Source organism: Myxocyprinus asiaticus, chromosome 12, assembly GCF_019703515.2.
Source record: "Myxocyprinus asiaticus isolate MX2 ecotype Aquarium Trade chromosome 12, UBuf_Myxa_2, whole genome shotgun sequence".
NCBI classification, from domain to species: domain Eukaryota; kingdom Metazoa; phylum Chordata; class Actinopteri; order Cypriniformes; family Catostomidae; genus Myxocyprinus; species Myxocyprinus asiaticus.
Window position 1 is genome coordinate 21,418,075 of NC_059355.1, and position 67,437 is coordinate 21,485,511.

At 41.5% G+C, this 67,437-nt stretch overlaps 1 protein-coding gene across 4 annotated transcripts; it reads left to right on the forward strand.

The window, feature by feature from the left end:
* Positions 1 to 2,710: 2,710 nt before the first annotated feature.
* On the forward strand, positions 2,711 to 44,537 carry LOC127448706 (phosphoinositide 3-kinase regulatory subunit 5-like). Of its 4 annotated transcripts, none has more exons than XM_051711444.1 (18): positions 2,711 to 2,951; positions 18,927 to 19,037; positions 22,624 to 22,724; positions 23,010 to 23,078; positions 24,863 to 25,001; positions 25,362 to 25,431; positions 26,715 to 26,889; positions 27,656 to 27,824; positions 28,356 to 28,424; positions 28,650 to 29,518; positions 30,630 to 30,755; positions 31,099 to 31,230; positions 31,696 to 31,789; positions 35,411 to 35,487; positions 35,630 to 35,723; positions 35,966 to 36,048; positions 41,865 to 41,980; positions 42,509 to 44,534. In XM_051711444.1, exons 2-18 carry the CDS (start codon positions 18,938 to 18,940, stop codon positions 42,654 to 42,656), a joined length of 2,631 nt encoding a protein of 876 aa, XP_051567404.1. In that variant the 5' UTR covers positions 2,711 to 2,951; positions 18,927 to 18,937; the 3' UTR covers positions 42,657 to 44,534. The 4 variants fall into 4 exon arrangements, with proteins under 4 accessions (XP_051567404.1, XP_051567405.1, XP_051567402.1 ...); XM_051711445.1 differs by having other exon boundaries at positions 2,718 to 2,794; XM_051711442.1 differs by lacking the exon at positions 2,711 to 2,951 and adding an exon at positions 16,943 to 17,537 and having other exon boundaries at positions 42,509 to 44,537.
* Positions 44,538 to 67,437: the final 22,900 nt, after the last annotated feature.

Genomic DNA, 67,437 nt, shown 5'->3' on the forward strand with positions numbered 1-67,437 from the left:
ATTAAACAGGATGAGCTCAAAAACGTTGAAACTTACTATCCGTGTTAACAATAACTAGGCTGTAGCTATATTTAATTTCCAAGAGATCATTGGAGCGATCTTTTAGAGGTTGTCTGTTGCGTTTATATACAACTGACTAACATGCTTTAATTAAAATATTTGTACATTTCTTCAAAAAGACCATTTGTGTGTTTAATATTGTGGTCTAGAATAACAAACAGACTTTCCTTAATTAGATCATTCAGAAGAATTCCATATTAGGATTAAAGTTCAATTAAATGTGTTACTGGTTTTGATAATTTAGCAAACAGCTTTGAATATTTTATTTTATTTTATTTGCTATGTTTAATGTTAAGTAAACATGCAACACCAATCCAGTAGAATCTTACACCTTTTACTTGCTATGTCGCATTGTTATGGTTACCGGTTAAACCACTAGATGGCGGTATTTAATTTCCACTTAGCCTACTACAATAAGCCATGCATTGTCTATAAAACACCTGTCACATCTCTCCTGTGCTAATACCTCTGAGTGGAAGTGATATCAGCTTAGTTACTTTTTAGCACAGTTTTTGTGTTTGCTGATATTAAAGCTATGCTCACTGATTATTTACAGAAGAGGGTTGTGTGTGTGTGTGTGTGTGTGTGTGTGTGTGTGTGTGTGTGTGTGTGTGTGTGTGTGTGTGTGTGAAGGGAAAGTAAGGGAGAGAGAGAGAGAGGGAGAAACTGACAGAGAGACAGAATCTTATGGTACAAAATGCTAATTTAGCTTGGGGGAAGTGAAGAGTTTTGTAAAGTGAAGGGGGTCTTGCAATTAGTATAGAGGCTGAGTCTAGAGAGTCTAGGCTGAGCATTTAGACTAGAGAGAAGGGTCTGAAAACATTCTACAACAAGCAATTTCATTATTCATAAGGTTAGAAATCAAACTGCAATTTTTCAGTCCTTAAAAAAGGGCCTCAACTGCCTGTTTAAATATCAAAAACACTATTCATTGCTTTGAATGTGATGATGGAACAAAGGCATTCTTTTGTTTAAGAACATTTTTAAAACCTAAAATACATGCTGTGACGAGGAGGAGGGCGTGGCTAGGCCGTGATGTTGCAAGGCTGGCGCTGCATCAGATGATCAGCGGGAGAGCAACATAAAGGGGAGCTGGAGGCACTGGTTCGAGAGGGGTTGCATGTGGCTGTGTTGCATGTGTGTCTGTTTATGTTTTAAGTTCATTTATACCATTAAGCTTTATGATGACTGTTGACTGTGTGTCCTTCAACTGTTACAGTGGTGCTGAAACCCAGGAAGGAGGAGGGATGTGCTGTTGAGGAGTCCACTGTAACAGTTTAAGGACATGCAAGGTGGAGGCAGGAACTGGCTGAACAGTCAATGTAAAGTTTAATGGTATATATGAACTTAAAACAACATAAAACATAAATGGACAAAGACACACATGCAATGCAGCCATGTGCATCTCTCTTGAACTGGTGCCTCTGGCTCCCCTTTATCTTGCTCTCCTGCTGATCATCAGCTCAGCTCACCATGTTCCCCACTGGGGATGAACCACATTATAGCAACCACGAGGAGGTTACCCCATGTGACTCTACCCTCCCTAGCAACCTGGCCAATTTGGTTGCTTAGGAGACCTGGCTGGAGTCACTCAGCATGCCCTGGGATTTGAACTAGCAAGCTAGTGAACTCCAGTTGTGGTAGCCAGTGTCGTTTACCACTGAGCTACCCAGGCCCCCTGTTCTTGTAATCTAAGAATTTCAACAAGTATTTGTGCTTTAGGTCAGCCAGCTCTTCTATATTCAGAATTCGTTAAGTTTGAGTCATATTTTGCAGTGAAAGTGGCTGCTTTGTAATCATACATAGGCGTTGGTTATGTCTGACATGAAAGGCTCTGATACGAAAGTTGTTTGTTTTATACCTCTTCCTGTTTGAATGACAGGAGGCTCATGTCTTTTCTACCAATTTTCATATTCCTCACTGTACTTACCTCTGGGCTCTTAACACCTGGCAGTCAAAATGAGGTTTACATTCCAAATATAGGATAAGCGTTATTTATGCTATATATATGTTCCAATGACATACTATGAATATGCGCTATATATAAATAGTAAATGGATGATGTTAGCTATTCTTGATAATCTTGATAATTAGATTTTTTAAGTATATATATATATATATATATATATATAAATATATATATAAGTATATATGAACTTGAAACAACATAAAACATAAACAAACAAAGACACACATGCAACGCGGCCACGTGCGTCTCTCTCGAACTGGCGCCTCCGGCTCCCCTTTATCTCGCTCTCCCGCTGATCATCTGATTCAGAGCCGGTCATGCACCATCACGACCCGGCCACATCCTCCTCGTCACACATGCGAGTTTGACATTAAACCTGTTCAATATTAAACAATACCAAAGCTGATTTAAGGAAATAGTCATATTCCGTCCCCATCATGCTCTGGCATTAATCAGTCGAAACAGATCAAAAAGCTTGTCCTTTTCTTTAGTCAGATTGTCGTCCATGCATTGGCTGCTCATTGTATGTAGTAACACAGGTCACACTGTAATTTATAAAAATAAGACCTCTATCATAGAACAAAGACCATGTGTGTAAGTTAAACCTCCTCCCACTCATGACCACATGTCACAGGAGCTCATGTCTTCCTCTTTGAGTTCTTCTGCTCCTTTTCTGTCTGAGTTCCTGTTTAGTCACACTACAGCACAGCAGACGTCCTGAAAACTACTCTTGTTTTTGCTGCCTTTGTTTCGGCATTTTTGCAGGTTGGTTTAATCTAATGCTGAAGGATGTGGTGACATTTCCACCTCTTTTCACCTTAAGTAAATGGGTGCTGAATTACATTGCGAGGACACTGGTTCCGTCTCACCCCGCACAGTGATAAGAGGCAACAAAATTATGGGAAGGGGCTAAGATCTCCAGGTAAGTGGTGTCTGTTGTGCGTTTGTGTGTAACAGTCATTTTCATCAGAGCTCATCTTGCGCATGACAAGAATAGAAGTAAAGAGGAAAAAATTAATGCATACTGTACATTGGAAATGATGTGCAGACTATAACTGACCTTAGCAAGCATCAGAAGAAAACAACTTTTTCATAGTCCACTTCAAGTGCACAAGTGAAGACTCCCAATGCTTCAAGACCCTTTTAATGGAGTTTTAAGATGAGGATGTTCATAGGTGAAGTTGTCAGATGGAGACTGTAGTAATCACTAATTCTGTGACTAAAAAGTGATGCATGCAGAACTGTGGTCTGAATCCTTGCCAGACAAAGGTAGTTTGTTGAATGACATTCATCTTCATGTGTGTAACACAATAATGCAATCCTGTTTTTGTTATACTACGTAGAGATTTATATTGTATAATTGCAGGCATTCTATTCAGGCGTTCTGTTATGTCTTTGCAAGATTCTGTTACTCAGAAGAGGTGGAATTTAACTCTAATGAAACTGTATTTATCTTAGGACTTTAAGCATGCTTTTAATTTCAATGCATGGGCAAAGCAGTTGTTTTTTTCTGTCTACTTATGCTGCAAATGGTCAGATGTAAAAACAGTGGTGAAGTCTGAGATCTTATCACTTTCAAGCAAGATACAGCAGCAGTTCTAGTTCTCACAGATCATTGGGTGACTGTACATAAAGTTGACAGAACATCTGAGTTACATGAAAAACATGACGTTATGAGACGGTATGTGCCAAAATATTTCTGGCCATGCATTATTAACAAAATATATGCAGAAGTCTGCAGATTCTAAATGATTGGATGTAAAATACAGTCAATGCCATCAGCTCTGCTGATGTTCCATCTCTGTAGAGTCCTGTGCTTTAGAATTGGCTTGACGCTGACACACTCATATTATTTGATGCATTAATGCAGTGCAATGCACTCATATTTCCAAATAATGATGGAATATGAGTTTCAATATGCCTCTAAGTAAAATTATTATATATTTCTACATGAAGTAGCTGAGGCTGAGAAAGAGCATATTGACAAATAGTCACTGGTCATAAAGCCATTTCACTTGCAGATTAGTTTCCTGTTAATATGCCATCTATAATATTCAAATGATATATTCATTTTCATTACTATCATAACACTGTAAAAAAATAAAATAATAAAGATTTAAATGTCACTTTGGAAGAGGTAACTGGCATTGAGTATATAGGTTGACGTCAGGGGCAAGAGAGATATAAAGTAGTGAGATACTTCTCCTTTTCATGCAAAAACAGCATTTGACAGAAACTCTAATAATACATACGGATACATAAGGAAGTTTATTTATTAGATTCATGTGCTTGTTCATCAGCAACTAAAACACCAAACAGGAATGTAAAAATATGTTATTGTTGAGTCCAAATCATGAGAAGGTAGATTGTTACATATTTCTGCAAAAAAAAAAAAAAAAAAAAAAAAAAAGTAACATGAATGTTGAATATTTCAAAATATTTCAGTACATTTAAAAAAAAAAGTATAATTACACACCCTGTGTGTAATTGACATAACTGTAAGTTTAAATTGCTTGTGACAATATGACATTATAAGCAATTTAAACTTACACCTGCATGGGTACATTTGATAATTACTCACACTTAATGACAGATCAGTGATCAATTGGCCTAGTTTAAATTCCAGTTAATCTACAGTCTGGGCTGAATATTGCAAAACTGGTTGAGAGTGGAACTGAAACTGGGCAAAAGTTTTTAGTGTGTTTGTGTGTGCGTAACATTGCTTTTGAACACTGGTCAGCTTGTGGTCATAAAATGTAACTGGATACAGACTGTAGGAAAGTTATTGAATATTGTATTGTCATGAGTTTGTCAGATAGCTCTAAAATAAAAATAAAATAAAAAAAACACTTATCTATTGTGAACTACAACTTAAAATTGTACGCATTCCCAAATGTTGCATTCAAGCACAGTGACTGCATGCACATTACACCTGTCACTTTTTGCTTTATTTTTTTGGATTTTTTCCCCTTTTTCATCCAATTTGGAATGCCCAATTCCCAATGCACTTTTAAGTCCTTGTGGTTGCATAGTGATTTGCCTCAATCTGGGTGGCAGAGAATGAACCTCGGTTGCCTCCATGTCTGAGACTGTCAACCTGTGCATCTTATCATGTGGCTTGTTGCATGTGTTGCCATGGAGACATAGTGCGTGTGGAGGCTTCACACCATCCACACTCAGCTCACCATGTGCTCCAACGAGAATGAACCACATTATAGTGACCACAAGGAGGTTACCCCATGTGACTCTACCCTCCCTAGTTTCAAACTAGTGAGCTAGCAAACTCCAGATGTGGTAGCCAGTGTCTTTTACCACTGAGCTACCCAGGCCCCCCGTTCTTTGTATTTCTAAGAATTTCAACAAGTGTTTGTGCTTTAGGTCAGCCAGATCTTCTATATTCAGAATTCGTTATGTTTGAGTCATATTTTGCAGTGAAAGTGGCTGCTTTGTAATCATACATAGGCGTTGGTTATGTCTGACATGAAAGGCTCTGATACGAAAGTTGCTTTGTTTTATACCTCTTCCTGTTTGAATGACAGGAGGCTCATGTCTTTTCTACCAATTTTCATATTCCTCACTGTACTTACCTCTGGGCTCTTAACACCTGGCAGTCAAAATGGGGTTTACATTCCAAATATAGGATAAGCATTATTTATGCTATATATGTTCCAATGACATACTATGAATATGCGCTATATATAAATAGTAAAAAAAAGAAAAGCTGACTGGATGATGTTAGCTATTCTTGATAATTTTGATAAATAGATTTTTTAAGTGCTCGTGCTGCATCAAAAATAGAGTTTGCACCTGTAGACTGTTGCACTTTGTCATATATGTAGAACTGTTACTATTGTTTCTGTGAACCAAACAGATCCCAATCCCGGTAAAAAGAACACTTAGAACACACAAAATCTTTCTTAAAACAAGCTTTATCTGGATATAGAACATCTCAAGGTGTTGGTGATTCAAAGATGCATGCTGTTTTTGATATCTTTACATGAGAAATTTAGGTATTTCATAATATGGGAGATGTACATGCTTAACTGACGAAAAGATCACAAATAAGAATGATGAAACTGAAGTGAAAACTTTCTATAATTGTATGTCAAGAACTTCCAGGGGTTGAATAGCTCAAAGAAGCAAATACTAACCAATGAAAGTATTTTTACAGTATTACTAAATAAAGGTCTGATTTAATTTACAAATTGGGTGTATATACATCTCTAAAAGCTTAATCAACCTCTAATTGTAAAATCACAAATTCTGGCATCTTGATCTGTGTGCATGCATAAAGAATTTGCTACTGCTATCCTTGTTTATACAACACACACTACTCTTCAGTTCAGTTTTATACAACATTACACTGAAACTGAGGTAAGTGTTAAGTTCCCACAGGTACCAATAGAGACTACAAGGAAGGAATAGAGTTCTTCAATTCTGCCTAGAGAGAATAAATCAACATCCTGGTTATGGTAAATACTGCTCTATTATAGATCCCCTACATCCTACTGTACCTGCTTAACTGGGACACTGTGTCGGCAGCAAAATATAAAAAGGAAGCACTTACTGTTGAATATTGTCACCATTGTTTGACTGCTGTTATTTCCTAAAACGATCATGGCAGGGGTAGTTTGGCCTTATTGTTATGGGAGGGAGGGATATGTATGAGAACTTTGGGCTCACAGTAGAATGCACATGGGGGATATTGGTCTGCATCAATCAAAGACTCCACACAATGAGCATCGACCCCCTCTTAGTGTGGGAGTCTATCACAGCGGCCGATCGCACCATAACAATGGAGCGACACCTGTTTCCTCGGCAAAGCTCGAGAGAAACCTTCCTGTATAGGCTGTTGGAAATATGATCAGGAGAAGGAGCAGAGATGGCCCTCATGCTGGGTCTCAGTGTGAGTGGGAATCTACTGAGATGAAGATTGTGAAGTAACTGGGAGCATCTCATCAGAGATGTTGTTAGGATCTGAGGTTTTGTAGTTGATTTTGGACTTTAGCAGAAGGAAGAAAATCTTAAAATATTGAACTTGGCCTCCTTTGTTCCTGTCCCTGCTTCATAATCATCTCATCTGGGACAGTGGTGGCTCAGCGGTTAAGGCTCTGAGTTGCTGATTAGAAGGTTGGGGGTTCAAGCTCCAGCACTGCCAAGATGCCACTGTTGGGCCCTTGAGCAAGGCCCTTGATCCTATCTGCTCCAGGGGTGCCATATAATGGCTGACCCTGTGCTCTGACCCCAGCTTAGCTGGGATATGTGAAAAAAAAAAATAATTTCACTGTATGTGTGCAAATGTGTGATAAATTATAATTATTACAATTAATTATCTTTTAATCTAGGACATGTTAGGAACTGTGGTTCCCTATCTGTCACTCACTGATGTTGTGTCGATGTAGTGACACTAGGGGTCACTCTTGGGAGCCCTAAACACCTCTGCTTTTTGAAAAAAGCAAACATGCAACCACTCATACAGATTTTCTCTTCAGAGCCGAGCGATTGCAATCAGTGCACTGAATTCAATTCACCTCAAACTGCTGGATTTTATGGTGCATTTCAGCGGCTTCTCCCCCTCTGCACCCGTGGAGTGCAGAGAACACTCCTGGGCGATTCGGCAGAGTAAACAAAGAGTATATTCTAAAAAAGAGTATATTTTCTATCCTAAAAGAGCAGCACACAAGGAACGGCTTTTTAAAGATGCCTTTCCGTTTTTGTGTTATTCCTGGTTATGGTCGTTATCTCTCCGCTTCTGATGGCCACGATCGCTGCCTTACATCGTGCGTGGATGAGTCTTGTCCTTATTGCGAGAACACGACCATGGCAACGTTGCAGTCGCGGCTTGCCTTCGTAAGAAAGCAAGCCACCCCAGCAGCTCCCTGCCTCAGTTCTTCTACCTATGGGTATGAGGCCGCGTCGGCTAGCACTGAGGGCGATTTGGGGGCTTCAGTGGGAGCACCTATGCGGGTAACCCCCCACGGACCTGCCATTCCTCAGCACGCTCGCTTGCCCTGGTCGGGCTCTCGGATGAGACCACCGGCTTGTCTCAGGGCAAGTTCGACCTCTTATTCAGGGCCCGGGAAGATGATGAGTTATCGAGCGCAGCATCGGAGAGCGGGCTTGTCCATTCTGACGCGGAGACTTCGGCTGGGCTTCCTCCTTCGGGTATGGTCGTCCAGTCTCAGGCTGATGCGGAGATGACGGACATGCTTTCCCGGGCAGCCGTGAGCGTCGGGTTAGAGTGGAACCCTCCACACTCCCCTGAACCCTCGCGGCTTGATGATTGGTTCCTGGGCCCAGAGTGCCGCTCATGGCCTCGCCTCGCCCCGGTCCCTTTCTTCCGGAAGTGCATGAGGAGCTGACAAGATCGTGGGGGGCACCTTTTACTACCCGATCCCGATCTTTCAGCTCCCCCGCTCTCACTACCCTCGACGGTGGGGCTTCCAAGGTGTATTCGGTGATTCCTCAGGTGGATAAGGTGCTCGTGGTGCACTTGTGCCCAAAACTCCCGTCCAGGGCCTGTAGGTTTACATCATCTCTGACGGCTAAGGCCTGTGGTGCCGCTGGACAAGCCGCCTCCACCCTGCACCCCATGGCTCTCCTGCAGGAACACCAAGCCAAGGCGCTAAAAGAGCAGCACGAGGGTAGTTCTGACCCGGGATTGATGCAGGAACTGCGCTCGGCAACCGACTTCGCTCTCCGGGCGACGAAGGTCCACCCTGGTGGTCCAGGAGTGCCACCTTTGGCTCAACCTGGTTGAGATGAGAGATGCCAACAAGGCACGGTTCCTTGACGCCCCCATTTCCCAGGTTGGCCTGTTTGGCAACACCATCGAGGACTTTGCCCAGCAGTTCTCGGCGGTGAAGCAGCAGACTGAGGCTATTCAACACATCCTGCCCCAGCACGGCTCAAGACCCCGCACCCCGTCTGCTCGTCGCCAAGGGCGTCCTCCTGCAACAACAGCACCGGCTCCGCCGCAGCCCGCCCCTGTGGCCCGGCCCCACCGCAGGAAGCAGACGCCACCCGTCTCACGGCCGGCCGCCAAGAACCCAAGGAAGGCTTTGCAGCGCACCTGAGACGGGCGACCCAGGGACGAGGAGACCTGCTTCTATGGAGCTGGTAGACAGACCACTCCATCCCCCGGTGGAGGGCCGGGAGGAGAATCATTTGTTTCATTTTTCGCCGCACGCCCAAGAGGCTGCGGTGCCCAAAACTTCAACAAAAGAGTGGTTTTCTTGTTCCTTGTTCCCCACATGTCAGGTGCGCATGGCTGTCATCACGACCGCGTCCACCATGCCATTTTGGCAGGATCGGCGCTGCAGCAGTGGACCCCCTGCCCCTGTGCGCCCAGCTGTGGCACAAACATGCCCACACCGGGTTGGTTCCGATGGACTGTGGGGATGATATTCCTCCTCCCCCTCCTCAACCAATCTTATGGTGGGCATCAGGAGCCAGGTAAGTGCTTCGATGTCTCTGGACTCAGCACGGCCACGGGGTTTGAGCCCCCTCGACGTGGCACCTCGGGCTCCACCCTGCCGCGAGGCCCCACCCGTGGGTACGTACAGCGTGATTGTCCCCTTGGTCCCCCTCGCCCGGAGTTTGGACGCGTGGCTCGTGCTTTCCAACCCATCGCGATGGTTGACCCAGACCGTCCAACTCGGCTACGCGATTCAGTTTGCCAGGCACCCGCCCAGGTTCAGTGGCGTCCACTTCACCTCGGTGCAAGTCTACCGCTACCTTGCGTGCAGAGATCGCTACCCTTCTACGGAAGGGTGCGATAGAGCCTGTCCCTCCGGCTGAGATGAAGAAGGGGTTTAACAGCCCCTACTTCATCATAGCGGTGGGTTGCAGCCAGTCTTGGACCTGCGAGTACTGAACTGGCCTTGCACTGATGCAAAAACGCATTTAGCGAGTGTCCGGCATCAAGATTGGTTCGCAGCGGTAGACCTGAAGGACATGTACTTCCACGTCTCGGTCTTACCTTGACACAGACCCTTCCTGCGGTTTGCTTTCGAGAGTCAGGCGTACCAGTACAAGGTCCTCCCCTTCGGCCTGTCATTGTCCCCTTGCGTCTTCACAAAGGACGCAGAGGCAGCCCTTGCCCAGCTAAGGGAAGTGGGCGTCCGCATCCTCAATTATCTCGAGGACTGGCTAATCCTAGCTCACTCTCAGGATGTGTTGTGTGCGCACAGGGACCTGGTGCTCACACACCTCAGCCGACTGGGGCTTCGGATCAACCGGGAAAAGAGGAAGCTCTCCCTAGTTCAGAGCATCTCTTTTCTCGGCTTGGAGTTGGACTCGATGGTGGCGCGCCTCACGAACGAGCGTGCACAGTCGGTGCTGAACTGTCTAAAGGCGTTCAGACAGAAGACAGCGGTTCCACTGAAACTTTTTCAGAGGCTCCAGGGGCATATGGCATCCTCAGCGGTTGCCACACCGCTCGGGTTGATGCATTTGAGACCGCTTCAGCACTGGCTTTAGACTCGAGTCCCGAGATGAGCATGGTACCGCGGGACACATCGTGTGGTCGTCACACTGATCTGCCTCTTCAGCCCTTGGACCAACCTTGCATTTCTATGGGCAGGAGTTCCCCTAGAGCAGGTCTCCAGGCATGTCGTGGTTATGATGGACGCCTCCAAGACAGGCTGGGGCACCATATGCAAAGGGCACACAGCCAGCGGCTCCTGGAATGGCCCGTGGCTGCATTGGCACATCAACTGCCTTGAGTTGTTGGCAGTACTGCTCACCCTGCTGAGTTTCTGGCCGTTGATCCAGGGCAAGCACGTGTTGGTCTGGACGGACAACATGGTGACGGTAGCGTACATCAACCGTCAAGGCGGTCTACGCTCCCGTTGCATATCACAACTCGCCCACCGTCTCCTCCTCTGGAGTCAGCAGCGCCTCAAGTCGCTACGAGCCCCTCACATCCCGGGCGACCTCAAAACCACAGCGGATGCGCTGTCACAACAGGTTATGCTCAGGGAAGAGTGGAGACTCCACCCACAGGTGGTCCAGCTGATTTGGAGTTGATTCGGTTGAGCACAGGTAGACCTGTTTGCTTCCTGGGAATCCTCCCACTGCCCGCTTTGGTACGCCCTGACCGAGGCACCCCTCGGTGTAGACGCGGTGGCACACAGCTGGACCCCTGGACTTTCCCCCAGTGAGCCAACTTGCAAGGTCAGTGAGGATGAGGAGCAGGTCATCCTTGTAACACCCTACTGGCCCACACCGACGTGGCTCTCGGACCTCACGCTCCTCGTGACAGCCCGAACCCCCCTCCCGAGGAAGGACCTTCTTTCTCACCATCTGGCACCCGCAACCAGACCTCTGGAATCTCTAAGTATGGCCCTTGGATGGGATGCGGAAGACCTGCGGTGGTAGACATGATCACTCAGGTTATGGCTCCCTCTACGAGGCGCCTGTATGCCTTGAAGTGGCGTCTGTTCGCTAAGAGGTGTTCTTCCCGACGCGAAGACCCCCAGAGATGCGCAGTCGGATCAGTGCTTTCCTTCCAGCAGGAGAGGCTGGAGGTTCGGCTGTCCCCCTCCACTTTGAAGGTGTATGTAGCCGCCATTTCGGCACATCACGATGCAGTGGATGGTAAGTATCTGGGGAAGCATGACTTGATCATCAGGTTCCTGAGAGGCGCTAGGAGGTTGAATCCCTCCAGACCGTGCCTCATCCCCTCGTGGGACCTCTCTGTAGTCCTTCGGGTTCTACGGGGTGCTCCCTTTGAGCCCCTGAAGTCAGTTGAGCTTAAGGCACTCTTTTTGAAGACTGCCCTCCTGACTGCGCTCACTTCCAACAAGAGGGTAGGGGATCTGCAGGCGTTCTCTGTCGGTGAATCGTGCCTGGAGTTCAGTCCAGGTTACTCTCACGTGATCATGAGACCCCGACCGGGCTATGTGCCCAAGGTGCCCACGACCTTGTTTAGGGATCAGGTGGTGAACCTGCAAGCGCTGCCCCAGGAGGAAGCAGACCCAGCTTTGGCGTTGCTGTGTCTGGTGCATGCTTTATGCATCTATTTGGATCAGACGCAGAGCTTTAGAAGCTCCGAGCAGCTCTTTGTCTGCTTTGGTGGTTAGCGGAAAGGAAGCGCTGTCTCCAAACAGAGGATCGCCCACTGGGTGGTTGATGCCATCGTGATCGCATATCATGTTCAGGACGTGCCGGCCCCCATGGGGTTATGAGCCCACTCTACTAGGAGTGTAGCTGCCTCCTGGGCCCTGACCATTGGCACCTCTTTGGCAGACATCTGCAGAGCAGCGGGCTGGGCAACACCCAACACCTTTGCGAGGTTCTATAATCTCCGGGTTGAGCCGGTTTCGTCCCAAGTGTTGTCAGGTCCGAACAGGTAAGTTCCGGGACAGCTGGCCGGGTGTACTGCTTGCACATAGCGCCTTTACCCTCCCATGAGGTGAAGACATGCGCTTTTGACTCCCAGTCGTGTCACAAGTTATGATCCCTGGATGACTTTCCTCCTTAGCCCTGTGGCAGACGAGTTTGCAGAGAAACTCGCTGCCGGCCCAGTACATGTGCTAACTAAGCCCTGTACTGGGAAGGTGCTCCACATGCGCTGGTTCCCCATAGGTGACCCCATATGATATATCTTCCACAAATCGTTTCCCTGTCGGTAAACTGCATCTTCCTTGGGCAGAGATTCCTCTGTCCCCGGTCACCATGTTTGTAGAACTCCTTCCCCGTTGGGTAGGACCTACCATGGGACTTCTCCACATGGCATACTTCCGACAAGACTCGGTAAGACCATGTGATGTATTTCCACTCGAAGTACTCTGGGCGGGGTGTGGTCTCCGCGGTGTCTTCCCCTTGGGAGTGACACACCCTCCGACGTAGACACTTATGGCCCCCAGCCAGTAAACAATATTCCACTCTTTTTGGGGAGAAAAAAGAGGAAAAGAGGCCACGGCTGGGTTAGCCTGTCCCTATTTGTTGGGCAGTCGACTCAAAAGAGCACTGGGGGAGGTTACGTGATGGCCTGGTGCGCTGGCTATGAGGCACACAGCGGTCTGCCCGTCTCGCACCGTCAGTCTACGTAACACAGTTCAGCTAGTTGTGGCATTTTGTATAGGGACCCCTAGTGTCACTACATCGACACAACATCGAGTGAGTGACAGATAGGGAACGTCCTGGTTACTTTCGTAACCTCCGTTCCCTGATGGAGGGAACGAGATGTTGTGTCCCTCTTGCCACATCACTGAACTACCCGCTGAAATGGCTGGGACCTTGTCTCGTCTCCTCAGCACAAAACCTGAATGAGTGGTTGCATGCCAGCTCCTTTTATACCGGTGTGTCCGGAGGAGTGGCATGCAAATTCCATTCGCCAATTCCCATTGGCCTTTTTTCAAAAAGCAGAGGTGTTTAGGGCTCCCAAGAGTGACCCCTAGTGTCACTACATCGACACAACGTCTCGTTCCCTCCATCAGGGAACGGAGGTTACGAAAGTAACCAGGACGTTTTATAAATGAGACTTTAGCACAAGGAAGAAGGTCTTGAAATTTGGAATTTGGCATCCTGTGTTTGTACTGCCCCTGTAAGACTGTAATACTGCAAGACTCTGAAGTCTGGTTGAAGCTAAATGTAGAGTTGTGCTGTTTTGGTCACTCAAGTGATCCTGAGTAATATGGCTAGGAGCTCCATACACAAGTTTTATCTTCTATTTATTTATAGAATAAAAATTGGGGTCTCCATTCTAAATACACCATCGCTGATTCAGGACAATGTACTTTTAGCAAAGGCCTTGAGTAGCTTTTCACTGATTCAGCACACAGACTCTGCAACTCAGTGTGCCTCTGTGCTTCATATGATAAATTCTCTGGGATTGTATTTGTGTTGCCCAGATGAAATCATCCTCTCACATAAGAGGATGTGAGCACATCCTTTTACATGTCAACAAGGTCACTTCCACATGTTCAGAGGTTGCAAAACGAAAAAGTGTTACAGGCATCTGACTGACTGACGGCTATTGATCACTTGTTTTGCACCCGTTTAGTGCTTTATTATGCCACTAATCAGATTACTGATGCAAAACTGGTCTAAGTTTTGCATCAGTGGTGTAGCCAGAAACAAGACTTTGGGTGTGCCAAGAGAAAACTTAATAAAGCACAATTAAGTGAAATATAATAAAATGAACAATAACAACCATTGCATCAATTTCTTTTATGGTAATGAATGTTTTTTAAGCTATGTGTAGTTTAAATGACTGAAAAAAAAAAAAAAAAAGCAATGGAAAATATGAGGCTTAATAATTTGTCAAAAAAAAAAACAAAACCAAAAAAAAAATAAATAAATAAATAAACCAAAAAAAAAAAAAAAAAAAAAAAACATTTTTTTGGAATGATTCATCATTATTTTCCAAAATATGCTAAAGACACAATTATAAATGACGGTACAATTTGCACAATACAGAAAAAATTATAAAAATACACCAGGACTTAGTTACATTAATTGGTTTAAAAATGTAATTATGGATAAGAAATAAATCAGTAATGCAGTGTAAGAAGATGCAAAATCTTTTTTGAACATTCTTTGTATTTATGGAGAACAAGGAGGTTTGGTTCATAATTTTAAAAAAAGAAAAGAAAAAGAAAAATATTACTGGTGTTACGTTAATTATTAGGCCAATAAAAATAAAGGATAATACCATGTCTGACATGATGCAAACAGTAAAGCATAAAAAATAATTAAAAATAACAACTGCCATTTCATTGAAATGTGCAAGCTTACATTTTGGGTGGCAGTTGCACACCCTGGCACACTACGCCACTGTTTTGCATAATGACGTAGAGGCTTACGATTTAGGAGGTAGTAAAGTCCACAGTCTCAAGACATTCTACTCTGTAAAAAAGGATTTCATCATTAAATTATAACAACATGTTTGTTTCCATCCATTTGACTCGTCACAATAAGTTCTGAAATTTGTAATAGATTTTATGAGTTTTGACTTGATGTCTTTAATTAGATTAATCACAAGTAAATTCAGTGTGGTTGAATAAAGTGTAATGAATTTAAAACTTTAAGTTGTAACCTTTACATCAGCCTACTTGAGTTCACAGTTTTTTTTTTTTTTTTTTACTTGAATGGCAACAGCAGTCACAAGTTCAGTGATGAATTAGTTCCTTCCAGGCAACCTGGCAAGGCTACAGTAGATTTCCATGAGGCTATTCAGACTAATATGAAGCTGTTCTCACTCACATGTCTGTTGTTGAGCTTGAAAACGTGTGACCAACACTCCCAATTTGTGTGAGGAGAACTATAAGACAGAGTGTGGCTTTACTGAACACTTCAGGTTTAATTTCTCATCTTGGTAACTCTTTGTGTTCTCTCAGTAAAGTTTTGATTACTTAATGACTGTCTGTCCCAGCATGGGTTTATAGTCTTGATTTCTTTTGAGTAAATGTACTGTACATAATCACAAATTCCCTTCCTTGGCCATGTGACCACAAAGAAATATAATGTCATCATCCTGTCTATTTTATTAGCTCAGAAAAAAAAGCCCTTGGACAGCCGACAGGAAATCAGCTTCATCTATGTTCAACACTGTTCTGCTTTTCTTATGTTGTCAGAATGAAGAAAATTAGAAGTGGTCAACAGATATGTCCTCCTGTGCTATATGAGATAAAATAGATTTTACATTCAGGACTTCAGTAAAATAAAACAATTAATACAAGTTAACACTGAGAAGAAATAATTTTCCAGAATTATTTATTATTTAAATATTTAATATAATTATTTGCACAACGTTTAGAGTGTTACTGTTAGGAACATTTCCACAACATTCAGAAGCGCATTTCTGTTTACATGGGCGACTTTTTTTTATTCTTTTTTTATGCAAATCCGGTTTATGACGCGTGACGCCCAATGGACAGCGCGCGCAGTGTGTGCAGCGCAACGTTTGGTGAGTGAGAATGAGTTTTGTGTTGTGAACACTGTTAGCAAAATACATTGCACCCTATCCTTTCATTAGCTCAAGGATAATATCTGTGGTGTTTGTGTGTTGGGTTTAATGACTCGCTGTTATTCTCTGAATGTTTGGTTCGTGGTCTTTGGGGATTTATTCTTTTTTTTTGACAGTGGGGAAGACTTGAGAGTCATTTTAAAGCACAAACGCAACAGTGTCAAATACGAGCGAGCCACTTTTATAATATTGCCCTCATTTAGTGATACCCCCCATCCACCCCCAGCCCAATTAATATAAGTTAACATCACCAGCAGAAAGTAATGATTTACAAGACTTTGAAAGTTGCTTGATATCTGTAATAGTGTCATTCTTAAGGTTTTATCTATATCTCTGTCACAGATGAACTTTTAAAACTGCTCTTGTAAGCCAAATTTTGAACCTGTAGCTCAACGAGTGGAGGTTATTGTACATTTCAAACTTTCACTGGTATGTGACTCACTGAGAGAAATTCCACCATATGCTGTTATTTGCATTTAAGGAAATTGGTTTATTGGAAGAGGAATTCTCCATTTTCCTCTTTGTTTAAAAGTCATGAATCCTCTCACTTAACTCTGTTGGAGAAATTTGTTTAATCTTAGAATACACTAATACGATTTTGCACTTCATATTGATTTTTTTTTCTTCAATATTACATAACATATAAATATGAGGTAAATAATTTGTGATAAATAAGAAATTTGACAAACATTTTTTTTTTTCTTGGGTTTTCTCATATTGATGTTTATCTGCATGGTTTGTACATTTCTCTTCATGATGTTCTGTTCTATTTCCTTTAGCTCGCTATTACACTTAATTCCCAAATTTCCTCGGCTGTCCCCAAACTAACTTGTTATTGTTTATTGCTAGATGACAGGTGCCATACTTCTAACAGTAAATCTCAGGCACTATAAATGTTATCAGGATGGAAAACAAACAGTCGGCAGTCGTGTAATCCCCCTGACAATCCCTGAACCTGACAATTCTCTTGAAATTCTCTGATAGCAGTTAACATGAATTAACAATACGTTTACAGCACTTAATAATCTTGGATAAAAAATCTTGTTTAATTTCAATATATACTCAGAATCAGAATGAGCTTTATTGCCAAGTGTTCTCGCGTACACAAGGAATTTTTTTTGGGTGATAGGAGAGATAAGTGCACACAGAACATTACAGTGAGACACAGAATATAAAACAAGGTAAGAGTATAAATAGACACAAATAATAGGACATATAACATAGCATGGCATATGTGCAAGTCGTAATGTACTGGGGGGAATTCTCCTGAAGTCCACTATAATCTCCACTGTTTTGAGCGTGTTTAGCTCAAGGTTGTTGTGACCACACCAGCCAGCCAGCTGATCAACCTCCTGTCTGTATGCAGACTCGTCACTGTCATGGATGAGGCAGATGACCGTGGTGTCGTCTGCAAACTTCAGGAGCTTGACAGTGGGGTCTTTTACAGTGCAGTCATTCGTGTACAGGGAGAAGAGCAGTGGAGAGAGAACGCATCCCTGAGGAGCACCAGTGCTAATAATGAGGTTCCCAGATGTGAGTTTCCCCAGTCTCACTAGCTGCTGCCTATCTGTCAGAAAGCTCGTGATCCATCAACAGATTGGGGTGGGCATGGAGAGCTGGGTCAGTTTGGTTGAGAGAAGATCAGGCATGATGGTATTGAAGGCTGAACTGAAGTCCACGAATAGGATCCTAGCATAAGTCCCAGGTCTGTCGAGGTGTTGCAGGATATAATGCACGGTAAGGAAACTGAAGGGGGTCCAGCAGGGGTCCAGTGATGTCTTTCAGGTAGGCCAAAACCAGTCTCTCAAGTGACTTCATGACCACAGATGGGAGAGTGACAGGTAGTCATTTAGTCCTGTGATTTATTTATTTATTTATTTATTTTTGGGGGGTGGGGGGGGGACCAGAATGATGGTGGAGCGTTTGAAGCAGCAGGGAACTTAACACAGCTCCAGTGATCTATTGAAGATCTGTGTGAAGATGGGGCCAGTTGGTCAGAGCAGACTTTCAGACATGCAGGTGAAACACCGTTTGGGACTGAAGCTTTCCTAGTCTTTTGCTTCCGAAAGACCTGGCACACATCCTTCGCACAGATCTTAAGTGCAGATTGAGTAGCAGGAGGGGGGTTCCAGGAGGTGTTGGTGTGTGTGTGTTAAGTGAAAATCAGAGTGAAGGAGGGGTATGAGACTGGGCTTTTCAAACCTACAGTGAAACACATTCAGTTCATCAGCCATTAGTTGACTCTCTACAAAGCGAAGGGGAGTCATATACTTGGTAATGCTTTTTAGGCCTTTCCACACAGATGCAGGATCGTTGGCTGAAAACTGTTTTTTCAGCTTTTCAAAGTAGCTTCTTTTAGCCACTCTGATTTCCTTAGTCAGTGTGTGTACTAACACATATTTGAAATTAAAAGTTGTATTCATTAACATTAATTAATTAATTAATTATGAACTAATAAGAACTAACTATAATCAATTGTATTTTTTATAAATTATCATTAACCAAGATTAGTAAATGCTGTTAAAAATGATTGTTCATTGTTATTTCCTAATACTTAACGCATTTGGTAATGAAAACAAATAGAACCTTACTGTAAAATGTGATCAGCACAATTTATTAATACATATCGATACATCATTTAGGTTGCACAATAACATAACTGTCTGTGGCATTGGATATACAGGCTATCTGAAGCCCTACCTCCTGTAATATAACACAGCATAACATAATTTTGAATAATCTTATTGAAGTTCTTGCTTTTAAATAAAAGGAAGCTGTTTTCACTGCCTTACATAATATCGTCTCAGTATCACAATTACAGGTCAGATGAAGGATGTAGTGTGTGCTGTGACCTTTTGTTTCCCTATTTCAAAAATAGTTTTACACCTTAGATGTGACTGTAGTGTTTATGCTTTTTTAAAGGTATAGTCAAGATGCAGTACACCTCGTGCACAGAGGACCGGATCCAGCATGCCCTGGAGAGGTGTTTGGATGGACTCCGGCCATCAGAAAGTCTGACACAGTCCTGGAATAGTAAGGCCATCTGACTTGCTTTCTTTTGCCAATAGTAGCCTTTTTGCTAGACTTCACAGCAGAAGTTTTTTGTACGTTCTCTGCCATTTTTCTCTGAGCTTGTGTTGCAGACATGGGCGTAGGCAGGACTTACCATTTGGTTCGGTGCTCTTGTGTGGTTATATTTGAATTTTCTAAAATTATGGGTGTAATATTAAAAAAAATAAAAATTCAAAAGTTCTGTCTATGTGTCTTAGCCAACGTAGCAATCAAAGCCTTGTATTGTATCTTAGAACTGTTTTGGAAGCAAATACACCACAAATTTTAAAATGGATTCTTAGTTAAAAATTGGCTTCTAAAATTGTGTACTGTGTTTGGGTGGGCCTAAATTCCAACTAGATGGGCCTGTGCCCACCCTATTACACCCCCATTTGGTTGCAGAATTTAATAGTGTGGACAACCTTTTTTATATATATTATAAAAGTGTGCTTTTTTTAACTTTATGAGGTCATATAGAATAACATCAAAGACTAATAAAGCACAAAATGTAGTTGTAGGGCTTTACCGGTTGTTTAGATCAGTGTTACTATCAGAAATAATTAATAATTTTTTCTGTAGTTATTAATTAATATTTAAATTAATTAATTGGATCTAACTCATTAAAACCTCATATGGGGCTCCAGTAAATGTAGTGTGCTACGTTTAGGAGCAAGTTTGGTTATTAGCAATAATGAATAATTATCAGAGATAATTATTAATTATTAAAATCAATAGAACATTGATGAGAATCAATGTTAGCTTTTTAAAATCCTTTAAATCAACAATTATCAAAGATAATCGTTAATTGTTAACATCGATGAAACATTAATTAAAATTAACACTAGCTTATTGATCATTCAAATTCAATCATCAAAGATAATTATCAATTATCAAAAATCAATAGAATATTAATAAGGATTAACATTGACGGGGCACCACCCTGGAATTAGGGACTAATAACCAAATAGTAAAATAGTCTCAATATTAGATTGTTTTCTTAGGAAAATCGACATCCGAAGAATATCGATTTTCGGGGAAAAAAAACAATGAATGAAGGTTTGAATCCGAGCACTGACATCCCGTCAGCATGACACAGGCGTATGCAAAACAAACCAAAACACTTCTCTTTGTAATATAAACAAAAGTTTATTTATGCAGTAATATCAATTAATAATTAATACAATGCAGTCAATAAACTTCCGACTTACAACTACAAACTAAACAGTGATATGATTAGATATGGAAATAAAAATAATTCTATAACACATAGGGTGTGTGTGTGTGTGTGACAGTGTGTGTGTAAGGAGGGACACGCACAAAATAGCGGACGTGATTCTCGTGGAGAGTATGTCACGCAAGACTTCCGGCCAGGGAATATGACCGCGAATGGGGGCGGAGATGGCGTCTACCAGTTACCGCGTATATCCGCTTGTACGATAGCTTAGGGACAAAGCTGGGCTTTAGCATTTAAGCTATCTACGAGCCAAAATGTGTGCCAGAATGTTTGTGAGGGGTCGCGTGCCTGCGTGTGTGTGTGTGTGTGTGTGTATGTGTGGTTAGTACGAGAGAGAGAGAAGTGACAGCCCTAAAGCCGATTTCGCGATTTCGAGAAAGCAGTTGTTTAGTTCATCGGTCAGAGACGCGGTGGACGGCTCGTAAACAGTCCCGCGTTGTTTGACTCTTCAATGGATGAACTCAGTTGCTGTCTCACCTGTGATGGCGAAATTGCACAACAAACCAATTTGGTTGGACCACAATACAGCAAAACAAATTTGTGATAATTAATACCCTGAGTATTAATAATGAGTGGACATGGTGGTCCCTAAACTGTACAAGCAAAACCTTGAAACACAAGAATAACACACTATAATATTCTATCTCTGCCCAGAGGTAAACCTCTTACTTGAATCGCACGAGGACACAGGTAGAATGTGTTTTCCTCCATCCTTTAACTCTAACCTGGTTCCTTGAGGCCTGTGTGATGACGGGAGGCCGTTTCCTCACTCTGTCGGCGGGCGGTACGGCTGTTGATTGTCGGCGGGCAGTACGGCTGTTGATTCTCGGCGGGCTGGCGGAGAACTCAGAAATGTCGACTTGATTGAAGATGGAAGAGAAATCTTTAATCTCTTCACTTCTGTAGGCAAACGGATGAAGATGCGAATTGCTCGGCGGTCTCCTTCGGATCTGTTAGAGTGTTCGGTGGAACACATAGTAATCTCAACTCGTCCAGCGAGATGGAGATTGCATGGCCACAGTTTCAAGTCGGATATTACTTCCTTGTGCCACGAGGTTGCACCTGAGAGAAGCAAAGAGCTACGTCTATATTCGGTGAACAAAGTCACTGGAAGTGAATTCTGGAAGCATTTCAGAGGTATTTCAACTCCTGATGATGTCATGTTTGAGGGACGTTCTGTTGTGTGCCTCATCCAATAGGAGTTGAGAGTTCGATCCTTTAGTGAGCAAGGCTTCATGGATTTGTAGTCTGTTTTGGACTCCCTTTGTTTGATTTTGGCACGATTTTAATCAGTAAGATTTACGACTTAGAAGGTGGGGGCTTGAGTTATGTTTTTACGACTGTGTTAGGCCTACCTTTGTCTTCTATCTGAATACATGAGGCCCAACATAGTTGTGACACACTTGTTGAGTTCTGAATCTTTTTTTGGCTTTGTTGTGCAAAAGACATCAATAGAATCGTTTTTTTTTTTTTTTTCTCTCCACTTCTTTGCTTTGGTTGTTGTTTTCTGAAACAGGGAGACAGGTGTTGGTAGGGCAAGACCATTTTTGTTTTGTTTTCTGTCACCTCTTACTGGTAAGCACCAAGGTGTTGTTTATCAAACTTGCTTTAGATCTGCATAGTTTGACACTGTTGATACATTCAGAGAGAAATAGATGTTATTTTCAGAGAGTGTGTTAAAGGAAATGTATTATTTGACACCTTCAGTTTGGCAGGAAACTGAGATGTGCGCTGTCCTTTGGTGTTGTCCATTAGGGTGGTGGAGCAGGTCTTCAGCAGGGCTGCAATTTATTTATTTATTTATTTATTTATTGTCTTAGGCAGAGCAAGTCATACTATTTCATGCAGAGCAATAGGCCTAGATCAGCATAGTTCTTGTGTTTTGCACTAAAGGTGTGTCGTTTTTGAGGTTATGAAGTTCTGTCACTTAGCCAATTTGATCTGTTAACACTGCTACTGTCAATGTTGACACAAAAATGCTGTCTGTCTATTTTCCGAGAACGCTAACCAGAGTTGTAGCACATTTTACACAGTTTAGAGCAGGAAACCCTTTGACCCCGCTCAGGAAACATTTCAGAGTTTCAAACTGGCTATCATGTAATTAACTAGTCCTTTCCTGACTGTTGTGTGTGTGTGTGTGTGTTCTGATTGACTGATGCATTTTATCTCTGCTTGACTCATGTGGTGTAATTTGGGGCGGGCAGTGGTAACGTGTACTATGGAGGACTTGTTTACTAGATCATCTTCATCTGAGGGATAAACCATGCACCCTATTTCTAGTTTCACAATTAGGGTTCTCATGCATGTACTGGATATCTATGTGTGTTTGCACAGCTGGTTGGTGTTTGAACCGCTGGAGTCTAGAGGAGCTGGTTAAGAGAGACCCAGAGAATTTTCTCATCCTTCTACAGCAAATTCTTAGAAAAGCCAGGGAGGTAAGTAGATGTACCCATAACAGAATAAAATGCTAGAGTTACACTCAGCAGCATTTGTGGTGCTATATGCTTCCTTGAAGTATTCAGTGCCCCCTTGTGGTCTATAAGGTTTATGATATATACATTTGCATCTAATCTTATCTAAAAGATGTTCGCTTTGAATTAAAGCAACTAAGATTTATAGATTTAGCAGTAATGAACTACAATTGTAATGCATATTGTGGTCAAGGATACCATGCAGGTTTGCTGTGATGTTTTCTTTTTTCTCTCTTTATGGTATTTCAGGTTCAGGAGGAGTGTCATTATGAACTCGTTGCCCCCTTAGCTCTCATGTTTGAGTCCACACTATTGCAGGTAAAGATTCATGAACACTAGGCTGATAATTGAAGAATAGGTCTGAATCATTATCTAATAAATTAATAATGAAATTGTGATGCATCTTAATTATCCTACATGTAATTTAGGGAAAACAGTAATCACTTAAACATAATTGTGTTTGTAAATATATGTGAATAGTTGACACTCATCATTTGCCTTTATTATTCACCTTTTTGCCTTAAATAGTTAATTTTAAATGGTCCTGCGGTGTGACAAATACATTTTTAAAAGTACAAATATTCTGTGTAATCTCAAAAAATTTGAGAGCATAATCTTAATTTTAATCTCTCAAATAAATGAGCAAAATGCTGTTTAAAATACACTCACTGAGCACTTTATTAGGAACACTATACTAATACTGGGTAGGGCCTCCCTTTGCTCTCAAAACAGCCTCAATTCTTCATGGCATGGATTCCACAAGATGTTGGAAATATTCCTTTGAGATTCTTCATGTTGACGTGATCACACAATTTCTGCAGATTTGTCAGCTGCACATTCATGCTGTGAATCTCCTGTTCTACCACATCCCAAAGGTGTTCTATTGGATTCAGATCCAGTGACTGGGAAGGCCAGTGAAGAACAGTGAACTCATTGTCATGTTCATGAAACCAGTTTGAGATGACTTTTGCTTTGTGACATGATGTATTATCTTGCTGGATGTAGCCATTAGAAGATGGGTAAATTGTGGCCATGAAGTGTTGCATATGGTCAGCAACAATACTCAGGTAGTCTGTGGAATTCAAGCAATGATTTATTGGTATTAATGGGCCCAAAATGTGCCAAGAAAACATTGCCCACACCATTACATCACCGCCACCAGCCTGGACTGTTGACACAAGGCAGGTTGTGTCCATGGATTTATGCTGTTGGTGCCAAATTCTGACTCATCCATCTGTGTACATCAGCTGAAATCCATATTCTTCAGACGAGGCTACGTTTTTCCAGGCATCAACTGTCCACTGCTGGTGAGTCTGTGCCCAATACAGCCTCAGCTTTCTGTTATTGGCTGCCAGAAGTGGAACCGGACATGGTCTTCTGCTGTTGTAGCTCACCCGCCTCAAGGTTCGATGTCTTGTGCATTCTGAGATGCTGTTCTGCTCACTACAATTGTACAGAGTGGTTATCTGAGTTACCGTAGCCTTTCTGCAAGCTCGAATCAGTCTAGCCATTCTCCGTTGACCTCTGTCATCAACAAGGCATTTCCATCCACAGAACCGACGCTCACTTGATGTTTTTTGTTTTTGTCACCATTCTGAGTAAAATCTTGAGACTGGTGTTCGTGAAAATCCCAGGAGATCAGCAGTCACAGAAATACCCAAACCAGCCCATCTGGTACAAACAATCATGCCACCGTTGAAATCACTGATCACTTTTTTTCACCATTCTGATGCTTGATGTGAACATTACCTGAACCTCCTGACCCGTATCTGCGTGATATTATTCATTGCACTGCTGCCACACGATTGGCTGTTAAGATAATCGCATGAATAAGTAGGTGTACAGGTGTTCCTAATAAAGTACTGAGTGAGTGTAGTTTGAGATGGAGTATGGCATGTCACACTACAGGACATGTCAACATTCCCAAAGTATTTAATGTATTTCACTACCCATGAACAAAGCCTCTGTTGAGGCGTACAAGAGTATAATTAAGCATACTTGGCAATAAAGCTCATTCTGATTCTGATAAGCCTCTAACTTTTGGCCCATTTCAATCACGCAGAGACTGATGTTAGTGACTTAACATATTTCTCTGTTTTCAGGTTCCATGTTGTCCATCTGATGGAGAGATTCTGATGGAAGCTTGTGAAGTCTTCCATGGTTTCCTAGCATGGCCTGAGCCCTACTGCAGTGTGAGTCGGAACCTGCTTTCCACCTTACATCAAGAGCTCAGAGCTCCAGGTAGCACACAAATTCCCACAAAGTACACATAAACACTCAAATATACTTTTATGCTTTTATAAGTCATCAACTAGAAACTGACCGCCAGCTTGGTAACCTTGGCCCAAACAACTGATTCATAGTGCTGATCAGATATAGTTCAGTCACATAGTGCCCCTTAGTGGTTCTAAGAAGCATTGCAGCTATTTACCATCACACTTGTTTGTCTTTAAGAGCAGATGCAGTACCTAAAATATTACTTAACGTGCACTCTAACATCAATGCATCAAGTTTCTGATCTGTTACATAAGGCTGATATCTGATGAAACACTGTGTTCTTGTCTGTTGATACATGTGTGTCTTTGTCTTTGCCTGTATTAGGGATTTCGTACCACAGACTGATGAGAGAGGAACAAGGCCTGGCCACCACCAGTCTGCGTTCTAAGATCATGTGAGTGTGTTTCCACAGAAGCAGGAGGAAATCCTGTTGTGTCAGTTATTACTCAGCCCTTTGTGGTTACAGTCTTCACCTCTTTCTTCATATGTCAGTTCTTGGATATTCAGAATGTGGACTTTATTGGTTAAATTTATTGACAGGTGTTTTATATAGCTTTTATAAGTCTGCATGTTATTGTGAAACTGTTAACAGCAAGATTAGTTACAATTAGACCATCAGAACATCTGTGTGAAATGTAAAGGATTAGTTCACCCAAAAAAATAATAATAATTCTGTCATTTACCCTCGTTCCAAACCAGTATGACTAACTTTCTTTCGTGAAACACAAAAGATGTTAGGCAGAATCATCCGGATATTTCTTGCTTACTTTTTTATGAATACTGAGGATTCGGAGATACTACTCCATTGGCGTACTGTTTTTGGCTTACTATGTAGTAGGGAAGTATGGATATTCGGAGACAGTCATAAGGGTTTGGAAAGAAATGAGGATAAGTAATTGACAACAGAATTTTCATTACAAATTAACTGTCCCTTTAACCTCTTTCTTGAAGTTTTTTTAAAAACATTTTTTTAACAAAACTATTATGGTAGTACCATATTTTTGTGGACAGGGTGGGCATGGTGTAATACCAAGGTTTTTCTGTGGCATAACAGTTATTTGGTATACTTTCAAGTACACCTTGGAGTACAAAATAAATATAATGGTATACAGAATGAATATGGTAAACATTCAGTACCATGGTATATAAATTACCATGGTATTAACATTTGATACCATCCCTTTATCATGGTACTACCATAGTACTTTTCAAACAATTGAACAGTTATGGTACACAGCTGCAGCTGACACAATTAAGTGGTCACTGGTTCTGATCCAACAACATGACCAAATAAGTAGGTCAACCAGACTGTTCTTACTAATCCATTCTGTTATTCCACTATAAAATGTGTGTGTTTTTTGTTATGGTTGAGAATTTCATTTGAGCACAGGTCGATCCTATTACCCATAAGGATGCATGCCACACTTAAGCTCTCCTATTCAGCTTTTCTGTTATTGTCACACAAAATGGCTATTTCTCTTAAAATAAGTATTCTTTAAAGTGATTAAAAATTAAAGTGTCTGTTCTTGCTCGAGTTGTTATCCTCAAATTAAATCTAAAAAGGTTTGCCAGCATTCAGTTCGTCGTAAACACTACAAACGTTGAGGGTGCAGGTCTTCTGAGGACAAGGCTGTGTTTATTTTACATTGATGTTTTTTGCTGTTTTCTCTACTGCAGTACGGTGTTGTTGATGAACCCGGCTGAGGTGCCTGCTGAGTTCCTGTCTGTGGCGGAACAGCTCAGTGGAGCAGAGGTCTCGCAGAGAGAGAGCAGCATTACACTCATTAAACACAGCTACCAATCAGTGTTCGGAACCAAATACTCACTACAGACCATCAGCAATGCTCTACAGGTATTCCACACTGGCGAGCAACAGCATACACCAACAGTTTTACCATTTATGACAACGCAAACACAAAACAAGAGTCACAACTAGTGTATGTGGAGTGACTGGCTTTCTTCATAAGATTTTTTTTTAAATTAGGTTTTGAATTTGCTCCAAAAGGCTTGAATTAATATACAGATTGTTTGTGTGCGTGGTTCTGATTTTGCATACATTGTGGGGCCCAAATGTCTCCACAAGGATAGTAAAACTTTAAATCATTTACATTGTGAGGAAAACTGCTAATTAATGTTGTAGTGAAAATGTACAAATGCAAAATGTTTTCTGTGAGGGTTAAGTTCTGAAGTAGGGTTAAGGTTAGGTGATAGAAAATATTAGTTGGATATAAAAATTATTAGTTGGGTATAAACATTATTGTCAAAGGAAAGTCCCCACCATGATATAAAGAGGAACCCGTTTGTGTCAAATTATGATTGAAAGCTTATGTATGTGTAGTTTTGACATATATGTGGGTGGGTGGGTGGGTGGCTGATGGAGAAAAGGATAAAGGGATGGAGTGGGAGATGATGGAGTGATGAAAGCTTGCTGTAATTATTTTACTTGCAAAAGGCAAACATTCATGGTAACTAAGATCATTTGAGTTTACTTGGTAGTTCAAATTAGGTATAATTTCACTTGAAACACAGCTAAACATCTTTGCATTCATCAAATTCTAACTCTGAATGACTCACAAAAAAATGAGGAAAGATGACTACAGTAAGTCGGTTCCTTTCAGTGCTTTAGTGATGATGAGCTGGCACAGATCCTCTCCTCATTGAGTGACCTTCTAGAGTCTGCGGCAATGATGACGGACATAACTAAAGCTCGAGAACATGTCGTGGGAGGCCTTGAAGCGTTGCGGGAAAAACTTGACATTCCAGCCTCCGGCGGCAAGATGTCAGATGGTACAGTATTACTTCCTACTTCAAGCCCACCTCACAGTTACTAGTAAACACTCTGTGGACCTTCTATCCCTCCTGTTACTAATTAAAGTTAAGTTTGCTGTGATCTTATTAGTGTTTTATTTCCATTGCCCTTACATTTTCTTCTAAACTACATGATAAAAGTTATCATAAGTCATATTTACCAAAAAAAATAAAAAAAATAAAAAAAAAATCACACCATCAATTATTATTCATAAGGTATCAATCATATGAATAAATAATAAGGTACCATGCATAGACACATGATTTATGCTACTTCATACAGTATGTGAATTGGTCCAGTCTTGCTAGACTATTTGTCTGGGCAGCAGTAGAAGAGCTAGCTGACAAATGTAGATATTACCTGGCGCCCACACTAATAAACTTACCCAAGATGGATGGCCAATATGTTGCAAAAAAAATCTGATGGCAAGATTTTTTCTGCCTGGAATGAGTGAGTTTAGAGTGGGCTTTTGATTAATGAGAAGGACTCTGTTGTGTTTGTGTCACCAGGGGCACTTCAGATGCTCAGCATTCAAGCAGCCAAGTGCTACACCTTCCATTGGGACAAGGATAATTTTGGTAGGACACTGAATCCAGGCCAGTCCCACTCTTTCTGCCCCGCTTATTCAAACATTTGTTTGGCTGTTTTGGAATTATAAACACTGGGAGATTGATTTCCAATCACTTTGGTTTAGTTTGAAAAGTCACTAGGGGTTTAAAAAGTTGGAAATGAATCCTCCATCTAATAATGACCCTCTGAGTCATGATTTTCCATGTTTGTTTGTTTTTTTGTTTTTTGGATAGATGTTCTAAATGACCTTCTAGACACAGAGAGTGAATTCACCTTTTCTCAGACATCTGAGAGCATGGGGGAGGAGGATGATGACAATGTTGATGTGGAAGATGATGAAGATGAGGACTTGGATGAGATGGAGAGGTTTGTATCAAACGGTTGCGTTGACTTTCGGGCCTCAACCTTCTCCACTGTTTCATCCCTGTCCACGGCCTCTAAAGACTCCATGTTCTCCACTCTATCAGTCGCTTCCTCTGAATGTTCTCCGCTCTCCATGCTCTCATTTTCTTCTCAAGCATCAGGCACAGACAGTGACTTCTGTGAGGATGCAGAGGAGGACAGCGTGAGCACAGCGTCTGTCTCCAAGGCCAAAACAAGCGCACGACTTTCCCAGCGTCTCTCGCGACTCTTCAAACCTCGCAGCAGCAACTCTCTCTGTCGAGCCAAGAGCCTGGGCAGCCCCGAGGCTAAAGAGTTAGTGGTAGCCGTCCGCTCGAAGAGATCCAATTCTCTACCACAGCAGGTCAGGCTGCGGAGCTCTGAGTTGGGGTTTCTGACAGGCCCCCTCTCGCAACTGCATTATGTTTGCTACAGAAGAAGACCCATTCTGAGTAGCGATGATGAGGAAGGCACAGTGGGGGCCACACTGGTCAGAGTGGTGGTGTTTGGGGCAGATCACGTTGCAGGAAGGGTTGCCCGTGCATATAGCAATCTAAGGAAAAGAGAGAGAGACTGTCCACATCTAACCAAAGCTTTCAGGATGAGGTTTTTTTTTATGCCTGTGAGGAGGGATGCAGCCCCAGTCAACTCTTCCTTGAGGAACTCTGGTTCTACACTGCAGCTCTCAGTGAGTCCATTGCAAACAGCTGTCTCTAGCACTGTGAGTGAATCAAGTCCAAGACACCTAGCCTGTGTCCGAAACCTAAGGCAGCTGTCTCACTGCCCAGTCACTCAGTGACTACACAGGCAACATTTTTGTATGAAGGTACCTTCTAAAGAAACTAGTGTCAAAATTACCATCACGCAATGCCTAATGATCTAAAACAAACTGAAGGAATAGTTCACCCAAAAATGAAAATTTTCTCATCATTTACTCACCCTCATGCCGTCCCAGATGCACTTTATATGACTTTTTCATCTGCTGAATACAAATTAAGATTTTTAGAAGAATGTCTCAGCTCTGTAGGTCCATACAATGCAAGGGAACGGGTGCCAAAATTTTGAATATCCAAAATCCACATATGATTAACATAAAAGTACTCCATGTCTTCTGAAGCGGCATAATAGGTGTGGGTGAGAAACAGATAAATATTAAAGTCGTTGTTCCTTCACTTTCAATTTCTCCTTCTGTATTTGGTGATTCACATTCTTCATGCATATCACCCCCTACTGGGCAGGGAGGAGAATTTATGATAAAATATGATTTAAGTATTGATCTGTTTCTCAACCACACCTATCAAATTGTGTCTGAACACATGGATTTTACCACTTTTATGCTCCCTTTATGTGGATTTTGGTGCTTCAGAATGTTGGCACCCATTCACTTGCATTATATGGACCTACAGAGCTGAAATATTCTTCTAAAAATCTTTGTTTTCTGCAGTAGAAGGAAAGTAAAATACATCTGGGATGCCAGGAAGGTGAGTAAATCATGAGAGAATTTTCATTTTTGGGTGAACTATCCCTTTAAGTCAGATTTTCTGTAGTGTCTTAAGTTGAAAAATGTATTCCATTTAACCACTCCATCAGGTGATAGATAGTGATGATTATATTTACGCTTCCTTAGAAAAACAACCAGATTAAGGAAGTGATGCAAATATTGATTTAAAACATGCCCTGTTGCCTTCCTACATCAATATAGAGCAGTTTTCAACTTTCGGACACAGCCTTAGATCTGCTAAGATGTATATATATTTTTTTTTTCATATATTGTTAGTTCAGATATTTAAATGGCTAATGATATAGCAGGATTGTTTATTATTTGTCGACAGAATCTCAGTGTAAATGGAATAGAGGACAGCACCAATGACATAGCTAATCTGCTGGGAATGCTCGACCCCTGGTATGAGCGGAACACCCTGAGCTTGCTGGAGCTGCCAGTTAATGTGGTGTGCCAGGTGAGACTCTCACGTAACACACATCCACATTGTCTTTTCCCCTCAGAATTGCTTTGTTTCTCTCTCTCTCACGAACACAGAGAATACACACATATTGAAATGATCTTTAAGGAAAACAAACATCAAATCTTTCATTATTTTGGTGGAAGCATACTTTTGGCAGTGCCTGTTTGCATACCACACGCACAAACAAAACCACATCTCATAAAACCACTCGTATAAAAGAGGAAGCTTGTATTTGCTTGAAAGTGTGTTTTGATTATCAGCACGGCCAAAAAAAAAAAAACTTCTTGATCATATGACGCACTAAAATATTCATGCCAAACGTTTTCTGCCTCAACAGCAAACATCAAAGATTGAGTCAGACTTGTGCGAGGGCACTGGTGAGGAGCGTTTACCGATCTTTGCCGATCTGGTGCTCTATTACTGCCGCCATGCCGCCTGCTCTGCCCTCATTCAACTCTACCAGGCAGAGGTGAATAAAACAACAAACACAATTATCATGTTACTTCCTCAAAATGTGGCAGTTTTAGTCATAGACTTTATAGCTACACAATAGAATTGTATTCAAGAGCTTTAAGTTGTAAGTCTACTATGTATAAATTAAACCTGGAGGCCCAATTGATTCTCAGTGCAGTAAGGTTTCATACACATAATTTTGCTGGATTCTTACAAAATAAAAGTAGTTATAAGCTAAAGTTATTTTTGAGGTCTTTAACCCATAAATATGTTTTCCTATGTGGCCTGGTTTTAACTATTGACTACAGCATTTCATTTATCTTTAAAGGGCTGTAACTTTGTAAATTATTTATTGTAAAATATCTGCTGTCTATATTATTAGACAGCATTTCTGTTGACAGGTATTTCTGTTGTTTCTAAATCGCAGATACTTTTTATTATGTGTTGAGACTAAAGATTTTATTTTTGTTCCTGGCTGTAGTTGACACTAGCTGGAGGGGAGAGAAGGACTGAAGTGTTTGTTCACTCTCTAGAGTTGGGTCACACAGCTGGTACAAGAGCCATTAAGGCAATGGGTGAGTCTTGATACACAAGCGGAATATTAGTTTTATCTCTGAATTTCAGGAGAACATCAAAGCCACGTCATAAGAATCTGTTTTCTCTACACACCCTTCCTCTCTAAGAGTATTTATCTTCACACAGTCTCCCTGTGCAGTTTGCTGTTGTCTGCATAGCATTAGCTGACCAAGTCTTCAACCAAGACCCTTTATGTTGCATTATTTATTTTAGTTGCGGATCTTCACTACTCCAAATTCTCAGAAAATATTGAGGAACAGGAGCAGGCTTATAATCAGACTAATGTATACCTAATTTATAAAAAAAGGAAGAAGAACATTTCAGATCCTGTTATTGTACACTTATTGTGTTTTGCTGTAGCTAAGGTGACCTATTGACTCTCCTCTTGTTTAAAAAATATAACAAAATTATAACATATTCAGGATTTTGGAGGCAAATGTAATGATTTATAGGAATGTTCTGAATTTAATACAATTAAGCTCAATCGACAGCTTCTATGGCATAATGCTGATTACCACAAAAAACTATTTAGGGTATTACTTGTTTAATAACAATAATAATAATAATTTTATATATATATATATATATATATATATATATATATATATATATATATATATATATATATATATATATATATATATATATATATATATATACATACACTACTGTTCAAAATGGGGTCACTTGCCTGAAAAGTTTCTCATGATCTTAAAAACTTTTTGATCTGAAGGCATATGCTTAAATGTTTTAAATTAATTTTGTAGACAAAAATATAATTGTGCCAACATATTTATTTAATTACAAAACTACAGTTTTATTTATTTATTTTTTAAATGGATGACTTGGAACAAATAATTAAGAAATGCAGCCACTAAGTGCTCAGCATATAGATGGGAACTCCTTCAATACTGTTTAAAAAGCATCCCACAGTGATACCTCAAGAAGTTGGTTTAGAAAATGCCAAGAGTACATTTATGCAAAATCTAGGCAAAGGGTGGCCACTTTGAAGATGCTAAAATATAATATAGTTTTGATTTATTTTTGATGTTTTTAGTCACAAGTTAATTCCCATATTTCCATTTCTATTATTCCATAGTTGTGATGACTTTAATATTATTCTAAAATGTGAAAAAAATAAAAAATAAAGAATGAGTAAGTGATCCTAAACTTTTGAATGGTAGTGTATATACAGTTGTGCTCAAAAGTTTGCATACCCTGGCAGAAATTGTGAAATTTTGGCATTGATTTTGAAAATATGACTGATCATGCAAAAAAACTGTCCATTAATTATCACATAGTTGTTTGGCTCCTTTTTAAATCATAATGATAACAGAAATCACCCAAAAGGCCCTGATCAAAAGTTTACATACCCTTGAATGTTTGGCCTTGTTACAGACACACAAGGTGACACACACAGGTTTAAATGGCAATTAAAGGTTAATTTCCCACACCTGTGGCTTTTTAAATTGCATTTAGAGTCTGTGTATAAATAGTCAATGAGTTTGTTAGCTCTCACATGGATGCACTTAGCAAGCTAGATACTGAGCCATGGGGAGCAGAAAATAACTGTCAAAAGACCTGCATAACAAGGTAATGGAACTTTATAAAGATGGAAATGGATATAAAAAGATATCCAAAGCCTTGAAAGTGCCAGTCAGTACTGTTCAATCACTAATTAAGAAGTGGAAAATTTGGGGATCTCTTGATACCAAGCCAAGGTCAGGTAGACCAAGAAAGATTTCGGCCACAACTGCCAGAAGAATTGTAGGGGATACAAAGAAAAACCCACCCAAAGATACAAAGAAAAACCCACAGGTAACCTCAGGAGAAATACAGGCTGCTCTGGAAAAAGATGGTGTGGTTGTTTCAAGGAGCACAATACAACGATACTTGAACAAAAATGAGCTGCATGGTTGAGTTGCCAGAAAGAAGCCTTTACTGCACCAATGCCAAAAAAAACCCCGGTTACAATATGCCCGACAACACCTTGACACGCCTCACAGCTTCTGACACACTGTAATTTGGAGTGATGAGACCAAAATATAGCTTTATGGTCACAACCATAAGCGCTATGTTTGGAGAGGGGTCAACAAGGCCTATAGTGAAAAGAATACCATCCCCACTGTGAAGCATGGTGGTGGCTCACTGAAGATTTGGGGGTGTGTGAGCTCTAAAGGCACGGGGAATCTTGTGAAAATTGATGGCAAGATGAATGCAGCATGTTATCAGAAAATACTGGCAGACAATTTGCATTCTTCTGCACGAAAGCTGCACATGGTATGCTTTCCAGCATGACAATGACCCTAAGCACAAGGCCAAGTTGACCCTCCAGTGGTTACAGCAGAAAAAGGTGAAAGTTCTGGAGTGGCCATCACATTCTCCTGACCTTAATATCATCGAGCCACTCTGGGAGATCTTAAACGTGCGGTTCATGCAAGACGACCAAAGACTTTGCATGACTTGGAGACATTTTGCCAAGACGAATGGGCAGCTATACCACCTGCAAGAATTTGGGGCCTCATAGACAACTATTACAAAAGACTGCACACTGTCATTGATGCTAAAGGGGGCAATACACAGTATTAAGAACTAAGGGTATGCAGACATTTGAACAAGGGTCATTTAATTTTTATCTTTGTTGCCATGTTTTGTTTTATGATTGTGCCATTCTGTTATAATCTACAGTTGAATATGAATCCCATGAGAAATAAAAGAAATGTGTTTTGCCTGCTCACTCATGTTTTCTTTAAAAATGGTACATATATTACCAATTCTCCAAGGGTATGCAAACTTTTGAGCACAACTGTGTGTGTGTGTATGTATGTGTGTGTATATATATATATATATATATATATATATATATATATATATATATATATATATATATATATATATATACACATACATACACACACATCCATCTTCTATAGCTGCATGTCCTGTGCAGGGTCGCGGGTAGTGCTGGAGCCTATCCCAGCTGTCTCAGGCTGAAGGCAGGGAAACACCCTGGACAGGTGGCCAGTCCATCACAGGGCAACACACACAGACATACACATTCACTCACACCTATAGGCAATTTATGGTCTCCAGTTAACTTAACCTACATGTCCTTTTGAACTGTGGGGGAAACCGGAGCATATGTTGCAGTTAGTAAGGCACTGACAATGGAAGTGAATGAGGCCAGACCATAAACATTTAAAATACACACTATTTCAAAAGTATAGCCACAAAACGTGTTGATGTGATATAAATTCGTATATCAATTAATTTGAACCCTTTTATCCCACTAAGCGATTTAATCACACTAAAATTATATTAGCACATTTAATACTTACATCTTGTGACTATAATGTTGAAACTATGTGTATTTTAATGCCTTACTGTAACCACAAAATGATTGATTAAACGAGGGACTAGTCAACATAGTTTTTTTTTTTTTTTTTTTTTGTGGTAATCAGCATTGTCACAAATGCTGAAAACTGATCTTAACTTGTATTGAACTCCTTTATAGTAACATCCCTTTAAGAATCAATCATTGAAAAACATATTGGTCAATCACTAATCTGAATATTAGCAGTTACAGCCTTGAAATCTTATTATCTGTTCTTATTTTTCAGGTGCTGCAAGTAAGAGATTTGGCATTGATGGAGACCGTGAAGCTGTTCCTTTGTCACTGGAAATCATTTACAACAGAGTAAGATGAACCCTTCCTGTTTTTGTGTTTGTTTGTTTATTTATTTATTTGTTTATTTTAATGGGGTAATCAAATCATGCAGTACCATAAACAAAATTCTCATTATTGCTGTCTCTTTCTCTGTTTCTTTCTACAAATACAGGTAAATATTAGTGGCAGGAGTCAGAAGACGAGGGCAGAGAAGTCCTGCACTTCTATAAACCTTCTGAAAGCCTGCAGAAATCCTGAGGAACTAGGTAGAATCATTAAAGATAGAAGACTGTTTACAACATTTTAATAAAAATGTATCTAATAATTTAGCAGTTTCATCAATTGGTTTTCAAATGAAAATTTTAGAATTTAATTTTAAATGTACTCAAACACAGCAAACGTAGTCACTTTTTTTGCTGTTATGTAACAACAAATTGTAGATCATTAGTGCTTGTAAATCTCTGTCAATTAACAAAGTGACATGCGTTATTCTTTTTCATTTCTTTAGATTCTAAAATGGAGTGCCTTCATTTGACAATGACAGAAGTGCTAAAGAGACAGAACTCTAAATCAAAGAAAGGCTACAATCAGGTGAGCAGGAAGGAAGCAGAGGAGAAAACTAAGCTGTGGGTTAAACAACCCAAAACATACTTCGCACAAACACCTTGTTACTTCTCATATGTGGTTTCTGCAGCAACTTGCAGCAGTCGACAAAAAGCAACATTTTTACCAAGAGCAAACATTTTGGTTTTTATATACCTGTCTCTCTACCAGTTTACACAATACGGCTCATGTTTTCACACCATTGTGTTTTTTGGTGTCAGTTGTACTTTCATTTTTACAGTATGAGTGGTTAGCCTTTGGTTCACTTACAACACACACTAACTGTACTTCAGATTATTTTGTTATTGTTTGAAACTGAAACAAGATGTTTGTTGCAAATGAAGAAATTAAATGAATTCATAAAAGTTACACAAAATTCTGAACATTATATAGAAATGATGTGTAGATCTATGCTTTTGCAAGACCAACCTAAAATTATGCCAAATGGCAGTTTGCGATTGGCTGTAGGATAATTAACATCTTCAGATGGTAACATTTCTCCCGTATGATCCCAGATTAAAGAAATAGTTCCCCCAAAAATGAAAATTCTCTCATCATTTAATCACCCTCATGCCATCCCAGATGTGAATGACTTTCTTCTGCAGAAAACAAATGACGCTTTTAGAAGAATATGTCAGCACTGTTAGTCCATACAATGCAAGTGAATGGTGATCAGACCTTTGTAGCTCCAAAAATCACATAAAGGAAACAGAAGTAATCCATAAGACTCTAGTGGATATAATAGGTGTGGGTGAGATACAGATCAAAATGTAAGTTCTTTTTTTACAGTACTGTGAAAAAGTATTTTTTTCTGATTTCTTCTGTTTTTGTCTCAAACTAAATTGTTTTAAAAATTCAAACAAATCTAACATAAAATGAAGGCAATCTGAGTAAACACAAAATACAGTTTTTAAATGATAATTGTATTTATTGAAGCAAAAAAGTTATCCAATACCAAATGGGCCTGTTTGAAAAAGTATGTGTCCCCTTAGTTACTAAATCCCCAAATCTGTGAAACTGCATTCATAATGGGGTTCAGCAGGACTAGACACACCCAGGCCTGATTACTGCCAGCCCTGTTCAATCAAATCAACACCTAAATAGAACTTTTTCAGCAGCATGAAGTTGGCTGAAATATCTCAACCAGTAGCACACTATGCCAAGGTTAACAGAAATTCCAGAAATGATGAGGAAAAAGGTGATTGAAATACACCAGTCTGGGAAGGGTTACAAATCTATTTCAAAGGCTCTGGTACTCCAAAGAACCACAGTGAGAGCCATTATCTCCAAATGGAGAAAACTTGGCACAGTAGTGAACCTTCCCAGAAGTGTCCGACCTTCCAAAATTCTGCCAAGAGCACAGCGACGACTCATCCAGGAAGTCACAAAAAATTTTCTTGGTTACTGATGTAACCTCTGTTCCCTGATGGAGGAAACGAGACGTTGTGTCGATGTAGTGACACTAGGGGTTCAATCTTGAGAGCCCCAATCACCTTTGCTTAAAATAGAAAAGGCCAGTGAGAATCGGTGAGTGTAATCTGCATGCCTCTCTCTGCCCCCAGACATACGGGTATAAAAGGAGAAGGCATGCACCACTCATTCAGATTTATGCTGAGGAGCCGATAGAGAGTCCCGGCCATGTCAGCGGCCGGTTCAGCGCTGCGGCAGGAGGGACACAACATCTCATTCCCTCCATCAGGGAACAGAGGTTACATCAGTAACCAAGACCTTCCCTGTCTGTCACTCACTCGATGTTGTGTTGATGTAGTGACACTAGGGTTTCCTATAGGAAACGCCACAGGCGTTGAACTGTGTCATGAGGTACGGAAGAGTGGACATGGGCAAGCTGCTGCGTGCCTTGCAACGAGTGCTCAACCATGTTGTGACCTTCCAGCGAGTTAGGTAAGGCGTCTCCCTAGTCCAGTTAAGGGGGGGGGGGAGGCACTTACCCAAGTAGGCTACCAGCGGTGCCTTTCCTGATTTGCTGTTAAGCAATTTCCCGTCGAGCACTTTGTAGAATAGTGCTGGGAAGTGTTCTTCCCTCTCCAGGAAGGAGAGCACTACGGAGACCACATCCTACCGGAGGGAGGTTAACATATGGAGAATATCTCACATGGACTTACCAACGGGAAGTTCACATATGGAATGAAACTACCGGAGGACCCTATCTACAGAGAGGGTATGCAGCCACAGTGGCTGAGGCAGAGAAAGCTCTGGTGAGGGGAAACACAGGGTTCACCTAAGGGGAAACTGAACAGTGGAAACTCATCATACAGGATTACCAAGGGGGAATCACCATGCATGGAGTACTGAGCACGAGCACACAGGCTCACCTGAAAAGGGGCATACCACAAGTACTGGGCCTGGTGTCGTTACTCCTCCGCCGAGTTAGTCACCGAAGAATGCTTAAGAATTAAAGAGGTGTCCGGGGTTCACCGGATACGGGGAAATGTTGTGGACAAAAAAGCACACATTATCACCTTTGAATAAGGGGAAAGGCGCAATGCAAGCGGTACACCCAACCGGCCGCCCTGTCTACCTGCTGTTACCGCGTAACACTCGGGTTGAAACCAGGTCTATGTGTAGGTTATTAAACATTGTGAAGGTATTGGGTGTAGCCCAACCCGCAGCTCTGCATATGTCTGCTAGAGAGGCCCCCCTTTGCCAGTGCCCAGGAGGACACAACACCTCTAGTGGAGTGCGCCTGGACTCCCCTGAGACTGGTATGCAAGAGAAATGGCATCCACAATCCAATGGGCTAGCCTCTGCTTGGAGAAAGCTTTCCCCTTCTGCTGTCCTCCAAAACAGACAAAGAGCTGCTCTGAGCATCAAAGGTTCTGCGTGCGGTCCAGACAGATTCACAGGGTGCGAACTGGACACAGCAACGACAAGGCCGGGTCTTCCTCCTCTGGAGTGAGTGCTTGCAGGTTCACCACCTGGTCCCAAAAAGGAGTGGTGGGAACTTTGGGCACGTAACCGGGCCATGGTCTCAAGATCACATGAGAATGTGTCGGCCCGAACTCCAGGCATTCGCTGATAACAGAGCGCCTGCAGGTCCCCCACCCTCTTGATGGAAGTGAGCGCCACCAGGATGGCCATCTTCAGAGACATAGTGCTGAGCTCGGCCTGCTCCAGGGGCTCAAAGGAGGCTCTCTGTAGGGCAGGTAGGACCACAGAGTGATCCCAAGAAGGAATCAGGCGTGGTCTAGGAGGATTCAACCTCCTTGCACCCTTGAGGAACCTGTTGATCAGGTTGCGCTGTCGTGAGGGCCTCCCGTCCAGTGTGTAAGCTGCTATGGCAGCCACGTGCACTTTCAGGGTAGAGATACACAGCCGTCTCTCCAGCCCTTCCTGAAGGAAAGACAGCACAGACCCGACGGCACATCTCTGTGGGTCTTCCCACGGGAAGAACACCAGTTCGCAAAGAGACGTCACTTCAAGGCATACAGCCGCCTCATAGAGGGGGCTCTGGCCTGAGTGATCGTGCCCGCTAGGTCTTCCGCGTCCCATCCAGGAGCCAGACGTGGAGATTCCAGAGGTCCAGCTACAGGTGCTGGAGCGTGCCCTTCCCCTGAGTGAGAAGGTCCTGCCTCAGGGGAATGCTCCAGGGAGGTGATACTACCAGGAGCATCAGATCCAAGAACCAAGTCTGGTTGGACCAGTATGGCACAATGAACAGGACATGCTGCTCATCCTCCCTGACTTTGCACAGAGTCTGTGCAATGGGGCTCAATGGAGGAGACGTATACTTGTGCGGCCCCTGAGGCCAGCTGTGCGCCAAGGCACCCGTGCCGAGGGGAGCCTCGGACAGGGAGTACCAAAGGGGACAGTGAGAGAATTTTTTGGGAGGCAAACAGGTCTACCTGCACTTCCCCGAATCTCTCCCAAATCAGCTGGACCCACGGTAACAGAGCGCCTGCAGGTCCCCCACCCTCTTGATGGAAGTGAGCGCCACCAGGATGGCCATCTTCAGAGACATAGTGCTGAGCTCGGCCTGCTCCAGGGGCTCAAAGGGGGCTCTCTGTAGGGCAGGTAGGACCACAGAGAGATCCCAAGATGCCGTGAGAGCGCACCTGCTGCATGGTTGAGGACGCCCGGAAGGTGAGTGGCTCGCAGCGACTTCAACATCTGCTGACTCCAGAGGAGGCGGCGGGCGAGTTGCGACATGCGACGCGAGTGTATGCTGCCTTGGTGTTTTATGTACGCTACGGTCGCTGTGTTGTCGGTCCGGACCAACACATGCTTGCCCTGAATCAACAGCCGAAGCCTCCGCAGGGCCAGCAATACCGCCAGCAACTCTAAGCAGTTGATGCTCTGCCAAAGGAGTCGGGACCCATTGCACACAGCGCCCCAGCCCGATTTCGAGGCATCTGTCGTGACCATGACGCGCCTTGAGACCTGGTCTAGGGGAACACCTGCCCGTAGAAACGTCAGGTCCAACCAAGGGCTGAAAGTCTGACGGCACTGTGGCGTGATGGTCACATGCCGGGTGCCGTGGCGCCATACCCACCTCGGAACTCGAGTCTGTAGCCAGTGCTGAAGTGGTCTCATATGCATCAACCCGAGGGGGAGAACGCTGCTGAGGATGGAATATGTCCCGGGAGCCTCTGAAATTGTTTCACTGGCACCGCTACCTTCTGGCTGAAGGTCTTCAGGCAGGTCAGCACTGACTGAGCATGTTTGGTCATAAGACGTGCCTTGAGAGTGACCGAGTCCAACTCCATACCGAGAAAAGAGATGCTATGCACAGGGGAGAGCTTGCTCTTCTCCCAGTTGACCTGAAGCCCGAGTCGGTCGAGGTGCTGAAGCACAGGGTCCCTGTGCGCACACAATAGATCTCATGAGTGAGCTAGGATTAGCCAGTCGTCGAGATAATCGAGATAATTGAGAATGCGAATGTAGTTTTGCGAATTGTAGCATAAGTAGTTTTCGTTTATCAATGAATGTCATGCAAAGCCCAGTAAACATTAAAAAGCTAAACCAATATTTGGTGTGACCACCTTTGCCTTCAAAACAGAACCGATTCTCCTAGGTACACCTGGACACAGTGTTTCTTGGTTGTTGGCAGAAAGGATATACCAAGCTTCTTGGAGAATTTGCAACAGTTCTTCTATCTATATATGCTGTCTAAATTGCTTCTGTCTCTTCATGTAATCTCAGACTAACTCATTGTTCAGTGGGGGGCTCTGTGGAAGCCATGTAATATGTTGCAGGGCTCCCTGTTCTTCTATTCTTTTTGCAAAAGGAATGTTTGGAAGTCTACAGTTTATATTTCCTATTGACACACTAAAGCTGAAGATATAAATAACCATCTTAAGACAAATGTTTTTGTGAAACATTTTTATGTGCCTAAAACTTTTGCGCAATACTGTATGTATATTTGAAAACTGTATTTTGGGTTTATTCAAGTTATATCTCGTTTGAAGATCTAAAAATTTAGTATGAATATACACAAAAATAGAGGAAATCAGGAAGGGGCAAATACTTTTTCATATCACTGTACTTTAAATCTCCACTTTCACTTTTACATCTGAAAGTCACATGTGGTGCCTGTTTATTTTCACTTTCACATTTGAAAGTGAAAGTGGATATTTAGAGTAACAAATGACTTGAATATAGTTCTGTTTCTCACCTACTCCTATTATTTCATATAATCATTCAAAAATCATACAGATTTTGGAATGACATGACATGTCACAAGTTAATGATGACAGAATTTTTTTGTTTTGTTTTGTTGAACTCATTTAATTCAGATATTAATGTTTTATCATTCTTACTGTTGTGTTTTGGGGTTCGTGTTTTAGCATCTTACCACCACACGAGTAAAGGTAGATAAGGTTCAGGTTTGTGGAACTGATAAAACCACCTTCGCAGTTTGTCTGGACCAAGATGAGAAGAAAATTATACAAAGTGTGACCAGGTATGGACAGTTTTATTCATTAATGTTAAGGCAGTTAGACAAAATGAGGAAGGAAAGGATCTGGGATTTTTTATTTATTTATTTTATTTTATTTTTTATTTTTTTTAAATGTAACAACTATGTAACAAATATGTAACAACTCTGGAAACCACCTCAACTTTTTTTAAACATGCTCAAGTCACAAATATATACAATACAGTCCTCTTCACTGAGAAGTTACCATTATTTGTAAAACTTTTTTTTAAGTAGAAACAAAAGTTTTTTATTTGTGCCTCACATTCCTCATTACATAACTCGTGGTTGCATACTTAAAAAAAAAAAAAACTACATATTTGCATGTTTTATAGTTACATAAAATAGTAACTGAATGCCTCAGAGTAACATATAATATGTTACGAGAAACGACTGCCTAGACTGTAATATGCAAGCATTTGGGACGTCAACTCCACTGAGCACTTACTGTACAATGACATAATTCACCTTAATTTCCTGTCAAACTACCCATTGAACCTATCTCTCTGTCTGCAGGTGTGAGGTATCAGTTTGTTATAAACCAGATGGTTCAGCTGATTGGGCGAGGGGAAGGGTGTTCTCGTCTCACATCCAGCCTCTGCACCCAACCTTCTGCTCTTTGCTTTGCCTTCCAGTTGCTACTTTCAGTGGACCTCAGCCTTAGAGCAGGCTTGGACCCAACCTTCCAGCATAAGAGAAGCCGCACATCTGGCTAAACCTACACCCATATAGACCAGCTTTCTGCTCTGCCTAAATCTATTTCATGGATTTACCATGAACGTTAGGTTATCATCGCACCCCAAAAGACTATGGCCTACATCCTAATCTTTAACACCTAACTCAAGTCCAAAGCTAAGAAACACTTTTGGGTAAAAGTGTTCTATGTTGTTAAATTGGTGGGCATCATAAATATGCACAACGCTAGAGTTGTTTGTATCAAACTTCTGAGATTCAAATGATGATCTGATGATCAGGAGTTGTTTTTGTCTGAGATGCATCCCACTGAATATAATTCTATGGACAAGAGGGACTCATCTGGAATAGCATATAGGAATGATACAAATCTGCTCTCTGGGGACTTATGACCAATATAATAATAGGGTTATAAGCCAAAACCTCTGGCATCCTTATCCACGGTTTGGTACTTTTAAATTAGATGTTGTAACTTGGATTGGTTTAGAACTGAGGCCTGTGCTGGCCCTCACAGAACCAGTCTGGATCTCTAACTATGAAAACCAATTCTCGTTCTATCATCTATGTTGTTCTTGCACTGTCATATTAACCGGCACCTAATTAAGCACTGTGGACTATGTAATAATGTGTTTGCATATGACTTAACACTTTTATGTAGCTGTAATGAACATACTCAGGAAATGTATATTCCTTGTAAATCTTTTAATCTTAAACTGTTTATTTAAGCTCTTTTGTGTCTCACCAGATAATTATTCTTAGTCATTACATTTTTTTCTATCGTGTTTTCAATAATAATTTTTTGTAAATATTTGTATAGCTTCTCCAATATTTCATTTAAAATACTTTAAGATAACTGTCAATCTTTTGAAACCTTTTTGAAATCTTTTGCCTTAATTTAACACCTCTTACAGTAGTTTGGTCTTCTGGCCAACAGAGGTCGCTGTAAACCAGTACTTCCCTGTGGCCGCTGAACAGTGGTGGAGAAACAAAATGTTGTATCACTGACAGTGCCTTGAACAGCATAGGTCAACCAGTACAGTGTGATATTGGCACAGTTTGTAACACACTGTAAGTTGAAACCTGAAAAAGAGAGGTAAAATGTGTGAAATGTATATTCATCCCCTTAAATGATCAACATAACTGTCAAAACCATCATTACAAGGTCTGTCTCCACTCAGATTGCTTTAGAAGCACTTCGAAATTGTATATATTTTAGCAAGATTACTAAGCAGAGGTGTACAATGTACATATATTGCATGTGTTTTTATCGAAAAACATTTGGAGTAAATTGAGGGATTTTGCTCCCTCCATCTTTTTTTTTTTTTTATAATGTCTGTCTTTATGGATATAAAACATTGCAGTTATATTCCATTTGCAGTCATACTACACATGTGAAAACGTTGTTGGAAACAATGTTGTGGGTATAGACTGAAATGACTAGGGCAACTGAAATTTACACTTGTTAATGTTTTTTTTTTTTTTTTTTTTTTAGGGATCCTGGCAGCACAGAGAAAAATTGTGGTACTTTCCATGTGACTTGTGTTCATAAGGTGCTTTAAGTGTCTTTATATTTGTAAATTGTAACGTCAAATTAAAAATATATTAAATAAAACCACTTTCTAATTGAATACTTATGTATAGTTGATGTAATTCCTGTCAATTTAAGCCTTTCGTGGAGGCCGTTTTTTATGATGTCTTATTATTGATATTATCTCTATATTACTGTACATATACTTTTATTCAGATGTTTCCTTTTGTGTGCTACCTTGCCCTACAGTTCATAGAGACAATCCCATGCTCAAATGTCATATCTTTTTTTTTTTTTTTTTTTCTGCCAAAACAATTGTCTAGGCCAGTCTTGCTCAGGGAATTTATAAAATTATAAAGGAATAGTTCACAATATACCATTCATAGTAAAAAATTTTAAGTATTTATCCGTTTCTCACCCACACCTATCACATTGCTTCTGAAAATATAGATTTAATCACTGGAGTCTGGAGATTACTTTTATGCTGCCTTCATGTGCTTTTTTTTTTTTTTTTTTTTTTTTTTTTGAGTCTTACATTTTGGTACCCATTCTTGTATTGTGTATGGACCTACAGAGCTGAAATACTCTTCTAAAAATCTTTGTTTGTATTCAGCAGAAGAAAGTCATATGGGTGAGTGAATTTTCATTTTGGGGTGAACTATACTTAAAAGGTTGGGTCATGTGTAAAACATTTTGTCATTAAGCAGATTTATGAAATATTGAATAATATCACAAGGTTGACTGTGGCCATTGAGAAAAAAGAAGCCATAAAGAAAAATCTTGAAGAATGCATAAAAAATGTGGATTAAATCCCAGTTATAATCAAGTTATGCTTGGATAAATAACCCTTTCATCAATTAGATTAAATAAAATGCATTTGGCAACATCACCATAAAAATGTTGCAAGTCATTTCAAGCCATAAGCAACAATAAACCATAAAAATATGCCCTAAAACAAACTTGAAAGTGTATTGTTTTGAATTAAGTTCGAAAGGGCATGGTTCCAACTGTCCTTGTAGAGCAGGAAGTCTCTTTAAATGATTACATTTGAATGGGCTCTGACTGGAATGGGGAACCTAGAATTTTCTTGCAGGAAGTTGCTCATTGGTAACATCCCTGCTCATGCAACACATACCCCTCTTCAGGAGGAAACACTATTAACATTTAGTTTTTTTCTGTGCCCAAATAACATTGCTGCCAAAATTAGATGCAAGATACAATATATTCTCCTTCCACGTGTTTAGCCAGTGGGTTTCTTGGTCTGGATAACTGATGTAGAAGGCATTAGTGTAAATGATTAGGCCCTCGACACCAGTGCTGCTTGCAAATGCAATGAGCTACACATATCATTTTAATGTCTGTTAAAACCATTGGCCACAATCTGTTGTTTATGCCTCTCAACATAGCTTACAGGGTTAGTTTCCCCCAAAATGCAAATTATGTCATCACTTACCCTCATGTTGTTCCAAACCAATATGACTTTCACTATTCTGTGGGCAATATGGGATTGACAGCTTCACTTTCATAGTATGGAAAAACAAAAAACAGTGTTATCATCCTTCAGAATTTCATGCAGAGGAAAGAAAGTCATACAGACTGGGAGTGACATAAAGGTGGGTAAATGAAGGAAGAATTTTCATTTTGGGTTATCTAACCCTTCAAGATACTGGGTGAAGACACTATAGAACATAGAGTGAACAATATAAAGCAGCAGTGTTTGTTTTGTAAGTGGATTGCTTGGCATACTTTGTGCCAGTTGCAGTTTTTCGCCATTACCTACAGTTCATGTACACCTGTGCAAAGGTTTTGGATTTTCAGTCTGCTCAAAGGCATTCTGAGTACATCATCTTCCTTACAGAGGCCAATGTCTGTCAAATGCCTTACGAAAAGTTTATTATATACTGCAAAAACAATGTGCACAGACTATGCAAAGGACTGTACTGGTACATCATTCTGTGTCACAACATAAATGTATTACTTTGTAATTGCTTATTGGTTTTTCTTATTGATGAAATTTAGATTAATTAATATACAAATCCTGAATAGTCCTTAATTTTAACTAACCTGTTTTGTTTACTGTTCTGTTTGTTCTTGTTGTTGTTTTTTCTCCATGCACATTGATCAGTCAAGCATCTTTAAAGGCCATCGTTCATAGTTGCTTGCTACTGAGCAATGGTGATTTATTCTAAGAAATCTTTACTATCTTATTGAAGGATTTTCCACATTCCACAAGTGAGGAACAATGCAAGTGATTTTGTACCTCTTTGTCTTGGTACCATAAAATGCTCCTCACTTGCCGATCACATAATTTAGGAGGGAACACAGAGTTGCTAAAGGAGAGTGCTTAACCAGTGGCTGTTCTATATGCAAGCATTAGTGCCTTGAACTTGACTTGAATGAGACCAAATTTGCCACCATGTTCTGGATCATTTGCAGAGATTTGGTTGTGCATGCAGGAAGACCAGCTAAAAGATTAATCCACAAGTCCAGACTAGATAAAGAGCCTGGACAGGAATTGTGTTGCATGCTCAGATAAGAATTGTCTAATCTTCCTAATGTTGTACAGTGCAAATCTGCATGATCCGGCTGTCTTCTTTATGTAGTTTGTAAAGTCGCTGAACACTACCCCAAGGTTTCTGGCTGTCCTATGGTCATCTGCATGCTGCTTTGACAAAATACATTTTAGCAGATATGCACATTTAAAAATTACAGTCTTTCTCTTCCAGGAAAAAAGACCAAAACTACAGATTTTTTTTTGTCCAATAAATGCTCTCTAGAATGGGTATTACCTCCCCCTAATATAACCTGCCTCTGTTTAGCAAGTAATAAATGGTTCATGGCTGTGACGTACATGTAAGCTAAAGGCTATTGGTTATTTAAAAAAGGGACGAGCCTCTGAAGTCCCAACTTCCTGTTTCAAAAGAAAATACACCAATGCGGGAAAGAAAACTGTGGTTGTCAATCCATTAGCCTGCATAAACATGTAGGAGTATCAGTCTGATCCTTAACAAGGACCAGCTGTAATGTTTAGGACCAGTTGCAATGTTTAATGTCAAAGAAATCTAGATTCTCAATTGTTTTGTTCACTGCATACACTCCATGCAGCAACTTCCATGTCACTGTAGCTGTGTTCCAAATGATGCACTATACACTGTGCACTTGCACTATGTAGTTGGCCATCTAGTGTATGAATTTTCAAAGTGTAATATTGTCTCAAATGGAACATTAAGGCCATGATTTACAAAAGGTTTGCATGTGTAAAAACACGTGCAAACTCGATAGCTAGCGGCAAAAAATATCAGAGCTAATCTACTAATGTAGTCTTCTGCGGATTGCATCTGTAAAACACTCAAAATATTGTATCCTGGCAATATAATGAAAATTCTAATTAAGGTGTACCTCCAGTATACACAAAATAAAGGCCAGTGTCAATGCAGATGGGTTAAATTGCACCTGCAAAGTGATGTATCAAGTCTGAAAGTCATTTTAGAAATGGAAACAGCAAAACAAATTAATAAATAAAATGAAAGGCAGGTATTAATCTGTGCTGTGCATCATGCTGTCATTGTGGCAAAACAGAGACTTTAAGAATAGAAAATACACAGAACACCCATTGATGACACACATTAATGTGATATTTAATTATTTTTCATGAAAAAAAAGTTTAATTCAGTTATATTTGAACTTCAAATCATAACTGATAACATAACCGATGATACAACTCATATTAACTCAAAGATAAAAAATTAATTGTGGTTCCCTATCTGTCACTCACTCGACGTTGTGTCGATGTAGTGACATTAGGGGTCGCCCTTGGGAGCCCCAAACACCTCTGATCTTTGAGAAAAGGCCAGTGGGGATGGGCGAGTGGAATTTGCATGCCACTCCCCCTGACATACGGATATAAAAGGAGCTGGCTCGCAACCACTCATTCAGATTTTTTTCTTCGGAGCCAAGCGGTAGTGTTCAGCGAGCTGAATCCCTCTGCCGTTCCATTCATCTCTGATAGAAAGCTGTTGGATTTACGGCACATTACAGTGGTTTCTCCCCCTCGTGCACCGGTTGAGTGCAGAGAATGCCCCTGGGTGCTTCAACAGTCTAAGAGAGTATATTCTTCCAATAAAAGAGTATATTTTCCTACTAAAAGAGTGGCACTGACGGAGAACGTCTTTTTAAAGATGACTTTCTGTCTGTGTTTAATTCCTGGTTGCGGTCATTACCTCTCCGCTTCCGACGACCACGATCTCTGTCTCACGTGCTTGGGCAGTGCCCACACGGATGCAGTGTTCGTGGACGGGTCATGTCCTCACTGCGAGAACATGACCATGGCATCGTTGCGGTCACGGCTTTCCTTCGTCAGAGGGAAAGCCACCCCAGCGGCTCCCTGCCTCGTTCGTTCTAACTACGGGTATGAGGCTGCGTCGGTTAGCACTGGGGGTGACTTAGGAACCCCAATGGGAGCCGCTCCGCTGGGTAACCCCCCATGGACCACACACGCTCGTTCGCCCCGGTCGAGTTATGGGATAAGACCGCCGCTCGTCTCAGGGCGAGTTCGCGGTCTCATTCGGGGCTTGTGAAGATGATGAGCTGTCGATCGCAACATCAGAGAGCGGGCTGGTCCAGTCTGACGCCGAGGACTCAAATGGGCTCCCACCTTCAGGCGCAGTCACCCAGTCACAGGCTGATGCAGAATTGGCAGCCGTGCTTGCCCAGGTGGCTGTGAGCGTCGGGCTGGAGTGGAACCCTCTGCCCCACCCTGAACCCTCGCGGCTTGACGATTGGTTCCTGGGCTCGGAGTGCTGCTCACGGCCGCACCCCGCACCCCTTTCTTCCCGGAGGTGCATGAGGAGCTCACAAGGTCGTGGCGGGCACCTTTCACTGCCCGGACCCGATCTCTGAGCTCTTCCTCTCTCACTACCCTCAATGGTGGGGCGGCCAGAGGGTACTCGGCGATTCCCCAGGTGGATAAGGCGGTTGCGGTGCACCTGTGCCCGCAAAACGATGCCACCTGGTGGAACCATCCGAGACTCCCATCTAGGACCTGTAGGTTTACGTCGTCACTGGTGACTAAGGCTTACAGTGCCGCTGGACAGGCCACCTCTGCCCTGCACGCCATGGCTCTCCTGCAGGTGCACCAAGCCAAGGCATTGAGGGAACTGCACGAGGGTAGTTCTGACCCAGGATTGATGCAGGAACTGCACTCTGTGACTGATCTCGCCCTCCAGGTGACGAAGGTCACAGCACGGACTCTCAAGCAGGCGACGTCCACCCTGGTGGTCCAGGAGCGCCAACTATGGCTCAACTTGGTCGAGATGAGGGAGGCTGACAAGGTACGGTTCCTTGACGCCCCTGTCTCCCAGGTTGGCCTATAGCGGGAAGACTAGCAGCTGTACATCATCGCACCATTAGCTAGGTAACTCCTAGCCAGTCACATGTAAGCCATTGCTTTATAAGTCTGCTCACAATCTATCACATTGCTGTTTCAGTGTGCTAACACCACCCCATCACCACCAGTTGAGTCCCGTCCTGCACAGGGGTAGTGTTGGGCCTCATGTATTCAGATAGAAGACAAAGGCAGGCCTAACAGTCGTAAAACCTAACTCAGCCCCCACACATTCCATGTCGTAAATTATACTGATAAAAATCGCGCCAAAATCAAACAAAGGGAGTCCAAAACAAACTACAAATCCATGAAGCCTTGCTCACTAAAGGATCGATCTCTCAACTCCTATTGGATGAGGCACACAACAGAACGTCCCTCAAACATGACATCATCAGGAGTTCAAATAATTCTGAAATGCTTCCAGAATTCACTTCCAGCGACTTCGTTCACCAAATAAAGACGTAGCTTTTGCTGCTCTCCGGTGCAACCTCGTGGCACAAGGGAGTGATGTCTGACTTGAAACTGTAGCCATACAATCTCCATCTCGCTGGACGAGTTGAGATTACTCTGTGTTCAACCAAACACTCTAACGGATCCGAAGGTGACTGCCGAGCAATTCGCATCTTCATCCGTTTGCCTACAGAAGTGAAGAGATTAAAGATTTCTCTTCCATCTTCAATCAAGTCGACATTTCTGAGTTCTCCGCCAGCCCACCGAGAATCAACAGCCGTACCGCCCACCGACAGAGCGAGGAAACGGCCTCCCGTCATAACCCGAGCCTCAAGGAACCAGGTCAAAGTTAAAGGACGGAGGAAAACACATTCTACCTGTGTCCTCATGCGATTCAAGTAAGAGGTTACGTCTGGGCAGAGATAGAATATTATAGTGTGTTATTCTTGTGTTTCAAGGTTTTTGCTTGTACAGTTTACGGACCGCCATGTCCGCTCATTATTAATACTCAGGGTATTAATTATCACAAATTTGTTTTGCTGTATTGTGGTCCAACCAAATTGGATTGTTGTGCATTTTCGCCATCGCGGGTGAGACAGAAACTGAGTTCATCCATTAGAGTCAAATAACGCAGGACTTTTACGAGCCCCGCTCATAAAACCGCGTCTCTGAGTGATGAACACGGCTGCTTTCTCTCCAGCTAACGTGAAATCAGCTTTCGGGCTGTCACTTAATAATCTCTCTCTCTCTCTCTCTCTCTCTCTCTCTCTCTCTCTCTCTCTCTCTCTCTCACTAACCACACTGACACACACACAAACACACACTGTCACACACACACCTTATGTGTTATAGAATTATTTTTATTTCCATATCTAATCATGTCACTGTTTAGTTTGTAGTTGTATGTCGGAAGTTTATTGACTGCATTGTATTAATTGTTAATTGATATTACTGCATAAATAAACTTTGTTTATATTACAAAGAGAAGTGTTTTGGTTTGTTTTGCATACGCCTGTGTCATGCTGACGGGATGTCAGTGCTCGGATTCAAACCTTCATTCATTGTTTTTTTCCCGAAAATCGATATTCTTCGGATGTCGATTTTCCTAAGAAAACAATCTAATATTGAGACTGTTTTACTATTCGGTTATTAGTCCCTGATTCCAGGGTGGTGCCCCGTCAATGTTAATCCTTATTAATATTCTATTGATTTTTGATAATTGATAAATATCTTTGATGATTGTTGAATTTGAATGATCAATAAGCTAGTGTTCATTTTAATTAATGTTTCATCAATGTTAACAATTGACGATTATCTTTGATAATTGTTGATTTTAAAGGATTAAAAAAAAAGCTAACATTGATTCTCATCAATGTTCTATTGATTTTAATAATTAGTAATTATCTTTGATAAATATTAATTATTGCTAATAACCAAACTTGCTCCTAAACGTAGCACACTACATTTACTGGAGTCCCATATGAGGTTTTAATGAGTTAGATCTAATTAATTAATTTAAATATTAATTAATAACTACAGAAATAATTATTAATTATTTCTGATAGTAACACTGATCTAAACAACCGGTAAAGCCCTACAGTAGGCTCCTCGCCCCTGCCTCCTATCTCCGGCAGGTTATGACAGTTCCGAGTACAACTTCTTCGGACTGCCAGACAGGGCCTACGCCAAAGAGAGACGTTACATTTCTTTTTTATATTCATCGAAAAAATTTCATTTTAAATTTCACTCAACTCTGCGAGTCTTCCTGATAGAAGTGGTGTGATGGCTTAAAATGCCCATAATTTTGCATTGCTTTCTTTGAAAATTTCTAATTGAGGTGATTTTGTTCTGTGCTCCACAATCATTTTGAAACAATTCAAGGTACTCTCATAAACTATTCTTACACTTAGCATAGAAGGGAGTTTATGACAATATGATATGATCCTATAAATAAATATGTTTATATTAAAAAATGCCATATTGAATTAAAATACATTGCAATTATTTATTGCAGGCGTACTGTGAGTGAGCGTGCATTTGGTGCAAATATCACAAGCAAAAACTGCCTTTTGGAGGATGTGCCCAACATATTTGCACATGTAGTTATTTGCATAGGTTTCTTAGTAAATCACTCACAATCCGTGTTATAGTGTTAAAGTGTAGTCTATTAAAAAACAGTTCAAGTCAACGCGAAAGCTTGCACGGATGTCCCGTTTATTTACATGTGCCACTCGCTCTAACAACACATGCACGCTCTTTACAAAATATTGTAACCCTGGTTACTTCATTAAACATTATGTGTGTGTGTATAAAAAAACGTAATGAACCTGCATTTCAGCTAAAACTCAAACTATAGTTATTTTAGAAACGCCCAAATGTTTACACATGAAAGTTTGCGATAAAGTCATTCAGATACAGTACTGTGCAAAAGTCTTAGGCACATAAGACTTTTACAAAAAAAATTGTCTTAAGATGATTATTTATTTCTTCAATTTTAGTGTCAATAGGAAATATGCATTTTAGACTTCCAACCATTCCTTTTGCTAATTGAATAGAATAGAAGAACAGGGAGCCCTAAAACAGATGGCATTGCCCCCACTGAGCCCCCCACTGAACATCGAGTCAGTCTGGGATTACATGAAGAGACAGAAGCAATTGAGACAGCCTAAATAGGTAGAAGAACTGTGGCAAATTCTCCAAGAAGCTTGGAACATCCTATCTACCAACAACCAAGAAAAACTGTGTCCAGGTTTACCTAGGAGAATTGGTGCTGTTTTGAAGGCAAAGGTGGTCAAACTAAATATTAATTTAGCTTTTTTATGTTTACTGGACTTTGTGTGATGTTAACTGATAAATGAAAACTATATATGGCATTATTTTTGAAGACAATCTCACTATGCAACATTTTTCACAAGTACCTAAAATTTTTGTACAGTACTGTATGATGGAAGAGCCTTTGCCCGGACTGGTCGATTCGACCACCCAATGCCACAGGCTGCGGCACATCTTGGCCATCCTGGTGAACGTCAAGCTGTAGGCGAAGAGGTTGAGGCCCAGAAGCTGGTGGAGGTGGTTGCAGGTCAGGTGCTGGTTGTTGTAGGGGCTCCCTGAGAGGGGAACATTGAGGCACCTGGCATAGCCATGGCCATTCTGTTTCAGAGAGGGGCTGTGCTCTATGCTGCTCCTCCACAGGACTCTGGTGTCCGCGGGCACCTAGTTGAGTCAAGAGGAGTCTGCACTTTCCGCAGTCTACTAGCATGCCAGAGAGAGCAATCAATCAGCAGGAGTGTGTCAGACCTATGCTGGCGAGCCACCTGGATGGGCTGGAACCGAAATGATGCAATTTTGCTGCCACTGTGAGGTCTACAGACCCGAATCCAGTCAAGTACTGTGATATTAGTGTCCTTGACCTTGTGCCTCTTCAAAGTTGTCCTTCATTCACCCCTGGTTACTGCAGCTTTGGCTGCTGCCTGGGAGCTACCTGCTGCTGGTGAAGTCCTGTGCCCTGAGGTTGTCCGGTGGAAAGTCCATCTCCAGGCCAAGCATGAGCAATGCAGGAGAGGCCTGTGTTGTGCTGTGCTGGCTAGCTCTATAGTGCATCAAAGTTTGATTGAGTGAAGTCAAGACATTTTTATTTGTCTAGTGATTTTCACAACACATATAGTTTCAAAGCAGCTTTACAGAAAATCATGCTTTAACAGAAAATGAAACTGTAATATCTATAAAAATGAGTGCTATTTGAAATGTGTTACCCCTGGACCATATGCAATAAAATGCCATTCTTAAGGCTCAAATTGAACCTTTGTACCCCACCATTTTCCTGGAGGTGACAGAGTGCGGCACAAATATGCTTAATTCCCCTATTGCTGAGGAAGGTGGAGAAGTCTGCAGAGGTGAACTTGGGCCCATTGTCGGTGGTAATGGCAAGGGGCATGCCCCAGCGAGCAAACAGACTGTCCAGTATCTTTGTGATGACTTGTTATGTGACTGTCTGGGCTGGTACTACCTCAGGCCATTTAGAATGGAGGTCGTAGATGACCACCAGAAAGCGCTGATGGTGAGGAACTCCATGGCCATGAATCTCCCCACAAATGTCTAGCTAATGGAATAGGAATAGGCTGCAGTGGGGTTGGGGCTGGTGTTCCCATCTTTCCACTGAGGAGGCATGGTTCACAGTCCCTGACCAGCCCTTCAGTGTCACGGTCAATGCCTGGCCACCACACTAGGTCCCTGCATCTTGGCTTGAGTTTTACAATGCCCAAGTTGCCCTTGTGTACCATTTTGCACGCTAGCAAATGGCACCAGCTCCTTGGGCACTCGGGCTAGCCATCCTGAGCATATATAGGTGTAAAGCATTGTCAGTGTTGGGACATGCTTGGTTTCCCTTTGTAGGTCCTCCAAGGAGACGGACACTTGTAGAGTTGTGTGAAGCATCTGGATGAGCTCCGGCTCTGCATCTCACTACCTTGTAAGCCGCCTGTGTGGGCGCATCAATGGTTCGGGATAGGAGATCAGCGACTACATAGTCTCTCCCTGGTGTGAATTTGAACTTGTAATCGTACTGCCTCCGGTGCTCACCCCACCTGTGCAGGCACAGGGGTTTATGACCTGAGCCAGAGGCTGACAGGAGCATGCTCAGAGCCTGATGGTCTGTGTGGAGGATGAAATGCTGCCTGTAGAGGTAGATGTGCCATCTCTCAGAGGCCCAGACACAGGCAATGGACTACTATGTCATCCAGGAAAACTGCAACCCTAGGAATCCTAGCCAAAATGGTAATAATCACTTTTGAAAGCAGCTGGGGGTGGAGCTAAGACCAAATGGCATGTGGGTGTACCTAAACACACCAGCGTGCATGACAATCATTGTGAGGTCTCAGCTGAAGGGGTTGAGTGGCACCTGCAGGTAACCTTGGCGTAGGTCAGGCTTTGTGAAGACCATCGTCCTGTAGAAATGGGTGGTCAGCTCTTTAGCAGTGGGTAAGGGGTATTTGTCAGGAATAACCACCTGTTTACAGAGCGCAGGTCTACACAGACTTGTATTGCCCCCGACTTTTTCTTGGGGATGACAAGGTTAGAAATCCAGGGGGCAAAATTGACTGGCTCAATGACCCCCATGTCTAGAATTGTTTGGAGCTCAGTAGTGATGTCATCCCTCAGGGTGAGAGCAATCCTGCGCAGGGGCTGTATGACCAGCAACACATCAGGGTCCACAAGAGGCCTGTGGGTGAAAGGTTTGAGGCAGCCCAGTCCGTCGAACAATGCTGGCCAACTCTGTAGCCAGGTGGAGGTGATTGCCTTGTTGTCCTGCAGTTTGAACCCCAAACCATTGAAAAGATCAAGGCCCAGGTGATTGGCTCCCTGCTCAGTTATATAGAAGTGAATGATGGCAGGTGTTTAGATCCGTAGCATACTGGGACCCGGAAAACCATAGCATAGCAATCTTGGCACTGTCATGGCTGTTGCAGTGGCAGATGTGAGAAGAAATTGTGATAAATGCTGGCATTGAACAGAAACGCAGCAGCACCCATATCCATCAAGAGTGGAAGGCTCACCTCACCTACCAGCACAGTACATATCCTGAATGCTACCTGACCGACTGTGTCTGATCTCAGTGTAGTTATTAAAGGCAGGTGGAGGTCTTTTCTGTGATGCTTCTGTAGCAGGGGTTGACCGGCAAACTTTAGCAAAGTGGGGTTCTTTTCCAGTTCCTGCATATCTGTTCTTGTGCAGGACAATTTTGAGCTCTTCAGTTGTGTGAACTAGAGCCGCAGTTTCCACGAAAACTCGAACTGTGTCTGCCCCGCTGTATCTGTGCTAGTTGCACTGGGAAGCCTGCCTCTTCATACTCACTTTTGCCTGTCGGGGTGGGACTGTGCCTTGTGTAACAGGCAGAAAGGAATGACAATGCGCTGAAAGGAATGACAATGCAACTATTTAGTGAATCTGTCCCACAATGTCTTGAAATGGACCTACAGTTGTGCTCAAAAGTTTGCATACCCTTGGAGAATTGGTAATATATGTACCATTTTTAAAGAAAACATGAGTGAGCAGGCAAAACACATTTCTTTTATTTCTTATGGGATTCATATTCAACTGTAGGTTATAACAGAATTGCACAATCATAAAACAAAACATGGCAAAAAAGAAAAAAATTAAATGACCCCTGTTCAAAAATCTGCATACCCTTAGTTCTTAATACTGTGTATTACCCCCTTTAGCATCAATGACAGCGTGCAGTCTTTTGTAATAGTTGTCTATGAGGCCCCAAATTCTTGCAGGTGGTATAGCTGCCCATTTGTCTTGGCAAAATGCCTCCAGGTCATACAAAGTCTCTGGTCATCTTGCATGAACCGCACATTTGAGATCTCCCCAGAGTGGCTCGATGATATTAAGGTCAGGAGACTGTGATGGCCACTCCAGAACCTTCACCTTTTTCTGCTGTAACCACTGGAGGGTCAACTTGGCCTTGTGCTTAGGGTCATTGCCGTGCTGGAAAGTCCAAGAGCATCCCATGTGCAGCTTTCATGCAGAAGAATGCAAATTGTCTGCCAGTATTTTCTGATAACATGCTGCATTCATATTGCCATCAATTTTAACAAGATTCCCCATGCCTTTAGAGCTCACACACCCCCAAAACATCAGTGATCCACCACCATGCTTCACAGTGGGGATGGTATTCTTTTCACTATAGGCCTTGTTGACCCCTCTCCAAACATAGCGCTTATGGTTGTGACCATAAAGCTCTATTTTGGTCTCGTCACTCCAAATTACAGTGTGCCAGAAGCTGTGAGGTGTGTCAAGTTGTTGTCGGGCATATTGTAACCAGGCTTTTTTGTGGCATTGGCGCAGTAAAGGCTTCTTTCTGGCAACTCGACCATGCAGCTCATTTTTGTTCAAGTATCATCGTATTGTGCTCCTTGAAACAACCACACCGTCTTTTTCCAGAGCAGCCAGTATTTCTCCTGAGGTTACCTGTGGGTTTTTCTTTGTATCCTGAACAATTCTTCTGGCAGTTGTGGCTGAAATCTTTCTTGGTCTACCTGACCTTGGCTTGGTATCAAGAGATCCCTGAATTTTCCACTTCTTAATAAGTGACTGTACAGTACTGACTGGCATTTTCAAGGCTTTGGATATCTTTTTATATCCTTTTCCATCTTTATAAAGTTCCATTACCTTGTTACGCAGGTCTTTTGACAGTTCTTTTCTGCTCCCCATGGCTCAGTATCTAGCCTGCTCAGTGCATCCACATGAGAGCTAACAAACTCATTGACTATTTTTATACACAGACAGTAATTGCAATTTAAAAAGCCACAGGTGTGGGAAATTAAACTTTAATTGCCATTTAAGCCTGTGTGTGTCACCTTGTGTGTCTGTAACAAGGCCAAACATTCAAGGGTATGTAAACTTTTGATCAGGGCCATTTGGGTGACTTCTTTTATCATTATGATTTAAAAAGGAGCAAACAACTATGTGATAATAAATGGCTTCATATGATCACTGTCCTTAAATAAAAGACAGTTTTTTTTGCATGATCAGTCATATTTTCAAAATCAATGCCAAAATTTCACAATTTCTGCCAGGTATGCAAACTTTTGAGCACAACTGTATATAATTCACAGCAGTTCCAATTATTTTTCGCTTCACTTGAGTGTAAGCCTGTATCTTGCACCTCCTTGATAGGCACCCACAGGTTGAAAACTCCTGTATTAATGCACACCTCATTCATGAACAGAGAGCTCACAAAACAAATCCCACAAATTCAGTTCGGCAAACTTGACAACGAAGTTGCACAGCCAATGTTATCTCCCTGGATAGTGCTCTTTACTGTATGTAAAGACCCAGACGTTTCATTTTGCTGCTGTCTTTCACATCACTTTGACGTTACATTCCTCACAATTTTTTTTCAGAATATTATGTTTTATTCTAATAATGCTATGACTTTATTCTTGTAACTTTGACTCTATTCTAAAAATATTACGACTTTAATCTCATAATGCATGACTTTATTCTCGTAATTTTTACTTTATTCTCAAAATATTACAACTTTAATCTAATAATGCCACAACTTTATTTTTCAAATTTAGACTTTATTCTCAAAATATTACGGCTTCATTCTCACAGTAAATCAATTTTTAAACCAGAAATGAATGTCATTGAATGTTATCAGCCACATGGATTTTCTCAAAATACAAAATACTACATTTTGTTACTCACAGTTATTCTAACTAACATTTTAACTTGTAAATAGTTATCATAAACAACATGGATGAGCAATATGGATGAAGAAATTAATTGGATTAATTCAAAGAGAAAGAGTACACTTCTTACCTTCCCAAAAGGAAAATAAATCTGTTGCCCAGCAACCACTTCAACACTCTAATGAAGGGCTCAGTAATACATTAAGAAACACAGAGAAATCACAGCTACCCATAGTGTATGGAAGCAATAAAACATCTTCACTACATATCAATAATTATATTTTATTCATTTCTGATGAAGAATTAAATGAGAAATCTTCCATAGTGTACATGTGATGATGCTGATGTGTATTCTTGTGATTGGCTATCAGACATGGTATCAGAAGTTGAAGTTATTTGCGTCGTCCTCTGACCTGTGAAGGAAAACAGACTGAGATGTCGAAGTTTCAATCGCCCGAGGCTTTTGATTTTGCACAGCCGTCAGGATGGCCAGCATGGAGACAGCGGTTCTCACACTTCAAAATTGAAATGAAACTCGACAAGGAAGATGGTGATGTACAAGTGAATTTATTGGTGTATGCAATCAGCAAACAGGCAGCGCCAGTATTCAGCACGTTTACATTTACCGTTGAGGAAGAAAATGACTATTACTGCTCCATAGTCAAAAAGTTTGATGAACATTTTGTGCCCTAACGTAACCTAAACCATGACCGTGCATGCTTTCATAAGCAGAGTCAGAGAAGTGGAGAAAGCAAGAAGTATTTGTGAGGAGTCTATACAAGCTGGCATAGTTTTGTGCATTAAGGGCTACTTAAGACGTGCACATTCGCGATCGCATTGGAATTGAAATAGCGGATAGCGACGTGTCTGAGAAGCTGCAACTAGAGACCGAGCTGACGCTTGAGAAGGCAATACAAATTGCTCGGCAGTCAGAAATGATAAAAATGCAAAGTGCTGATTTGAGAGCTGCTTGTGATGTAAGCGAAGTGGCGCACAAGTTCAACCACCCAAGGGAATTTAGGAAGCACACAGGGGGAGTCGCATGGCACCATGCGAGGTTCTGACATATGAATGGCGAGCTCTGTGCACTTTGCTAGTTTTAACACTTTTATTGTCATAAACCGGTGAGATTCGATACACCCTGTTCCATAACTGTTCTAGGAAGACAATATGTCAAAGATTTCAAAATCTTCGGGCTCTAGAGACATTAAAAGACACTTACGTGCTCAAGCTGACGTCCTTGACAAGACCGCGGACCAGGGAGCAGATTTGGCCGGTGAAATGCGGGAAATTCAGCGATAATTGTTGAACTTGTCGACAATGCTGACAGAGCTCATTGCTGACTTGGAGGATCTTGCTGTAAAATGTCGATCACTGCCATGGATATTAAATTCACTGAGGTGGTTACAAGAGTGGGGGACGTCAAGAAATGGACCGATTATCTGGAGTCATCGAAGAGGGAATTAGCCGCTAATACGCTAGCGACCAAGGTGGATTTGGAGCACGTCTGGGAGAAGCTGGAGGATATGGAGAATTGTAGTCGGTGAAATAACCTCCGTATTGTTGGAATTCCTGAGGGAGCAGAGGGTCAGAATATGGTGGAATTCCTGGACGGGCTCTTTCCGAGTCTGCTAAACATAACAGGCTATAAGCTGGAAATTCGACCTGTGCGTGTCTGGGAGGGGGAACAGAACTAAAGAGAGGAGAAAGGGAAAGATGGGGGGGGGGGGAGTGTGAATAACAAAAGGTTAGAGAGAAAGCAGAGAGGGGAGAGAGAGGAGAGAGGGAGGAGCTCGATGGCCCCAGATGCGCCCTCGAGTAGTCCTCGGCCCCCTGTCCTGCTTCTGTCTGCAACGCCGGGTGACGGCACTGGACCCCTTACCCGTTCCTTCTGGTTTTCAGTTGACGCGGGGCTCCAGCGCCACCGGATTGGACACTCCCTCGGCGTCACGACCCCCAGTCAGCGGCAAGGACACCTTGAACAGCGCATCCTTCCTTCCCGGGTTTTGTCACCAGTGTAATGGTTCGTGGAAAGGAGGATGCTGGGGATGGCTTGACAAAACACGTAGACATTTATTGTTGCACTTTTCAGTCGCATACAATAAGGCCGCTTTTCAGCAGTACACAAAAGGTTTGCTTTTCAGCTTCACTACACATAAACTCTGTTGGCTTTTCAGCTCAACACACAAACACAAACAGCTTCACGCATCTCTCTCTCCCGTCTGCCACATTCTCCACTCCTTAAGTACTCCCGCCGCCCTTCGCTGGAACGTGAGACCGGTGTGGCACGCAGATGAAAGTCATTCGCCATTTATCTTCCCGGCCTCGCTCTGCCCAGACGCCGCTCGGCTCCGCCCTGCTTACCACAGTTATTTTGTGGTACTCATATTGCAGCCAAGTGAGCCTGACTCACTGAACATTCACTTTTTTGTTCTTTTTGTGCTGGTTCCGCCTAGCAGCTGGAGTTTGTTTTGTGGAATAACACTCCTTCAGGACAGTGTTGTGGATGAATCTGTATGTTCTTTGTGCTTATGCCTCCTATTGGCTGGAGTTTGTTTTGTGAAGTATTTCTTGCAGGACACTGGAGTGATTAAGTAATTTGTTGCACTCATGTAGCAGTTGAATGGGCTGGCTCACTTTCTTTTTTGTTTGTTTGGTTCTGGGGGAAGTTCTGGGTTTGACTGTTGCTCTAATGTTGGAATGTGGTCTTTATAATTTTGTTTTTGACCCACAATCTATTTTTTCTCATATGTCAAAATGTCAAATGTTAATATGAGTGGATTGTCTCTCTCCACGTGGAATGTGAATGGGTTGGGGCACCATATAGTGGGGGTTAAGTATTGATTCTGTTTGTATATGTTTTGCTTTTCTTTGTTTAATATATGAATCAATAAAAAAAAATAATCACAAAAAAGGAAGCACACAGGGGGTAAAAGCAGAAACTCAGATGCTAGGCAAAGAGAAGCAAATAGCAAAGAGAACTGCTCGCAGTGCGCATGTGTGCATGAATCGAGGAAAATGGTGCTGCAGGTGCAACAAAACTGGCCATTTTGAGGTCACCTGTAACACAAAGACTGTAAAGGAAGTGATAAGTTACATGCATGAAGATTAAACTAACAGCACATGGTTTCTGTGTTTTGAATGATGTAAATGAGGATGAGTGGCATATGGAGCTACCAATAAACAGTGTGACTGTAAAATTCAAGATTGATACAGGAGCAGACGTTACAGTGATGTCAGAACAAACATTCCTGAGCCTAGCCAAGCATCCACACTTACCAGAACACATGCAGATATCCAAGTTTGTGTGGCAAATTCCTGGCATCCACAGAATGGAATAGACAACATGTTTCTGGATATACTGTATGTCGTGAAAGGCCTATATACTAACAATCTCCTCAGTTGTAAAGCTGCCAGTGAAATGAGACTGGTATGAAGAGTGGGTGAAATCAGCACAGATGATGATGTTTTTGGGGACAATGGACTGTTAAACTGTGAGCCGATCAAAACCGAGCTCAGAACGGATGCCCAACCATACAGCATCACCACTACTCGTCAAGTTCCCTTCCCTACACTATAAGGTGAAAGAGGAGCTACAGCACATGCTGAGGTTGGGGATTATCAAAGAGGTCACAGAATCAACAGATTGGTGTGCCCCCATGGTTCCAGTGATTAAAAGAAATGGCAAGGTGAGGATCTGTGTCGACATGAAGAAATTAAATGAGACAGTAAAATGTGAGAGATTCATTCTACCTACCCTTGAGGACATTGCGCCACAACTGTCTGATGCATGTGTATTCTCCACCCTGGATGCATCTAGTGGGTTCTGGCAAATACCACTGGATGCAAGCTGCAGGAAACTCACTATGTTCATCACACCAGCTGGCCGCTTTTGTTTTCGGAGGCTTCCCTTCGGAATAACATCAGCCTCTGAGATATTCCAGAGGGAGAATAGTGCCATTCTTAAAGATCATGCAGGCACAGTGGCTGTGATGGACAATGTACTAATTTTCGACAAAGACCAAGAAGAACACAATCGAAACCTCAGAGTAGTCTTGAAGACCACCAGAGAGTCAGAAAAGTGCCATTTTGGAAAATCAGTCAATGTATATATATATATATTTATATATATAATATATATATATTTGTTTGTTTTTTGTTTTGTTTTTTTACAAATCATTATTACATCTAACCATTGTGATTTTTTTAAACTGTGATTAACATGATCTTACTAATACCATAGTTAAAGTCTGGATACTATGCACAAACAACGGTAAATTGTCATAAAGGCAACTACAAAGCAGAATTTAACAAAAAATCTTTAAAGCCTGGACACTCATGAATTAAGGATGAAGTTACTTAATGCCCAAATGACTTTTTCTCCTTTGTAAATATGTTCAGTTTTAATTTTATTTGAAAAATGTGAATTAAAGGTACACTCAGTAACTTTTTGCTCATGTCATCTTGGACTTACAGTGACATCTAGTGGTGTGGATGCAGCATCATTCAAAATCAATAGTTTTCAGTTACAGATGCCATTGTAGAAATTCACTATTCACAATCAGCTGTGATTAATTTAATCCAAGAGTGAAAGTGTCCAAAAACAATACGGTTACTAAGTTTAAATGAGCAGTATTCAGCTAGTCATGTGATTCTAAAATGGTAGCCCCCATCAGGGTGCCCCTGCCCCATGTAGAATAAAACAGCTTTTATAAGGTCACTGATATGACTAGAGTCCTCATCTCATGTGAGTAGTCACGATTTTATACATATGTTTCAAAATTATAATTCATTTCTTTAGGAGTAAATCTTTTTAAAGGGGAAAAAAAATACTGTGTGCACCTTTAAATAATTAAGAGTCTGGCAAAAGGAAAGCAATTGATTGTTTAGGATAATGTGTAACGGAGTTAACATAGCCCTAGATAAATTAGTTGTTAATTAACTTTTGCTGATTTTTCTGTAGTTAATGAGTAAATTTTGCTGCACAACTCAAAATAAATGCTTTATTGTCAAATGTGAAAACAAAATTTCTGTATTAATATTGTTAACTGCATTTGCGATTACATTTTTTTTTTTTCAGTATTATTATTGGCTTCTGTCCTATAATTTTTATATTTAATTTTTATGTATAGAATATGTTGCATTTGTAGGTGTATTTATGGTAAAAGTTTTGACACCTCACCGTGGACCTCACTAATTTTCAAACCCTGGTTATGGCCCTTGTCCAATATGCCAATTCCCACCACACCAGTCACACATACATTCACCAGCAAAAGAACCCTTGCTAGTAGAAAAGTAAGACTGCCTGCAAAGTTTAAAGATTATGTTTTGCAGTAATCATTAATATTTACCACTCTGCAGGAAGGAACCTTTGCTGTGTGTTGACTTTATATACTGTGTAATGGTCTGTTTGACAGTTAAATTCAAAAGAGTTTGGTAAAATTTAAAGAGAAGATATTTAAAAATAAATAAATAATTTTAGTAGCATAATTAAGAATAACCAGATAGAAATGTTGTTCTGTTATAGAAGGGAAGAAAATTAAAGAGGGGAGATGTGATGATGTTGACATATACAGTATTCTTGTGATTGGCTATTACAAAGCAGTATCCATGGTTGTTGGGATTACGAGGGCAGGGTTTCGCCATTACTGAGAGTTGCAGTGATAGATACAGTTGATACGTGAATAATAAAGTGTGTTCACAGGAATTTACCTCGTTGTCTGTTCTGAATATCATGACAGTACCTATACAGTATATGCTCCCAGGTAATAAATGTCTTCAACACTGGGTGACTAACCCACTTCACAATTTCATCTGCAGACCTGCCCGTTACTGAATGTGCCTGTCAGTGCATAAATCTGCCTGTGGTCCCATTGCTTTGACTAAGATGATTTCAGGAAGAATCATTTGAGAGACAGGTGTTGGCCCACCTGAAGGACATCACTGGACCCTTTCTAGATCCCCTTCAGTTTGTTTATCGGGCAAGCAGGTCTGTGGATGATGCAGTCAACATGGGATTGCATCATATCCTGCAACATTTGGACAGACCAGGGACATATGCAAGGATCCTTTTTGTGGACTTCAGTTCGGCTTTCAACACCATCATTCCAGCTATTCTCAGGACTAAATTACACCAGCTCTCTGTTCCCACGTCTATCTGTTAGTGGATCACCAGCTTTCTGATGGACAGACAGCTGCTAGTGAGACAGGGCAAATTCACTTCCAACACATGTACGATCAGTACTGGTGCCCCCCAGGGATGTGTGCTCTCCCCACTACTCTTCTCTCTGTATACCAGTGACAGCACCACCAAGGACCCCTCTGTCAAGCTCCTGAAGTTTGCAGATGACACTACTGTCATCGGCCTCATCCAAGATGACAATGAGTCTGTATACAGAAGGGAGGTTGAATGGCTGGCTCTGCAGTCAAATCAACTTGGAGCTGAACACGCTCAAAACAGTGGAGATGATAGTGGACTTTTGGTGAAACACCACAACATTGACCCCGCTCACCATTCTAAACAGCACTGTGGCAGCAGTGGAGTCATTCAGGTTCCTGGGCACTACCCATAGGCGTAATTTTAGGTAGGGATGATATGGACATGTCCCAACCAACTTTCAGGAAATCGAAAATGTCTCGACCAATATTTGGGCAGTTTGACCACACAGAAAATACTTTGTTTACAAATTATACTATGTTTTATTTTAATTTTATCAACTATTAAATGTCGTTAGTATAATTATTAATGTATAAATTATTGCCCTACCTCTTCTGAAGCATAAACGGTGTTGTCACGTGCAAGGGCGTAGGTTTGGTTTGAAAGTTGGCAGGGACATAGGCTACACCAAGGATAATATTCAAAATGTTGGTATTAAGAAAATGCGAGACAGTCAGTCTGGTAATATAGGCAAAATAACATTATTACCTCATATACCAAGTCTTATTCCTTATTTATCAGGCCCACCATATTAAAAATTAGCCTTTTTTAAAAGAATTTCTAAAGAACAAACAAATTAAGGACTGACCACGGTGACTGACCAAGGCTGCACGGTGATATGAGATAAACTTGGATAATATGCAGTGATATGCGATGCGATAAACCTAAGATTAATGGGTCAAAATAAAATGTTTTCTTTTTCAAGAAGATTTACCTCGAGAAAATAATTTCCAAGGGACGTTTGAGTGACATTCTGTAAAATGTATTATCCACCACTAAGCAAATGGAAATCTAAACAAAGTGTAAATTAACAATTTACATGTGCAAAATGACATCACAAAATAAACAAACTTATGAGGAGAATAGAGCATTGCCATTTTACCCCACTTTCTGCTTTCCAACTCCCCTCACTCCCACATTATCTTTTCTCATATTGCTTATTTATATGCACTTACAGTTTTATCTGAAAAAGTAGGCCTCCTGAACAAAGCAGGCTTTAGATTTAGCCTACAGTTAATGACTTTATCACAAATGCCTTATTATTCTCCAATGTGCAAAATAAAACATTTATTGGGAGTTATTCCAGCATCTTAAAATCCTGCACCTCTGACACAATCGTTCAAATTTGAAGGTGTCTTCCTCAAGAGGGCACTTGCCGACTGAAAATGTAAAATCCTCCACTGGACTCAGGGCATTTTTATTTTTAAATTTTTACATTTTTTCTCCCCTTTTCTCCCCAATTTGGAATGCCTAGTCCTTGTGGTGGCATAGTGACTCGCCTCAATCTGGGTGGCGGAGGACGAATCTCAGTTGCTTCCGCGTCTGAGACCATCAATCCGTGCATCTTATCATATCAGGAGGCAGGAAAATAATTTATACATTAATAATTATACTAAGGACATTTAATAGTTGTCAAAATGAAAATAAAACATAGTATAATGTTAAATATTTTCTGTGTGGTCAAATTGCCCAAATATTGGTCAGGACATTTTCGATTTCCTAAAAGTTGATAGGGAAATGTCCATATCATCCCTACCTAAAATTACGCCTATGGTTACGTGGCACCTGTTGCTTTTCACAGCGCTGTTCAGGATGCACCAATCACAGTCGTTTGTAAGATTTGTTTTTTCATTATTAATTTTTTGAGATAACACGTGCGAATTTCCATTAGGATTTTATGTCCAATCCTTGAAATTAGTAGATTTAAACAAGTATACTTTTCTTGTACAAAATGTTTCCTGTAAAAATGTCAAAAACATCCTGAGTCGGGGGCCTGGGTAGCTCAGCGAGTATTGACGCTGACTACCACCCCTGGAGTCGCAAGTTCGAATCCAGGGCATGCTGAGTGACTCCAGCCAGGTCTCCTGAGCAACCAAATTGGCCCGGTTGCTAGGGAGAGTAGAGTCACATGGGGTAACCTCCTCGTGGTCGCTATAACGTGTGGTTCTTGCTCTTGGTGGGGCGCGTGGTGAGTTGTGCATGGATGCCGCAGAGAATAGCATGGGCGCTACGTCTCCACGGTAAAGCGCTCAACAAGCCACGTGATAAGATGCACGGGTTGATGGTCTCAGACGAGGAGGCAACTCAGATTCTTCCTCTGCCACCCAGATTGAGGCGAATCACTATGCCACCACGAGGACTTAGAGCACATTGGGAATTGGGCATTCCAAATTCGGGAGAAAAGGGGAGAAAAAAAAAATAAAATAAAAATGTCCTGAGTCTTGCATGCAGTCCAGTGGAGGATTTTGCTTTTCCGGTCGGTAAGCGTCCTCTTGAGGAAGACACCTTCAAATATGAACGATTGTGTTAGAGGTGCAGGATTTTAAGATACTGGAATAACTCCCAATAAATGTTTTATTTTGCACATTGGAGAAGAGCATCGGAATTAGAAAGTAATTTTTGTCAATAAAATAAGGCATTTGTGATAAAGTCATTAATTGTAGGCTAAACCTAAAGCCTTCTTTGTTTAGGAGGCCTACTTTTTCAGATAAAAATGTAAGTACATATAAATAAGCAATATGAGAAAAGATTATGTGAGAGTGAGGGGAGTTGGAAAGCAGAAAGTGGGGTAAAATGTCAAGCTCTATTCTCCTCATAAGTTTGTTTATTTTGTGGTCATTTTGCACATGTAAATTGTTAATTTACCCTTTGTTTAGATTTCCATTTGTTTAGTGGTGGATAATACATTTTACAGAATGTCACTTTATGTACAAAAAAAGCAAACAAACAAACAAATTTTATGTCCCTTGGATATAA

What these genes read in the sequence shown, in the direction of transcription:
- LOC127448706 (XM_051711442.1), top strand. Translation starts at nt 17,384, where the DNA reads ATGGATGAGGCAGATGACCGTGGTGTCGTCTGCAAACTTCAGGAGCTT. An exon ending in TCTGACACAGTCCTGGAATA is followed by an intron (nt 19,038 to 22,623) that starts GTAAGGCCATCT and finishes GTGTTTGCACAG; the next exon opens with CTGGTTGGTGTTTGAACCGC. An exon ending in AAACAGCTGTCTCTAGCACT is followed by an intron (nt 29,519 to 30,629) that starts GTGAGTGAATCA and finishes ATTTGTCGACAG; the next exon opens with AATCTCAGTGTAAATGGAAT.